The sequence below is a fragment of the Phaethon aethereus genome, assembly GCF_964289735.1.
Source record: "Phaethon aethereus genome assembly, chromosome: 6".
Classification (NCBI taxonomy): domain Eukaryota; kingdom Metazoa; phylum Chordata; class Aves; order Phaethontiformes; family Phaethontidae; genus Phaethon; species Phaethon aethereus.
The window spans coordinates 30,474,059-30,536,459 of record NC_138580.1 but is presented as its reverse complement, the minus strand read 5'-3'; the positions used below and the strand labels follow the sequence as shown (position 1 = coordinate 30,536,459).

At 44.5% G+C, this 62,401-nt stretch overlaps 1 protein-coding gene across 1 annotated transcript; it reads left to right on the top strand.

Moving 5' to 3' along the window:
• Positions 1–3,768: 3,768 nt before the first annotated feature.
• Positions 3,769–40,246, top strand: CDK15 (cyclin dependent kinase 15; the record flags this gene model as incomplete). The annotated part of the gene is given in 17 exon segments (XM_082001569.1): positions 3,769–3,794; positions 4,083–4,200; positions 4,204–4,263; positions 5,187–5,336; positions 5,489–5,586; positions 6,223–6,302; positions 9,894–9,988; positions 10,783–10,845; positions 12,812–12,935; positions 13,504–13,622; positions 19,912–20,004; positions 24,824–24,877; positions 24,883–24,886; positions 31,988–32,036; positions 34,672–34,802; positions 40,134–40,198; positions 40,202–40,246. Coding segments are annotated over 17 exon segments (1,374 nt in total).
• Positions 40,247–62,401: the final 22,155 nt, after the last annotated feature.

The window sequence follows — 62,401 nt, the reverse complement described above, 5'->3', positions numbered from 1 at the left end:
ATAAATTTCTTGCATCATATTTAGCGATAACTTACATTACCAAGCCTGCAAGTTTATTATACAAAATTACCTACTCAGGTTCTGAAGGCAGTTACCTCCAAGTTTCCTAAGCCAAAACAAAGTTATCAACATTAGTCTGCTCTACATATGTATAATTTATTATTGGTTTTAAGAAGCCCTTGTGTTTTGGTCAGCACTGACTAGGTACAACACTTTTTAACATTGTGTGATTAAGATCTGCTCAGAGCAAAACAAAACAACTTGCTAATAAAGACAGCAACAATCCCCTCAGATGAGGGCTCAACACTTTTAATGCCAGCTGCAGTGAATGAGGGATGGTAGCAAACAAGATATAACAGTAAAGGAGTCAAGGAAAAAAAACAACCACAAGAAGGGCCTAGTATCAGCTAAAAGAACACAGCTGAAAACTATCAGCTATAGCACATAATTAATAATTTAAAATTTACCAAACTCATAAAGCACCCAAAATTTTCCTCAATGTCCCTTCCTCCCCTTTTCCTATTGAAATTACACCTTCTTAATTTAGCATATATTCAGGTGCTTCTGAAAACAGTTAACTCCGCAGAAACTGAAAATTGCTATGTATAGCTAGTTTTTATATGTTGCTGCACTACAACAGCAGCAATCAACTACCAATCATCTACGACTACTCTAGTTGCTCCCCAGCGTCTCACCAAAGTATTTTTATGCTGGAAGAGGAGATCTGCGAGTGTGACAGCATGCTACGTTATCTGTAAACAATATTGCAGCCACGCTAGGACTATCACTCAATGGGACTTCGAAAGTTGAAACTGCATTTACTCCTGAGCAACCAAGTCATGCAAAGAGAAAGGACTTTGAAATGAAAGTGAAAGGAGTAAAGGGCATACTATTTGAAGTTTAGGTGGTCTCTCCCCATCAAAAGGGAGGAGTCCTTTAGGAACCTGCAGAAATAAATCCCAGTATCTCTGCTCTACTGGCCTCTCAGCGAGAGGAGCTGGACAGCCGGCATCTTCAGTCAGAGCTGTCCTTTAGGCTCTCTCCCAGCCTCTCAAGCCCAGCCCCTGGCTGAGAAGGGGCCTGTTAGCAGTGCAGCGCAACAGCACACCGCCTCCTGTCCTAAAGCTCAGGTGTGGGAGGCCGGGAGAGCGGCGGGCCGACCCACGGCGCTTCGGCCAACGAGGTTCCTGCCACACGGCCGCGCTCCCCGTTTCCCTTCAGGAGAGGGTAGCCATTTCCCTCGCTGCTCCTCATAACGCCCCCAAACTTTCCCCACCTGTTGCCCGGCAGCCAGAGCAGCACCTGCCCTGACAGAGCGGCCGGACGGGGAGAGGCTTGGGGGGGGGGCGATGCCCCAAGCAGGGGCCAAGCGGCGGGGGAGCCCGCTGTGAGGGGCCGTTGGCGGGGTGAGGGAGCGCGCGGGTGACTAACGGCTGCGCGGAGCCGTTGGGAAGACGCTGGGGGGAACGTCCCCACAAACACACCCGCACAGGTCGGCGTCCCACGTGACTCAGGCTCCACTCCTCCCCGCGGCAGGGCGCGCGCTGCCCCTGCACCTCCTTCCTCCTCGCCGCCGCCAAGCCTCCCTTCCACCCCCGCCTTCGCGCCAACAAGCCGCCTCACCCGGCGCCGCGCTCGCTCTGACCGCCGGTGCCGCCGCCGGCTCCCGGGGCGCAAGATCAGCTGACTCACGCGGGGGCGTGGGGCGGGGCCTCCGCTGTGCAGGGGGTGGAGCCCAGCGTCGACCTGCGTGCGCGCGCGCGCAGGGCTGTTAGGTAGAGAGGCCGCATCTGCGGGTATGGCTGTGGCGCCCGTGCCGACGGGTCCCTCCGCGGGACAAAACAGGCCGAGACCCGCCTGAGGGGAGCGGCCCGGCCCGGACTCCTCCAGTGTCCGGCAGTAACCGAAAACACGGTCGCTGATCCCAGCACGTTTAGACCAGTAAACAGGAGAGTGCTGAAATCGGTTGTGCAATGCCGCCATTGCCGTGTTGGCACCAAGAGGGCAGGAATGACACCTGAAGATACCTTTTAAAATGTTAAGAGGCACAAGTAAAGAACGAAGATACAACCTACACTGGAAACCTGGTCAATAACTGGCAATAATACCCGGCTGTCCTTCCCTGCTCCATAAACCACCTGAGTTTAGCTCCTGGTTTAAATGGGAGCAGCCCAGCACCACAGTCTTCTGATATGTTAATCTACAGACAGAACGAGCCTTCTCTAAATACATATGTGTACATGTACATGTGTACATACAAATTGTGTGTGCACGTTTTATGTATGTTCTTATAGAACATAAACATAGATACACCTATGTGTATATATATACACACTATATATGTGTTTCTACTTGAACCAGTTGTGTAAAATGTGCTTTTTATGTTATGTCAGCAACGAGTAGACTATTTCTTACATTGCTTGAAGCTTTCCTTTAAAAACTGTGGTTCCAAAGACAGGTATAGGATGTCCTTTATAAATTCTTACATTTTCTAAGGGTAAATATTAGGCATTTCTATTACAGCATTTCCTCTGCTAACTGGAATTAATACTCCTTTTTTTAACACCCAGAACCGCCCACTATCATTTACCAGCTCTTGCTAATTAACAAAAGGTGGGATGATTTTTCTTTGTAACCAATTCCCCCCTACTTGACACAGAATGTACCTAAGACAATAATCTTCATATGAATTGAAATGTAGAATTTTATTTTGTCTACTTACGGTGCATTTATCTTTCCATTCCTTTAAAATGCAAGTATTATTTATGCTTAGATATATTTTTAAAGTCCATTTGCATACATATGGTCATTATAATAAAAAGTATTGTCCAGAATAAGAAACTTTATACATATGTGCAAACAATGCTTGCATAACCAGTTTATTACTGAGTATGTTGCATCTAGACAACCCTTCTCATGCCTAGACAGCACATCCAAAATACTGCTGTATTCTGATGGCTCAAAGAATATGTGGATAATAAATAGAAAACCGAAGTCCATGATGATAGATATTTAGCAAATTATGGCTAACAGGGGACTGCAAAAGAAAATCACGTGAAAGAAATCAAGCCTTCCAGCTACGTTAGCTCCTTCTTGCCATGCAGAGGCTGGGCAGTTTGGTTGCAATGAGACACAGAAATTATTCCTGCCTTCCCAGTACATTTTTGCCTAAAAAATCCTCTTACTCAAGGGAAGAGCATTATTTTAGACACCAAAACAGTGAAGCAAAGGGAAGATTTCACGTCATGCATTCAAACGAAAACTGAAGGACCTCAGAGGTCAGCATAAAAATTCCACAGTACAACACTTACTCCCTCACCCCTTGCCAGCATTTTTCTCAGCCCTTTCACATTTATACTAGTGTGGGTTGCGTGTTAGTCCTAGGAAGCTGCACAGCGAGTCCCACTCATGGGGGACTGAAAGAAGGGGACTTTTATCTGTCCGTATCCAGCATAAGTCCACCGTGCGTTGCCTACTCAGTATCTAATTGATGAAAACCATTTTGGGCTGGATTCATCAATTTGGCTATTTTGATCAGTGGACAAGACTATTATCTATCAGCTACAACTCATTGCATCCCTTAGACAAGTGATCCAACAGGGACAGATAGGTCCACATGCTGACATTGCCACCACATCATGCTAAGAATGTAAATACCAAAGCAAGGACAATCGATGTACAGCTCCTGCAGAAAGCACAATGCAGCTACGCTGCTAGAAGAGCTCAACTTAAAGCCTAATGGCATATAGAATAGTAAATGCTATAGACATGGAGGGAACTCGAGGTCTGTTCCTGTATGAAACCTATCACTTCATTACCTAACATACTGCACTGAGAGTTGCTTAACTGAAAGAACTTTGTATGAGCAGAAAGTTTGAATTTATTGCTTAATTCTCCATCTTTAGTTATGAAAAAATCTTGGCTGTTTTTAGACAGCACATGCCAAATGAGCTGAAATCAATGGAACTGCTCCAGAGGTGAATTTGGATCACTGTGTGTCGGACTTTCAAAGAAAAACTGCAGAAATCACAAGACGACTTGAGGCAGAGACCTCATGCAAGTCATGTGAACTGTTATTGCAGACAGAGGGATAAGGAGGAGCAAAGGAGAAAAAAAGAGATACCTTTTAATTGCATCAGGACAACAACATGGGAGACGTGTTTAAGTGCTGTCAGACCAGGATGCTGCAGCTGCTGTTCATAGAGAAGGGGCTCACAACATATCCAAGGCCTTCAGCACACGGAAGCAGCATCTACAGCAGAAGTATTTAATATCACAACGTGATACTTGTGCGTTGAGATAGGTTAAGCCTGGGTTCTTCCACTTGTTGTGGGAGTGCAAAACATTCACATTTGCTTCTAACCAGACAGCAGCAAACTTTGCAACTTCAGGCTTATGAAGCTACTAAAAGACGACTCCGTGCCTTAGATGACAATAAATTCCTTTGATGCGATGAACGGGGAGAAGATTGCACTCCAGTAAGCTCTGTGCCAATCAGGGTTGTAAACCAGGGAGGGAGCAAACAACCTACAGTTCTGGAGGAGGCAGCATGTCATAGATTACAAATCCTGTTGTATTTGAGTCAAATGATGATGCAGGCACACATCCAATGTAGCTGCTCCAGAGGAGCTTGCAGGCTGCCTGCCATTCATTACCACTATTTTTATAGTTTTATAGTTTATGGCACTGTCTGCTGTATGGGCCAAATTAACAGGCTGTGTAAATTACACAGTGGTGAGAAAGGCTTAACATGACAGGGTGGGGAGAGCAGGGGGTTAAGGAGAAGAAGAAGACATAAATTTAAACTTCCTGAAATTTCACTCCCACATTCGGTTTTTAGTCCCTGCTGTAACAGATTGCTATCTAGAGATTAATAAATCAAAGGTAAGAGAGAATAACATGCATTTAGAATGAAACTGGTAGAAGTGTCCTCTGCAGTTAAGGCAGTTTTGTCTTTGTGTGTTCTCAGAGTGAGCGCTACCATTTACCAAGACAGGAACACACAGACAGTTGCTCCCCTTACAGATGGAGCTGAGAAACTGTACTGGAGATCGGTGACTGGTGGGGAGGGAGATGAAAATGCTGTGAAGTGCTCAAAGCCAGTGCAGTCAAGGAGAAAGGAAAGAATCAGATCAGTAAAATGGTGGTTTGCCAGTGATACAGCTTGCTTTCTTTTCCGGTGCCAGGAGTCAGATATAACCAGAGCACCCCTTCCTCTACCCTCACTGCAACCCCTGCAGCTCCACACCCTCCAGAGTTGGAGGTACAGGACGCAGAGGCCTTGGAGTTACGCTGATCCTTTCCAGGAGCAGAATGTTGTGGAAAGGTTCAAATGGGTGAGTGTGAAGCATCCATAGAGCCAGACAGGAGATATTTCATTCTATGAAATATCATTCAGCCATGAATTGGTACTTAATTACTGAATGACATTATGGTAGCTTCTTGTTCTACCCATCAATCTAAAACACATATCAATTTCTTCATGAAGCAGAGACAAGGCATCCTGTTTGGAGCTGCCACATCCTATGTACATCTAGAAAAGCTGTGTGAAGGGTCCTGTGCAACTGTGTACAAGGGGATCAGCAGGTGAGCAAGGACCATCAGCGCCATTATTGCCCTCTCAGTGCCCGCTGAAAAAACCCATTATGGGAATCTGTAAGAATGAACTTGAAGCTGGGCAATTCACAGTACTTGCAGGAGGATAAAAGCAAAACAAAAGTCCACCTTCGCCTAGTATTTGCAAAGCACCATCTGAATTTTTCAGGGAACTCATCCGCTACAGCCATGGAGGCTCCCCAAAGACACTTTCCTCTGCAGCAGCGTGCCAGGAGATTGTCTGGCTGCACCAGGGAGGGAGGCAAGGGTTTTCCTTGGAATAAGGGATCCTTGCATGATGGAAAAATTGGAGGTGAAGCCATGCTGCCATCACACAGGGGCAGGAAAGCTGTGAGAAGGCAGAGTGGGAACGCTGCCCAAAGCCATGCTCTAGCAATACCTGGTCAGCAGAACAGCGCTACTCTAGCCAGGCAGGCTGGCTCCTGTTTTGCTGCTAATGAAGACAAGATGGAGGTGGTTTGCAATACGTTTGTGAGCTTGGCCTATGTGGGGGAGAGCCCTAGAAATTTTGCTTGGGTAAGTGTGGAGCACTCCAGGAGACTGTTAATGTTGTTGTCATGCTGAGCACTGAGATGCTTCGTGTGACCTTCCACTCTGACCTGACAGGATCAACGGCCATTTGGTGGCGTTGAAAGTGATCAGGCGGGAGGCAGAGGAGGGAGTGCCCTTTACAGCCATTCAGGAAGGTAAGACATAAAGAGCTTCTTCAAACACTGGTGAAGAGCGAGGGACATCATTCTTGAAGAGCATTTGTTTTAACCTGAAAAATCTCCATGTGACGTCTTCCTAAGTCCTTTCTTGCCTACTCAATGTGCCGGCTGTCCTCTCCCAAAACTCTCGGTTTCCTTATCCCCTCATAAAGGAGGTCTTTGTGCTGAGCTGGGTGAGCATGTGATGGACGGAGAGGGAAGCTGCTGGCCAGTGTAATCCCTTGTGGCAGCTGCATCTGAGCTTGTGATAAGGAGAGTGCTTGCTGGCTGCAGTCAGAGCATGTCCCTTCTAGCAGCGTAGGGGCTCTCTTACACCTGCCTGCTATCTGCTCTGTAGTTGCTTTCTCACTCCCATTTCTACACACTAGCACTGCACAGCAGTTTTTGCCACTGTTGCATTGGGCAGTTGTGGACTGGAAGTGCCCTTTGCACCAAGGTCTCTGCTTGCTGTTATCAGAAACAGTGCCACTTTCCTGTTTGATGGCAGCTGACACCTGGACCATAACACATCCCAGCCTGAAGAGAAATGCTTTCAATAAAACTAGTGTTAAATAACATCTATTATTTCAGCCCAGTGAGAAATTCTTTCTTTTGGTCAACTTTGTGGGGCACTGGGCAAAACGTCTGCAGCTTTCTCAATTTCTTTGAGAAAGAAATGCTTTTGTTTAAATGCTTAATTTTAGCAGAATGTATTTACATGTCCCTACAGACCAAGTTCACAAACTGCCTGGTTGATTAAGGCTTCTGTTTTCATCTGCTCTACAATCCCAAGAGGATCATAATCTGGTTTCTTACACAGAAATCTGCAACCTTTGTGCCAGTGTGTTGTCTGGTATTAGTGAGAGCTATCAATGTAAGAGGTCACACATACTTTGTTTTCTACTTCTTACTGCAGTTCAAAACTAAGGGGATGTGGTTGTCACCATGGGGATGGAGTGCCAGGGACCAGATGTGCCAGCTTTCACAGAGCAGTTCTAGCACAGAAGGATGCTCATACCAGTCAAGTCAGAATAACGAGAGAGGTCAGTGGACCCACTCCAGGATTATAACAGTGTAATTAACATATGAAAGTTTACAAAGTTCTTAGTCCAATTCTGGGTGAAAGCAGAGAGACACCTAAACATGCCTATTTACAGAATGGCTTGTGTTACAGTTTTCTATACGCTCATTTGCGTGGTGCTTTTGCTCTGCATTTACACTTGTAGCCCACCAGTAAAATAAGCCTTAAAAGCTTTATCTACATAGAAGTAATGATGCTCTAAAGATCAGCACCCCTTTAACATGCTCTACTGGACAGGCTGAGTGCCATAACTTCATTCATTATGGGAGAAAACAAGGGTGATCCTATGAAGGGTCTACTTTAAATAGATCTTTTGTGTACTGCTGAGCTTTGCAGCATCTGACACCTCAAATTTACAATGTAAGTCAGTAGTGCAAACAAAGCACGAGATCTATTAACACAGTGCATTCTCTGCTCCCCTGGAGGAACGGCACTCCCCTGACAAAGAGCTGCTTCACCCTGGGAAGCCCCACAGAGACGAAATGTGTTTAAAGCTCAGCTCTGCCTGCAGCACCTGACACCCCAGCCAGGGGTTGTAGAAGCAACCAAGTGAGGAGCAGTTCCAAGAGGCCTGATCTGGGCACAAGGGCTGAATTCTCCGTCTTACTGTGGACCCTCTGTACTGCTCCTTTGGAGCAACAGCTCTGGTGATATGGGTTTTCTAAGGTATCACTGAGCCTGGTTAGCCCTTTTCTGTAGCAGGTGGGATCTAGCCAGAGTATCTTTACTGAGTTCATAGGCAATTAGGTCCAGTTTGGAGCATGTTTAAGGTTCATGCTGCCGTGCACTGGAAACATACTGGTGGTAGCTAAATGGACTAGCATCAGTACTAGAGGCAGTTTAGCTGTAGCGGCACCAAGCCCTGTGCAAGAACTATTTACAATCTGTGCTGTTTCCAGTAGTTATGCTGAATCAGGCACCCCTTACTGCTCAGCAGTCTCAGTACTGACATATGCTTAGACCACAGCTGTGTAGTACAGTGTATCTGGCTGTAGGGCTTTTAGAACCAGGTGAAATTGTTACGGTCACAAAAGGCAAAGTGCTAATCCAGTATGAATTTGCTCTGCCAGCATGAAACTCTTCAGATATCTTTTGCAGATTGTTTGAAAAACAAAAACCAGCTTTTATCCAGGACGAAAACTCATTTGGCCTCCCACAGCTGGCCCAAGCTCTGTGTTGTATGCTTCGACTAATTCAGCAGAAACGAGATTGTATATGCACGCCTCATCTGAATGAAATTTGTAGCACTGTGTGGTCTGACAGTAAACTAATTTGTTTTTAATCAGCAGGGAAAGGTGAGTCTGGAGCAGCTCTGAGGCTATTCTGCTATGTCAGTAGCTGAATTAAAAGCTGGAGTCGGGGACCCCTGATTTTGCTGAGTTTTGGGGCTTCTGTCTGTGCACAGTTTTGGTATAACAGCTAGCTTGGATTCCTCCGAGGTGCCAGGGATCTACAGACAGAGCGATCCCAGCTGCACCACTTCCACACATACCTCCTCTGTACAGAGCTACAGCAACTATTGTCTCAAACCTATGGTAGCAAATGATGCAGCTATGCATGCTCTTCCCCCATAAAAACTATCTTTGAGACTTTCTGCTGAGAAGCTCCCTTCATGAGTGTGTCAGCTGGAGCCTGCTGTATCATGAGAAACCTATCGCAAGGCTGAAAGGCTCAGAAGGCTGTAGCTTTTGTCTTAGCATCAGTCAGTGTTCTGTGGTGTGTACAGAGGCAGAGACTGCTCCATGTGCTGCCCACTCCATCACCACGCTCTAGATGTGCTGAGGCTTGGCGAAGGCGTGTCATCACCTAAGGACCAGGGCCACACAGTTGCAATGATGCTTTTAGATGGCTAGGCTGAAAGAAAAATCGCGCCAAAGTTGTATAAATACAAACAAGTTACTGTTCACTCAGTCTTTGAGTTTTAAACCGGAGAAAGTAAGCAACATGCTTTCTCCAAGCTAAAAGCACAGAGCTAAATTCAGAATTCAGCTTAGCATCTACAGTGATTTCTTTTGCCAGATTTTTACACCCTGATATTGTGAAGCTGGAAGCTTCAGCTTTCCCCAGAGGTCTCCTAAGGGCCCTGCTGAGGGAACATGCCAGGAGGTGGATGGGAGAAGGATGAGAAGCTCAGTGACAGGACGGGGGCTGCTGCATTCTGGCTCTGGGAGCTCCTAGGCCCTGCCTCTCAGCGTTTGCCTTGAAGAAATTATTTCTGCTCAGCTGAGAAGCTGACAGCTGGGAACTGTGAGCTGCTATTTCTGACAGAGGCAAGATCCCACCTCTGAGATATGGACGGGTTCCTGCCAAGCCCAGAGCACTGATGCTTGCTTCCCTACGGAGCTGTTCCATCCTCCTCCAGACTCAGTAGCTGCTGCTTCTTACAGAACTGCCAAGTTTGGGCTATTTCTCCCCAGTTTTTTATTTTCACTGACTTGCTGTATGCACTTTCTCCTTCCACTTCCAGCAGCAGCAGCAAAGTTGATCTTCCTCCTGTGTTTCCCCAGCTTCTCTTCTCAAGTGTTTGAAACGTGCCAACATTGTACTGCTTCATGATATTATCCAGACCACGGAGACACTAACATTTGTCCTTGAGTACATGGTGAGTTAATCTTTTTCTAGCTTCCTGTGGAGCTAGTACTGGAAGTACTGGGAAGTGGCTGCATAATGCATTTACTGCATTATGAGACATCTACAAAGAAACAAGTTGTAATTCTTTAGTGCAATGATTGATTTTTCTTCTTGATCTCCTGCTTTCCAGCCACATAGCCTTACTCTCTTCTTTCTGCAAATGTGACAGCTGTACGCAAAATGATTCCACATCTTGTCTCCACTAGGGTGGCAGACACTATTTACTTCCATTTCTGCCTTGACAACACAATAGAAGTACTGTTCTTGAGCCACAGCAAGGATAGGAAATAATGATACAAGCACACATCCCAGTTGGGGTCAGATTTGGCACTGACAACAGTGGCTCACCATGACCAAGATGTGGGTTGCTCTCGTGGGGAGGGCAGGATGCCAATAAAAAAGTTCTCAGCATGAGTCTTGCCACTTGTGTTGCTTTTGCTGATACCTATCAACCGAATTATAAGGAAAATACAGGGGCTATGTCTTCTTAGTGCAGCTTTAAGATTAATTCTGGTACAAGTACGAATTCTGTTAACTATCACCTTCAGGTCATAAACTGCTAGGGTGAGATAACAGGTCAGCCAGGTCCTTGATTTGACCCAGCACTTAAGCACATCCTTGTGTGCTGCATCACATCAGATACTCACCAAGGTGAAGGAGACACCTTTGTAGTGGTTGCATATTTTTTCCATTTACAGATGAGGCATTGTTGGTAGAAGTATTTTACACTAGTAGCTTTGACTGAAGTCCTCCTCTTTTTCTTAGCACATAGATCTAGCACAGCACATGGACCAGCATCCTGGAGGACTTCGTTCGTGCAATGTTATGGTGAGTTCCTTAAAAGACTAGTATCCCTCAAAGCATGAGGAAGTGTTACTTTCCACTATGTATGGTCACTGTAAATTGCTTACTAATATTTACTCGTTCTATGTATGACAAACACTTTGGAGAAAAGCTGCCTTTGATAAAGATGTAACAACCTGCCTCTCAGTCTCCAAAGCCTTTTTTTCCGTTAGGCCTGCTTCCCATTTTCTGAGCCTGCAAGAGGACATTCAGTTTTTGTGAACAATGACACCTTGTGGCAAGCAAATCTGCCTCTACACAAATTTGTATCCTCTTATCATTAGAATATATTATTCATCTCTCTAATTAAAAGCTCTCAAATCTCACTCTCCCTTCATCTGGAACTATCTTCATATTTACAGTCATTTAAATCCCTTTTGTTTCTACTACAGCTTTTGGGGATTGGTTGACTGGACCTGAGCACAAGTGAAGATACACCCTTACTTTGTAGGCTGATGTTATAATAGCCTCCTACTCTCCTTGGTACGCATCCACATTTAATTAGCTTTCAGGATTGTTGTTGCATGCTGACTTACGGTTTCAGTGCAGATGTCCTCAGTGAATGCATGGGTCCTTTTCCTGAGCGGCTTCAGTTAATTTATCTTACAGCTGTCAACAATAACTTTGTATCTTATCAAACTGCCTGTTCATCTGACTTTGTCAGATCTCTCTGAAGTTCCTCACTGTCACTTCTTATCACAGCTAATCTAAATACTTCTGTCATCTTCAAATGTTGCCACCTTGTTCATATCTTCTTCCAGATAGTTGTTAAGCAACACCAATTCTAATGAAGTTTCTTGGGGCCCTAGATTTTAAACAACCTTAAAGCTCAGATATGTCCAAGATGCAGTGTTGTAGCTTTGGCACAGGTCTCAAGGGTTCTGCTACCAGGCGGGCTTGTACAGCCCGTGGAGTACATGGCTGTAACATGTACTCACTGGCATTTCTGTGAGTAAACACCAGCCAGCTGCTCTGCTCTCCTGTCCAAAATCCTCATTGTCAGCAGAAACTGAACTGCAAAATTATTTACTGCTCCTTTAGGAGGATCATCTAGCTTGCTTCATTTGTGTTTGTTTTTTCTCTGAGTGATTCCTATCGAATATGATGCAAGTATGCAGAGTATTACAGGGATACTTTTCTGGTACAACAATGACCTATGGGTGTCACTGTTTTTCGTCCTCTTCAGATTAAAATTCTGGTGAAAAATATCTTTTCTCTGGTGAAGATACAATTACTTTCGCTGTGTTTTGTTTCTATCCACTGTCCGATTTCATACCTTGTTTCAGCCCCACTTATTTTACTCCAGGCTTATTTACACTGTCGTGGTGGTGGGAGTTAGGTATTGCTTGCTTGCTTGCTTGCTTGCTTCATCATATCTTACTTGCTATATCCGTTCAAATCAGGACTTTGTGTTTTTTCCCAGCTTGAAGATAACAGTTCACATTGTCAAGTAAGACAGTTCACTGGTCCAGCTTACACTGGGAAGAGGTGGTGTGTACAGTGGCCGTAAGACTCCCTCTGCTGGTGTCAGCTGGCTCAAATGGGCAAAACTTCCAGCTCCTTAAACCTTCATTTTGCTTGGCTGTATGTCTTTGTCTTGAACACTGAAATCAGAATATCTGCTGTTCTGAAAGGCTGGTCCGTGTTTTAGCAAGTTGAACTTGCTCCTGCAATCAATAGTCCATGTCTAAGGAAAAGTTAAATTTCCAAAATGTGCATTTAGGGACTGCACTATAACTGCCCTCATGGCCAAGTATTTCACCCCAAAAACCTCAGAAAGCTGCACGGCAGTCATACCCCACCACAGTTTTCCTCAGTCAGCTCTACTCATTTTGGGGGGTTGTACTGCTTTCTTACTTGCTTTGTTCCAGGAGTTCTCCTGAAGTCCAGAGTTAATGTATCAATGCAAAGTCACACAAAATCATTTCAGTTTTTTGTTAGCTTTTTCTAGCTCTTCATGTTCCAGCTTTTGCGTGGCCTGGCTTACATCCAACAACAACACATTCTTCACCGTGATCTGAAACCCCAGAACTTGCTCATCAGTTGCCCCGGTGAGCTCAAATTAGCCAACTTTGGTGACTCACAGTTTGGATACTGCTAATGTATCTGCTCAGACCGAAGCTTTAGCATGCACATAGATCTGTATCCACAGCCAATTAAGGCACAGAAGCATAACCTCTTACTGAACTTCAGGAAACTATTTCTGTGGTCAGTCCAGCCTTTCTTACATTTATACTGATAGGTGCAGGGAGTAACCTCACTTAAGTCAGAGCAATTACTGCCACATAAAACTGGTTCAAGAGAATTGAGAGTCAACCCCTCGCTGTTCAGAAAATAATGTAACATGTAGAGTCCACAGCAATGTGCTGAACTAAAAGGCTTTCTTGGCATTGGTGTGGGATGGCTGCTTCAGTCACAAATGGTAAAGCCCTGCAAAACACAGCATATTGCTTGATCTGATCTGCCCCAGAGGTGTATTCCAGATGCACTTTCTTTGTCAATTGCTTGTAAACTGCATTGGGATTGCCTGTGTTTAAAGATCCAAGAGAAAATAATGTACTGTTTCCTATTATTATCATCTATGCTTTGTACACGTAGAAGGATTGTCCTAACACAGCAGTCTCTCTCTTTTTTTTTTTGCAGGCCTTGCTCATGCCAAGTCCATCCCCAGACAGACATACTCCTCTGAAGTGGAGGCACTCTGGTACTGTCCTCCTGATGTGTTGCTTGGAGCTACAGATTATTCTTCTGATCTAGATATCTAGTACTGACCAATTTCAAAGAATCTGGGGACCCTAGAGAAAAATCATCTTTGTCTGAATTAAATTAAGTCAACCAAGTTACAGTAGATAAGAGTCGTAAGTAGAGGAATTAACACCTGTGAGCAGAAAATGTGTGAGGAGTTTTGAACTGCTGGGTTCATAGAAGTTTTTGGGAATGATGTCATTACATCTCATCTGATAATATTTATGAGATATGTACATCTCATTTGGTAACACTTATGAAGCATTTTCAGGTCTTGCAACAGAACACCTTTGCTTAATGCACTTATTGTTTTGTATCTATGTGGTTGGCTGAGTCTACAGCTCTCTACAGCAATGGCTTTGTGAAGAAACAATGGATCCACAACTGCACCAACAATGACTTTGGCCTTGGTAACAAAACGTGGCATTAAAGGGTTTCTGAATGGGTCTGGGGATAGAAAGTTGTCTGAGATTTTCATTATTTCTGTGATACTTTGTCCTTCTTCTGAAAGACCGTGTCTCAGAGGCACTCTGCATTTCATACGGGAGAAGGGCTGTGTTCTCTTAAAGACTTGTTACTTTACAAGCTCTATCCCAAAATCTTAATGTGGGTGGGAATCACATTAACAAGCCGCATATTAGCAGAGCTGAAGGAGAGGGGCCTCTGAGAGCAGGCAGAAAGCAGGAGAGGATGAGGTCTTCACAGGGGTCCCACTGGTCCTTTTGGGCTGGCCTGGAAGTGTAGCTGGGCTGTAGGGTTCATCTGCCTTCTGGCTCATTTCTGTGCTCCTGCTTCCAGCAACACAGTCCTGACTTACTCATGGGCAACATGCAGCTCATGAAGTTGCAGGAGACCACCCTTATTCTGGGCAACTTTACATCTGTAGACAGTATTGCTGCTTCACCCTTTCTTCAGACCAGTTAATTTTCTGCCTGTGCCTGTCGCACCAAGGCTTCTCTTAACTGTTCTGCAGAGTCAAAGGCTGGGAAAGGGTGGGAGTGCAGCAGGCTGAAGAATGTGCAAGAAGAGGGTGGGTAGGTTTACAAGCAGCAAAACGCCAGGTCTTCTCAGGATGTATCCCCCTCCAGAGATCTGCAGCTTATCGGAGACTCTGATGGCCTAAGTTTGGAGGGCAGCTCAGGGAAACAGGAGTTTTCAGTTTGTTCAATTCCCTAGGCCTTCTGCTAATTTAATTGCTTAAAGATTTCTCCAAGGAGGAAACTTGCTAGAATCTAATGCATTCCAGCTGCTAAGCCAGTCTAAATAGTCCTGTCTTCTCTCCCCCACTACCTGTCACCTCTCCCCTCTAGACAGTCTCTCAGGAATGTCTGCTGAGTTTGAAGAAGATGCCTGCCTGATCTGCTGATTGGAGGGTTTGTATTAGGCAGATGCTTGTATAAGCCTGGGTTTTTCTTCCTGAAAGTTGTTCCTGTCCAAAGCCCAAGGCTACGCACAGAAAGCCTGGCATTTCTGCCTGTGCAAAACCAACATCCCCACTACATAACTCTGCTCTGGTGTAATGAATAGCAACATAGGAATGGTATACAAAGATCCCATCCAGCACTCTGACCAGCTCTAACAGCACCATACTCCCAGTCCCACTGAACTACATTCACACTATAGGCACCTTTGTTATAAGGCCTCCTTATAATAACAACATTCAAAGTGTTTGCCCTAAAGAAAGATGTCACGCTGAGAGAATAGAGAGTACTTCAGTGAGCTCTATTCAGTAACTTCCTCTAACAAGAGTCATTTATTATCTTGATGTACACTGCATTTAAGTTCAATTTTTGTCTATTAGGAAATAATGTGAATTCACACAGATGTTACTTGTCTATGGGGAAGAAAGAAAAAAAAATCCCTATGTCTTTTGGATGCTGAAATTTACATGAAAGCAGGTCAGAATGCCCTTGGTAATGGCATGAGACAGTGGGTGTTAAAGCCTTGGTTTAAAGAAACCAATTATAACAAAATAAAACATTATGGCAATTCATGCATAGTGTGCTTAGCAGCAATACTGTCAGTGGGAGGCACATGGGAAGTGAATGAGGCCTTGAATAGATGAAGAAAGAGATATAGGAGGAGACTCACTCGCTCTTGGACTAACTAGAAAAGCTGCTTTAATCTCTCTGTATCTTTTTTCTCTCTCTTTCTCCCTCACTATCTCTTCAGGCCTTTAGAAGATTCAATTAAAGGATTTCAGGGAAACTAATGTTTCAGGGAGATTACACTGCATATCAGAAAGACTTGGGGTTTTTTAAACACCAACTGCTTTATGCACGTGCTGCACTAGTAGCTGCTAACATCATGAGTGCCTTAAGTCATGCCTTCTTTTCAGTCAGGCTTTCCTTGTATAATGGCTATGGTTAAACCACAACAATAATCTTCCACCAAAAAAAAAACCCAAAAAAACCAAAACCCAAACCAAAAAAAACCCCACCAAATCACAGGAATCTTCCCAGGTAGGTTCGTGTAGAATAGGAGTTCCCGTGCAGTCATGTAATGTGGACCTGCCAGGCCCACTACAGCCTTCTCCCCAGCCTGGTTCTCATTGCTATGTCGAAGCGGGACACATAGGCTAAGGGCTCCACTCTACAGACCATGCTCGGCGAGGAACAAGAGAAAGGATATATTTCTGGTTAAATATAAAATTGCAATCTCGCAATGTCAGAAAAACTGTGGAGAGGGAACTCTGGGATGCCACAGAGATATCTTGCATCTTAATCCTGATGAAGTTGTCTCCCCACTGTGTGATGCAGCACTGCAGGCTGAGTCGTCAGTGCAGTGTTCAAGCCTGCCCCAAGGATTGCAGGCAGATGCAACCCTGCTGTCTGAACCAGCTCTGTTTATGCTCACTAAATAGCCCTATAACCAGTTATACCTCTCCTATTACTTTAGCAGTCACTGTCTTGATTCGTGTGCACATCCGGCACATGCTGAAACATCGTGTCTAGGCCTCTTCCCGAAAGATCCTTTGCCCTAGCACTTCCCAAGGTAGCTAGATGGGACTGAGACCCTTTGAGAAACTTGTAGACTTGAAGGGGTAAGAGGACCTCGGAAATGAATATCAGAGGGGTAAGAAGGAAAAGGGGAAAAACAAAACAACACTAGGTCTAAATCTTCAGAAATATTTAAAAGTGAATGTTTCTGAATCATCCTCATTAACAGAAGGATCCTCATAATGCTGTCAAAGCAGTAACTGTAAATCCTGTATCTCAGAAGGAAAGTTGAGGCCTCTACTGACAGGCTAATATGATGAATAGCACTAGTTTCCAAAGTCCTACTTTAACAGATAGACAAAAATACCTGGGAAAAGAGGGGGGTGCCCATACATCAGTTGTTCTAGGTACTTCTGGCCTTTTTTTGTAAAGAAAAGCATATTTCATGTGGAAACACACGTAGATAGAAACAGTCATAATTGCCACTGATGAATCAACACAGTATCAAGCAGGCATTAAAGGCAGCTGGTCAGCTGAGTCTTGCTACAAGAAACAAAAAGTCCTTCCTTTCCAGCAGTTGTGGTTGCTCTGATAGCTTTGTCTTTATTAGAGACACTGAGATTTAAAGTTTGATAGATATATAGATATATATTTGAAAGAGATAATGGGAATAAACCAGGAATACAAGAGAGAGCTCTACCAGAAGCTGTATTTGTAAAAACCCACGAGTTGTTCCTCTCCTCAAATTGACAGCTTGCCCATTAGTGAAAAGACTGTTTCATTAGATTTGAATTTTTGAACTCTTTGCTCATGAGTAATTCTTAGCAAATCCTAGCTAATCTAGGGAAAAAAAAAAACAACAGCTTTCTAGTTCTTACTTCCATTTATTACTCTGTCTGGATTTCAGGCCTTCTCAGCAGTAACAGAAACCATAGCAGATCTGGTTTTCTGTCTGCCGTGAACTCTGTTGCCTTATACCTTTGCATCAGAGCAGTTAGGTCACAAGGACCACATTTATAGGGCACTTTCACAGTTACTAGCCCCTATTCCTCAATAACTGCTGTGTACCTCCAGCTGTGTCCCCAAATCTTCAGTGTCTTAAATTCAATTTAGGAAATGGCATAGCCAGCACTGTTCATTAGAAAGGATCTCTGTAGAAGATCTAGTTCCATCTGTCTCATTTGGGGGCTGTAGTGAGTCCACACAAAGTTTCTGCTGTTGCCAGTCTAATGGCCATTTCTAGCTAGGATATCAGAACCCAAACTGTGGGTGAACGTCAGGATCATTTGCTCCAAAAACACATAGAGCTGATTCTCTTCTCCCTACAAACCAAGAGTACCTAAATTGCTTTGACCATACACAGTTAAACTTGTGCAATGGAATCAGTGGATTATGGCAGCACTTGTGGTTGCAAAATAGGGTGAGCCATTTGGGGACGTACATCAGCTGTGAAAATAGAGGGCTGGTATGACACTGGTCTCAGTAGAATCAATCTGTAGGATCCCAAATAATACCTAGTGGTGTGGTAGTGCTATGAAACACCAAGAAAATCTACGTCACAAAAGCTGTGGGTTAAGTTTCATGACACCTGGACCCTGTAAGAGCATATTAGGCAAGTAAGGAGCTAAGCTCACAAGACCCAAGGGTACAGGAAGCTAAGGGAAAGTGCAGCAGAGATGTTTGTGAGAACAACATTAGATATGGATCTGCAAACAGCCTTGGCATCACCTGATGTGCAAGGATGACCAAAATGAATACCGCAGATGAGTTGCATGTCAGGCTTTCAGATGACCACAGCCAGGTGGGAAAAGCATCTACAGTATTGCAAAAACAAGGTGCAAAGGGTAACACAGCAGTACAGATGACCAGAAGAGATTACTAGTTGTGGCTCAGCAAGTGAAAATAATACTTTCAGAGTCTGTTAGGCAAAGCTGGGTTTTTAACATTTGAGGTTAAAGGACTCAAATTTGCTATAACCAAAGAAGATTGAGATTGAAACCTGAAAAGCTGGGATGGGGCTTAGTGAAAAGACAGGAAACCTAGAAAAAGTTTGGAGGAAAAAGATTAAAAAGTAAGTGAGCAGAGTTTTACACCGTACAATATGAGATGGAAATACTTGCAAATACGTTAAGTCTACCCTGACCACAACTATCTCATCATTATTGCCAGCAGGACTAATCCACCTTAGTAAAATTAAGCAATTTTTTCAGGGTTTGGTGATTGTTTCTTTAAGCTGTCTGGTTTGCTTTGGCACAAGTGCAGAGCAGGGGATGGGACAAAAATAAGAATACTTTAACTTGCGGTTGTCACCATGTTCTTTATGCTATGAAATCTTGCCTTCAGTTTTCCAGTGAAGAGCTAATTGTTCCTAGCAAAAATTGCTCTAGTGGTGAGTGCCTCTGTGTTCTTTTTGCATCTAATGTATCCTTCAGCTACTGTGTAGTAGTTCCTTGTTTATCTTTCCTACTGTTATCACTCCAATTTTGCACCTTTTTCTCATGGAAAACAACCTAGCATTCCACAGGCTTCTGCCATGACCATCTTTTTTAGATGTGTTTGTAACAGGATAAATTGAAAAGAGACCTGAAACAAATGGCTTGGTGCTGGAAAAAAGGATGGTGCTTAGTGGGCTTCTTTTCCAAGGATATCACCTGTCTTGTCTTGCTGGTGAAGGGTGGGGGTTTTTTTAGTGGATGGTGCTGATGACAAAAATGAGATAGGAACAGACTTGTATGGAACTTTGCTTTATTTTTTTATAAAATCCTGGAGGGATGTGAACGTGACTAATCTCTAGTCTGTTCCCATTCTATCTGACTTGTCAGCTTTTTAATTCAAGTGTTTTAATCTGTAGGACTTGGATGAGGTTAATGATACTACATACAACTTGCAGCCAGACCAGTTGCAAGTGCTTAGAACAGTGCTGCAAGACAAGGAATGGGTCTTGCATAAGGGCCATAAGATGGCCCTTCCCAAGGGAAATTCTCCTGACTTCCCACAATCGGTAAGGTTTTTTACAGTACTACATCCTGCCTACCACCATAGTCTAGAGGTGTATCAGCCTTCACTGAAGCCTGTATTTATTTACATATATACAGACACCCCAGGTCCTGCCTTGCTTCACACACACTCTCACTAGATGACATGAGGTGGGTATACAATAGCTACACATCAGATTGGTACTTTTCAGACTTGAGCTGAAAAATATGTAGGGTTTACAGCTTATATCAGGATTTCTGCATTTACATATCAGGACTTCTAAATTTCCATTCCAACAACCATGTCTCTTGCTTTCTCCCCTGCCCATCCCAACAATCATATTATATATGTCACGTACATGAATGAGTTAATACCTTGGGTTTCTTGCAGGAGTGCAGGCTGTATATTTGTTGAAATGGTGCACGGCCAGCCAATATTTGCAGGAACTTATGGTACTCATGAACAGCTGGCAAAGATCTGGGTGGTGAGTAAAATATACCCTGAAATGGGAGAGAAAAAGAATCTGTTGCTTCAGCCCCCTACTTAATTTTGAAGTCCTAAGCATAGGTCCTGTGAATAGCAGAAATAATTTGGTCCAATCATCTGCCAAGTTCATGGCAGACTTTGTGACCCATTTTATATTTGGCAACTTTCTTACAGACACAGGAGTAAATTAAATGACTTTCCTTTGATGTTTTTCACCTCATCAAAAATTTAAAGCCAATTAAAGTGACATCAAATTGAAGAAGGCATAAAAGGTGTGCAGGTACTGCAAATTCTATTCCTTCTTGTTAAATCATTTACTTACTGTAGGATACAGCACACCATAGTCTCACAAAGGCGCTCCAATATTGCTCTTAAACTACCTTGAAAATGGCAAGACCCTGAGGTTTTTCAGGGATCCTTCTTTATTTTAACTTGGAACATTTTGTATCATCCAGTTTATGGTGCAGCCCTAGAGACTGCTTTGGCATAATGGAAAGTGTGAAATTACTTTATAAAGGCAGGAGTGAGTGAGAGCAGACATATTTAGGAGCCTCTTAAGCCATTTTTTCTGCTGGGGAAACTGAAACACAGAGCCACGTCCTTAGTGCAGCTTGGTAGAATTGAGGCAGTCACCAGCGCTGGCAGATTCTGTATGTTCCTCACTGCTCGTTGCTGACCCTGTTACTGAAAGGAAGGTCAGCCTATAGATTCCTATTGGGTTTTGCTGTAGGTGTTTGCCCTTTCACATCTCGTCCCAGGGATTTACTCTTCTGCATAGAGTGTTTCCCAAACGTGGATTTTCAAAGGAGAAAGTACAGAAAAATGAAATTTGAAAAGTTTTGAAAAACATAGACTTGAGGCTATAAAGTCCTAAGTCAGATTTTTTCCTCTTAATACCTTCGTTCAGAAACACTCCTGCCTGGTAGGGTTTTCCTCTCTGCTTTTAGTTAGAATGCAATAAAAAGACGGACAAGTAGGTCCAGTTCTTAGACTTGAGTTCAGTCCATTTAAATAAATGCTGAATTTCTCTTTCTAGAGAGTACAGAAAAAAAAAAAAGAATTATTGAAAAAAAAAAACCCAAATTTGGCCAATTAAGAGGGTTCAAAGCCAGGGCAGGGCCCAGTTTCCCAGAGTGTGAATGAAGGGGTATCCTTCCACTTACAGCTCTGAAATCTCTGGATACATTTCCTGTGGTTTTGCAGTTGGAGGGTTATAGCCCTATCATCATTTCTCTGGTATTATAACTAATACCATGATTAATAGGATTTGTGCTATAGAAGGCCAAAAAAAAACCCCTTATTTAAAAATCATGAGGAAGCTTTAAGAGCCGTGAAATAATTAGTACCTTTCACAGAAGGTTTTATGTTATTATACAGCCTGGAATGAGGCTCTGTGTTAGGCCAAGATTTCAAAGCTCCTTAGAGGCTTTCGATGCCTAACTTGAGATATTTTGCTGACTGTGAGGTTCAGAATGGGGATTCCTACTGTTTTCTAATAGTCAGTTCCTTTCATGTACTAATAATACAGGCACTCTGCACTGGTTTAGAGGTGGTCTGCATTTGTGTGCATGAGTCTGTATCACCTAGCCTGCTTATGTCCATGTAGGACTGTTGGTCCGAACACCACATAGATAAATAGCTGGAAAATCTCCATTCTGTGAAATGCGTTTGTCCTGTTGAATCATCAGGACTGACTGACTGTCACTATTTCACCAACATTTCTTCTAGAGGCAAGTGCCACCTTAAGCAGTCTCCATCCCTCATGTCTATCCCTGGCTGCTCATTCCTGCTCCTGTGTCACACCTCACATGTGGGGCTACCTGAGCCTCTCACTTGGTTTTCTCCCTGGGTTACTCTAAATAAGAACAGTTTATTTACCCAGTTCATCATCTGGCTGCACAAACAGTAGGACTAATGACCAGTAGTACTCATGAAGGGATGATGCAAGAGCAGGACCAAATGGGAAGGGGGATGAAGAGAAAGGAGCTACTTAGGAGAGGAGAGCTGGTTATGGAAGTATGGCCTGAGTGAATGTGAATTGCAGTGCCTTCAGTTCTCTCACTGCATGGAGAGTAAGCAAACCTGACAAACTTAAGATCCATCATTCAAATTTCAAGACATCAAGCACAGGTTTTACTTCAAAAGCTCCACCTTATCGATTAACTTTGTGCTGAGAAGGACTTCATGTGGGCTGGATTAGGCTGCAGCGTGCCACCAGTGTGCTTCTGTGGCTGAGCCGAACACGTGACAGGTGCCAAATGAATGAGTACAAGGCTTCTCTACATAAAACACAGAATACAGCTTCCCAACAAAACTAAGCAAAATCAGCTAGGTTGATTGCTTCAGTTGGTTCATCACAGGAAAAGCAGGCAGTTTAGAGGGCAGAGAGAGAGGATAATGATTTATACCAACTTAAAGCACTTGCTGAAATACAGGCATTGTCAATATGTTTCTGGCTGAAACTATGCCTCTTCCAAATTGGACTGAACTGGGCTGGACCAAGACCTTTCGCTACAGTAAAAAGTGGCTGCTTGGGGAAGCATGGCAGAGTAGCAAGTATAGAGAAGCTGTTTTGCTTCGTCTGATAGCATGGACCAGAGAGTTAATAGCTAGATTTAGGGTGGATACACAACAGATAAAACAATCGCCAGAGTATAATTAATTTTGATTAAATAAATATAACTCGTTGTCTGATTTGGCAAGGAATCTCATTAGGGGGGAAGAGAAAAAAGTAAAAATCACCTGCCCCATTACCTTGGAAATTAAAAAATAGATCCAAATTCATGGGTTAGAATAGCATCTTCTGTAAAGAAAAGACTTAGAAAAGATAAATATAAATCCATATTCATATGGCATTCAGTGATTGGTGCTCTGAATGCTTTCACACCTCAACTCAGCAAAATTTAAGCATTTGCTGAAAGCCTTATGCAGCAAAGTACAAGCATGTACAAATAACTATTTTGTCACATTCTTTACCAAAGAGAGGCAGAGTGCTGAGCTGACCTTGGAGAGTATGATTTTACTATGTACTGGACTTCTCCAGCTCCCTCTGATGCCTTTAGGACTGATGCCCAATGGCTCACAAGAAACCTTGAAGAATGAGGGTCCAGATGAATGCAGGGATGGCACTTCAGAACACACACCTGGATTTTCAATGCAGAATATTTTAGAGGTTTTGCTGTGGCTTCCTGAAAGGCAAAAGAGAGCAAATTCTGGATTCAGGTTCAGATTCCAACTCTCTTTTCTGTGCACACAGAGTTTGCTTTGGGCAGACCTGCTCTACTTCCATGATACAGACACCAGGCAAGAATGTATCCTTATCCAGAGCTGCCAAATTACGCCCAGTGCAAGCCACCTTCCAACATCCTCACATGGCTGAACGCTGCAAGACACCTTCTCCTTGGGGAGCTTTCAAGCTTCCAAGACTGATTTTACAGGTGAGCAGAGACAAGGGTCCTACCCCTTGGTCTTTGCTGTGGCAGCCTGAGTCCAGCAGTTTGGAAACATGGGCCACAGCAAGTCACCCTAGCTTGCTTCCCCCCACGGATCACCATGCTAATATGTGCTAGCCATGAGATGCAGTCCCTGCTTGTGGCTGTCTTCTCCAGGTAGCTGTAATTGTCCTGCCAACTGTGATTGAGAAAAACAATCAGCTACCAGATGCATAACAACTGCAACAACCAGGATTTATATTTTTTCCTTCTTTAATGCATTTTTTACTGATACCTGTTTTCTTGCAATTGTATCACAAGTTTCTATGAGGCCAAGTTCCCCATATCATATATCTCAGCTTTCATTTTAAGGAAAAGGAGTTGTCTATCATATGCAAAGTGTAATTAAGTGTAATTAATGTGAGACAAATCTAATGTTAGAGAAGAGAAAGTGAATTAAAAACCCTGACATTTTTCGTGTTAAAATTTCACCATTTTTTAAGGATATCTGATAATTTTGGGAGTTGTCTGGATTATAAGCTTGGAATACTTAGAGTTAGCAGTACTCGTTTACAATACCATATCACATGCTGTGATTTCTTTTAAATATGTGGCTTTACCTCTCATCCATGAACAACTCATCCCTGTCAATAGGCACAAGGCACTTTGCATGCAGTAGGTCGTAATAATAACAGTAGAAAAAATGCAACTGCAACCAGCTCAGAAATCCAGATATGCTTGATCTCACACATTTCAGTGACTAAAATGAGATTAGAGGAGGCTTTACTGGCCCAGACTTTGCTCAGTGAGGACCTACTTCTGAAGCCCACAACTCACAGTAAAGGCCAAAGACACTGCTGAAGCTCTGGACCCTTCAGGATGAGACACTGGACTGCTTTCTAGCACCTGCCAATAGACCTGTCTGCCAGCTTTTCTTTTTCACCTCAGAAAGGCAGGGGCTTCTATCACAGCTCACAGCCTGGGCTGCGGCTGAGCATATCAGCTGCTGCCAGTGCAAGTGGGCAGAATAAGTCCCCAGTGCAGCTCTGGTGCAGGAGGACACCTTCAGTGGTGAAAGGGGCTGGCAAAGACATGCAGGAGTGGCACCTGGCAGTGAAGCTGCATATGCCTTCGCTGATGTTCCCAGCAGCAACAACATTCAATCTCAGCAGGACCCTTTCCGCTATAAAATCAAGTGCTAAAATGTCAGTGTCCTTTATATGCAGTGGTAGATCCAGCACCAGCCCGCGCAGTGTGAGTCTGTGCTGGTTTGCAGTAAAAGCCAGTCTCTCTCCATCGAGACCGATTCCTCCAGCTCCACACCAAGGCAGACTACTGGCAGACAAAGGTTATTGCTCTTCTCACTCTCTTTCTTCTTTTGCACAGGTATTGGGGTTCCCAACTGAGGACACCTGGCCAGGGCTTTCCAAGCTCCCCAGCTATAACCAGGTAGGATTTAGCTCACAAGAATGACAACTTTTTCTCTGAGCCACTAGCCACTCAATTTTTGGGTCAGTAATTCTCATTATGAAAAATCCTGTGCTTCAGTGCTACTAAATCCCTTGAGCTACTTAACGATAGTTAAGTTGTAGGTCCTACAACAACACTTGGATTGGCCTAGAACACAAGCAAAGGTACGTGTGGCAAAGTTGCCTCACGGAGCGCTGGGTCTATGTCAGGCTGATGGAAGATTTCATTGCTGCAAGCACTGACAATGTAGTTAGTCTCCACTACTCAGTGCAAAGGACTGATGTCTCCTGGTTTAGACTGGAAAAGGTGACAGGTAGAGACACAGTTTATCTGAACTCTCCTTATTTTTATGGAGATTGGTTTGGGGGCCTTTAAACCTCAGTTTTAAAGGTCACCATCCCTGATTTTGATGTGGGCAAGGTGGGAAATCTGTGTGATTTACAAAGCTGGCTTCTTTTATTTCCACATGGGCTGGTAGAGAAGTCTGTGTCCTGGACTTCAAAGGGCCAGTTGTCTCTTATTTTGATGTGGGCAGGTTGAGAAGTATGCTTTGAAAAACTAGCTCAGTCCCTCTCCCTCTCCCTCTCTCCCCCTTTCTCTCTTTCTCTTTTTGTTTAATGTTTTCTCTTGGGAAAATATATTCAAGTGTCAGTGAGGGGGAAATGATGAGCACTGATTCTCAGCCTCTCAGCAGGACCATTCTGTAAGAGGAATATAAAAGTGAAATATTAAAAACCCTAGAATGTGAAATCCACCCATCTACAATCTAGCCATTCTCTCTCACTTGTACCCTAAGACAGTGGTGGGGGGAGCCTGTCTATCTGGAAGGGGAAAAAAGAGCAGGGGGAAGAAGAGGAGGGAGAAGACGTGCTTTGAGCAAGAGGTTTACAGGTTTAGTAGAGCATAGTAACATCTTTTCAAAGAAGTGGGTGTTGCTCTGTGACCCAGTCCAAGATGCCCCTCCTTTGATTCTGGTGCATGAACACTAAACAGCCCCCATTTTCACATGGTAGCCGCGATTGGCTGAACAATAACGTGGTCTCACAGTCGAAAGGACTGGAATCCTTCACACAATTAGCTGAGACACATTAATCAAGCCAGCGTGAAATGGGAATGTGTCGCTGTCCACAGCAAGTTTAATTTGGATCGGGAGCAAGCACAGAGCAGACAGCTGGAGGAAGCACTTTCTTCTCTAAGTTGTTGAAGGCTTGGCTGGGCAGTCTACAAGTTGTGAGGGATAATCCGAGAGGAAAGAAATGCTTGTATGTGGGACAAACTGATCACAAAGAATTTTTTTTATGCCAGTCATCTGCTCATACAAGGCTAAAAACTCTCAGTGATGGTGATTAGGTATCCTGATGCTATGTAGAGGGACAATCTAAAAGTGCAAGGATTAAGGCTACGCTAGCAAAGAAACTAGTACAGACACCAGAGAATGTGTGAGTGCCCAGAACTGCCCTGAGTGGTGACTCCCACTTAGCTCTATTTTGTCCGCGTAGCAGTGCCATCCTTTGTTGCTGTGGAGGGTGCCAGTGGCAGGGCTGGGAGGGAGAAGACAGGCACTTCAGCAGCATGGAAATAGCTCCAGTAAAGACAACTCTAGTCATCATAAGCAGTTTTCAAGTCTGAGTTGCTTTCAGGATTGATAGAAAGTTTCCCTAATGGACTCCAGTGGGGTAGAATTGACCTGTGCTGTGCTGTGCTCCTGTGATGCTGATGCCTTTTGTGGCTGTGCCTTTTGTGGCTGGAGCAGACAGAAATGCAGGAGTTAGAGGACACCTTCCTGTAGGAGCATGCCACCATGCTAGCAAACACATGGGAGAGGGGTGCTGAGCTGGTGTTTGAGGCACTAGCTATGCCAGCAGGAGAGGCAGCATCCCCCCTTTCCCCTCCTCGGAGCCTGCCTAAGGGGCCCCGAGCCGCTACAGCCGCATACTGTAACGAAGCACTTGGCTCACACCTTGGATTATACAAACCAATCCGGAGAGAAGAAAGTTAGTCTTACAAGGTTGGACTATTTGCCCTCGTCAGGAATTAAATCAAGTCAGTTTTTGATGGGGCTGCTGGTAAGAAGGCAAATTAGTCTCTTTGTTTAAAGCTATTTGCCATTCACATGCTCCTGTGCACTTCCCCACTCTTCCCTGAAGCACAAGTGCTGTTTCCCCCCTAGGACACACTGAGGCCCGAGTGGAAGCTGTAGAGTCTGCCTGAGAAAACCGTCTCTCTTGAGCTTATTTCCAGCACAGTTGTGCAAATCTGAGTGCCTGGGATGGTTCAGATAAGCAAACAAACTTTGGAGGCTTCCCCAAACCTGATGGCTTGAATGCTTTTAGCTAGTCCTATTGATGTTCGAAGTGAGCGCAGGCAGCAAACAAACAAACAGGTTCCTGCCCGAGGCAAGGAACGAACACGGGCAAAACAAAGCACTGAGGTGTGATCCTATTCTCATTGAAGTTGATGGCAAAACTCCCACTGGATTCAGCAGTGTAGGCTCAGCCCCAGACTGAGCTGTTACTGGAAGGGTTCCTGAGCCAGGTGGGTTAGTAGGAATCTTTGAAATAAAAGCTGGAAACCTTTAGATGTTTTCCTGTCACTGCTGTGGGCTTGAGCACATCCTGCTGTAGAGTCTGAAAAGGAGGTACAGCATGGGCTGTGGGGTCTGTGAGCCAGGCCCACGCAGGGCAGCTGGAGGAAGAGCAGCTCCCCTGCCCCCTCTATGGGCAGCTGGCAAGGGATGAAATGTGCAAAGCAGGGTTTGACCACCCTACTGCCCCTGTGTCTTCTTGCACGAAGAAGTTCAGAAATGCACCTCATGCTCATTGCCTACAGTTTGCCAAAATCTCAACCTGTGCCTGACCCCAGGTGAAGAGGAAGGATGGGTGAGCAACTCCTCCGTGGCCAGCCCTGCAGCTTGTGATCTTGGCCCCTCTCTGCATGGGAGACACTTGGGGTAGGGAATTACATGCAGCCGTGGGGCCTGAAAGCACAGTTTTATCCCAGCCCTGGCTTGAGAACCAGTTCCCACAGAACATGAAGGGTTGGGAGAGCTCCTGCCCCACATTTCAGCACACTCCCTGGCTCCCTGAGCTTAGGAGCCCTGCCCATAGCGACAAGGCTTTGCCCTGTGTTTGTTCATTTGTTCTGTTCCTCTCATTTTGCTTCCCCTGAAAGAGGCAGTTGTAGCTCTGTTAACACTATTTTTGAAAGCTCTCATGCTGTGTGAGCTCAAATCCTTGCATTAATCTACTGCTGTGTTCATTTCACTGCGCTGAAAAGCAGGGAGTTTAAATCCCCTCTAAACACCACTGGTGACACCAGAAGGCCAGTGTTTTGATCCAGCCCCATTAATGGTTACAAGTTTGAATCTAGACAGCAGGGGTCAAGGGCAGGAAAGGATTAGGAATCACAGTCCATGACAGTAAGCTAGTGCTTTCGCCAAACTGGGAATACTGGAGCGCCCAAGGTACCGAGCTGTTTTTTGTCTCCTTTTTCTGACATTTGGATTCCAAAGAGTGGGGAACAGTGCTTATTTGTTTATAACATAATGAACTCGCTATGAGTGAGCTTTACTCCTTGATTTATCGCACAGGTTGACTAATGAAGTTTCCTACGCCTCGCAGTATCATCTCACTCAGCCGACACAGGTTTTACACTGGGCTTTTTCAGATGCAGCAATGACTTTTAAATTAAGTGTAGTTTTTCCCATATCTGCAGGCTTTGCTACACTAAATGAGATTTAGAAGCTTTCCAGAGTCAGCTTCCGCTCCCGAGTACAGATTTTTAGTATCTGTTGCGTTTCCAAAATGTCACCAGCAGATGGAGGCAACAAGCAGCAGGCTCTGAACAGCAAACTTCCAAATGAGAGTTTTGAGAATGCAGATGAAGTTTGCACTCCGAGTGCTTTTTTTTTCCCCCCCTTTTTTTTTAATCTCACTTTTTATGCTGATGCTTCATTTAACAAATGGGGTGGTTGGAAACTGAATTCTAAAACGATGAAATTTGTATTGTCATAATAAACTGCATGTGGCTTTGATCCCAAAGGGAAGAGCAGCACTGTAACTAATGCGCAATATATGCTGGCCAGGCTGTAGGGATCTTCGTATCTGGGCACAGACTGCAGTTTCTAGCCTGCCACACAGACAGAGCTCTGCTTCTGTCCTGCAGCCACAGAGATTTCACTAATGAGAGAAATTTTCTCTATGAGCCTGCAACCCCAGCGCCTTCATCCAGCAGCACTTGGCATCCTCTTTCTCTCTCTTCATCAATTAGGAAAGTTTAACTTTTGTCCTCTGGCTTGCTTGCCTCATTATCAGTTCATTAGCCACTTCCACCTGGGTTTTCATATAGGAAGGATTTCCTCATTAGCACACACTGCCTTGCATACAGATAAAAAATAACAAACCCAAGCGCTACCTTTCAGATCTACTTGTATTGTTAAAGAAGCCAATCAGCCCTACACAATCCCATCATTTTATGTCTATATCATCATTGTAAGATGATTAAATCAGTAGTTCATCCACTTTTTGGAATCATATCCAAACATTCTTTATCTCTTCCCTTTAAGGAGTAGCTGTTTACGTTGTTTTACAATTTTAGATTGGTCTTAATCTTACAGTAGGGAAAATATTTACTGCTCTGTTCTTACCCTGCTCGACACAATGGGGCCTCAGCATTCTCTAAAGGTTTGTCTATATGGGGCCAGTCAGGAGATTAATCTGAACTGATTTAAAGTGGATTAGTTAACTGCATGAAATCCTTGAGCAGAGACACACTGTTTTCTTATTTATATCTTCCATTTATAATCAAAGCTCTGTATACTCAAAGTGGCCAGTTTGGCAGTCCTCACTCAAGCAGAATTCTCCACTGAGAGATGTGTTTGGACAGGGACAGCAGTAGTTGGCTCACTGGCTCTTACACTACCCCTTGTAGATAATTATTAATGTCCATGTTATATAAATGATAAATATAAGTCAAGAGGCTTCCTCGAGACAGTGAATACTATAATTCAGGTGTTCTTCACAGTTCCCAGTAAGCAAGCTGATATTTCTGTCTGTAATGGAAAGAAAATCCTATTTCCTCTTTGGAATGTTAATCCTGAAAATGCACTCCACAAAAACAAAGTGACATTTCACTTAGATATCATTGAAACATTTTGCCCTGCTGTTATCAACTGAATGTGCATTTTTCAACTTCTATGTTAAACTCATTAAAGAATAGTAATGTTAAAAGATTTAAGTAGAGTTAAAGGACAACATTTAAGTAATCCTGACATTTTTATTAAATATTAAAGGAAATTGATATATTGTCATGGAATGTTTCCATCTCACAAATCAAAATTTTCTGGCAGAAAGTTACAACATCTGAAAGTTTTTGGCCAGCTTTGAAGAGGTAAAAATTTCTACCTCATACAAAAAAAATCTTATGCCTTTCCAAACCATTTTTTAAATTGTTTTTCTTCTATTCAGCCTGGAAACTTTAAATCTCTACTCAATATAGACAATTTATTTCTACACTTTTATTACAGTCGAGGGGGCAAAATGAAGGAGGGAGGATCCAGAGAAAATGTTATTAGTGATCCAAGAGGAATGTTCTGCCAGAGTTAATCTCGGTGATTGATTTGGGAAGGGGCTATTCAAGATACTAATATATAACTTCTGTATATTGGAGGTAATTCCAGTGCTCTGGCACTTAAACAGTCATGAATCCCATCCCAAGTTATACTGCCATTTACTGCTTTAGCAATTACCTTAGTATTAGGGTGTAGGAGAACACTTCAGTTGTGAACTGTTACTTACCCTGTGATAGACAGGTTTAACAACCTGCTTGCCTGGCTTAATGGTGAAAGATTGCTGCTGGAAAGGTTAAGTGCTGAAAGATCAGTCATTTGCACTTTTTCAAATTGTCTGTGCATCAAGTCAGACACTGAGTGACCAAGCCGCTGGGCCTGGCACTCTGGAAATGGCCACGCAGGTGAAGGCAGAGGGACTCCTGCTTTGCCCACAGCCAGCAGCCTCTGTCCCTGAATGATGTGGCCGGTGCTTCTGGGCAGGAAAGAAGGGCAGATGCTCTCAGGCGGTGCAGCATAAGCACCAGCCGAGCTCCAAGTCTACTGGACACAGACCAGTGGCACTTTCCTCCTGGTGGTCTCACTGCCGTGGGGAATGCTTGTCCAGGCTGGGCTGCAAGAGAGGTCTACACCACCCTTCCTGCTCTCCTTTCCATAGCTAGAGCACCGTTCATTTCTGCTGCCAGAAATGGTGCTCAGGAAAATGTAGCTGGGCCTTTCTGATGCAAGAAAATGTCTCTGTTGATCAGCTCTAAGGGGAAATCTTCCAGGCTAAGCCATTCATTCATATCTAAGCCTGAGAAAATTCATGCTTTGTAAGAAAACATTTGAGGAATGTATTCCTCTACATTTTCCACAATGTTTAGAAATGTGTCCTTGAAAAATGGCAACAACAACACAGCCTTCCCAAAACTGCAAACTCTGCAAAGTTCCAGTCTGGTAGAGATGTTTGAATCAGTAAGTACAAAGCCTGCATGAAAATGGTTAACTTGATAAACAACAAACTTAGTGAGCGATTGACAGCAAGAGCAGCGGCCAAGAAGAGAGTGGGACCCAAGTGCCTTTGCTCCATCCCGTCTTTCTGCCAGATCCGTGCAGAAAAGCCCCATGTGCCCACAGGGCAATACGTGAAGCTCAGCAGCCCCGTGGTAAGCCAAGACAGTTGCTGGGGATACAGGCCTGCAAACCGCTTTCTGCTTCCTTCGTGTGAAGGCTTTAGGGACTGATACCACTTTTATTGAAGTCAAAGCTAAGACTCGCATTGTAACAGAAGGAGGCCCCAGGTCTATATGCATAGGTGTATGAAAGGAAAGGGTTACAGAACTGGAATAGCCTTATTAACATCAATGCTGGTACTCAAGTCCCATAGGAATAATATATATTTATAAATACTAAGATGACAGATTCTATAGGGCCCTTTGAAATTCTGAGCACACGTTTTTTGGTAAAGGCTCAAAGAATGGTTTTTGGCTTGATTTTCATTTAATCCTGTGATTGCATATTACACTTTCTAGAACTGGTTGCTTCCAGGAGACCTCAGAGACTCCGAGTCATCTGTGACAGGTAAGCTACCTAGAACAGCAATGTCAAAATCGCCTCTGGGTTTATTTGTTTCTTTATGCAATCATTTAACTTGAAATGAGCTCTTTTGGCAAGCTCAGGAAGAGCGGGGTGGCTCTGTAGTAACAAGCAGATCTAACATCAGTTAAGCAACTGATTTTGAGAGTTCGCAGTAGAGGTAGGCACATAGTGGGTTTATTATTCTCAGAGGAGTAGTGATTACTCTCAGATAAGCAGTGATTCAATGACATTATGAGCAGCTTTTTGCAGGGCATGGTTTGATTCAGAAGGTCGTACTTTCCCAGGCCCTCTTGCCCAGACTGAAGACAGACTTTGCACTGTCCCAATTTTCGTTTCTGGAAACAAGACTGTAGGAATGTTGCTCAACAGTGGTAAGGAAGACATGCTAGGACAGCATTTTCATGAGACAATGAAATAATCTTGTGATTAGTTAGGAGGGGAAAAATCACATTCTTCAGTGCCCAAAAGCTATGAGACTAGGGCCATGGTTACATACCTCGGCTTGACCAGGCACACCAACACTGCCCAATCACTCCCTACTGTGCTAAGAGAAGGGAGTATTTTTCAGGCATATATATGTGTACACACACACACACATATATAATGTATATATGTATCAGTAAAAGAAATTTATAATCAGGCAAAGTGATTTGCCTAGCTCAGAGAGTCATTGAAATTGAATCCCCTCCCAATACTGATTTTGAGGCACACAACAGGCTCTATAGACATGTAGGAAACGACTAGACAGGATTTGTCCTCAGGATTGTGTTCATGCACAGGTCAAGAATCAAATGTTCTTTGAGGATGTAGCCACATTTTTCATCACTGCTGTTTATTATCTGTTCAGCTCATTGCTTGGGATCCAGCCCTGCTCAAGGGAAGCGTGCTGCCCTTCAGAGCTATGTTGCCCAGACACTCTTCTGAATGGCTGAACAAACATGCTGAAGTTATCAAGTTTTCAGCAAAGCACAGGTTGCTGAAATGCCAGCCATTGTCATGCACGTCTTCAGAAACACACAGAGCTCAGCATGTCCCAAATCCTGGTAACACAGGACCTGGAATAGAACAAATCCTCTCTCAGCCTGAACAAAGAAATAACTATATTCCTTGTAACTCTGCTGTATGGCACTTCTGCTTTTTGGCCATAATCCCTTGCCAGACCCCATTATAGCCCCAGACTGACGGGCTGGCCCAGCGCCTCTGCGGCAGAGCTCTGGGCTGCACGTGGGCCAGCTCCAGCTCTGCATTACAGAGCCCTTATGCCGATATGGCCGAATGGCTGCCTTGGCATGCTCAGCTCTTGAGAAGGAAAGAGCTGCTTCATACAGACCGCTCAGCCATGACTCTCCATGGCCAATTAAGAAATCAAAGGAGAGCTCTGTGCAGAGCTTGGCCACCACTGGGAAGCCTGAGCCATGGTGGGAAGCACTGAACCATGTTGCTGCCCAGTGTGGGAGCCTGGAGCAGCAGGGACCGAGGGGGCAGAGGGTCTCCAGTAAAACCCTGCCATGGCAGGGGCAGCCTGTGGTGCAGATCTAGCAAGCAGCCTCAGCCTGGATGCTTTGGCTCCCTGTCCCATCCCTGCTCCCCAAGGCAGCAGGGGCTCGAACCGTTTTGCTGGAGGTGAGAATTCAGCAGTTACCTACCACAGTGAGGCCAGATACCTTTCATAAGCCTGTTTCTCAGGATCTCTCTCCCCCCCTGTTTTTTCCCTTCTTTTTTTTTTACATTTTATCTCCTCAAAACAAAATAGTCAGCATGTCAAATGTCCTGTGTAGGGAGGGGGAGTGCAGGGCAGGGAGATCCTGGCACCTCATGTCACTTGGAGGGGAAGCACCAGCAGGGGCCGAGGGAGGAAGCACAACAGGCCATGCTCCGATGGGCCTCCTGATGCTGAAACATGATCAGAACAAACAAACATAGTAAAAGCTGTAAAACTAAATGACTATTTTTATTTGATTCCTTGTTGGTTTGTTTTCTCTCTTCCACTTCCTTGTCCCCAGCTGTGTGCTCCTCTAGAAAGCAGCCACTTGGCATTGGTATTTGCTGGGCATGGACCATGTGTGTATTAAATCTATTTTAAAGCATTCATCCTGAGAAACAGATTAATCTCCGTGAATCCTCAACACATTTTACAACTAGCTGCTCTACTGGTACTAGGGTAGGAAAGGGGAAATGGTATTTTCTTTCGGTTTTTAGTTTTGACCTCTGGCCTGCTCAGTGGGCCATTCAGGTTATTTTGTGCACTTGCATTGTCACTGTAAACTGGTAACACCAACCTCTGATATGCCAGTTACGACATGCAAAATGTAGTCCCCCAGCAGCATTTTCCCTTTTACTTGCAACCTTCTTCTTACAAAATAATAAATTATTTTCAAAATTCCTCTGACAACATGAGTTTGAGCTGAAATCCTGGATGTATATACTCCAATATAAGCAAACGCACATGGAAAAGCAAATGTCCTGGAAAGTTATACAGCTGGGGTGGGTTTAACCATCTCCTCCGTGTCCCTCCACTATCTCTGCCTCAAGCTTTGAGAAGGGCTGGGTCAAGTTCTCGTTCCAGCTTTCTGGCTTGTGCTCATCTCCTCTGCTATTTTTTTTCCTGTTTTCCTAGGCTGAGCAGGGTGCCAGGAGCAGAGGATTTGGCCTCCAGGATGCTTACAGCCTTCCCTCGAGGCCAGATCTCTGCACAAGACGCGCTTCTTCATGGCTTCTTCAGCCCTCTGCCTCCTCAGGTTCCTGCTGGTAAGTTAACTCTCGATTTCATCTCACCAGGAAAGGGCTACTTCACATGCTATTTATTATGAGTTTCTTCTGTACTTTGAAGGTCTCTGCAATCCACCCGGATGTCTCTCTCTTTTCTGGCTGCCCTCCCCCCCGACTCCCATATGCTGCAAAGTTTACATCCCATTGCAAATCTGACAGCTTGTTTTTCTGTTTTCTTCTATTTGATCACAGTGTTAATACTAGAAGGGGACCTGGATGGGCTGCCGCCATGGTACATTTACAAAGCGAAGGTGTATATGCTTTGACAGGTCGTTTCTCCTCCATCCTGTAACCCCAGGGGCCCAGAGCTCTCCATCGGCCTGGCTCACACTGTGCATTCAGTGTAACTCACATGCTGGTCCCTCCCGATGTCCCGAATTCCCAGCTGCTCAGCATGGTGTGCTAGCCCCAACTCCCTTGGACCGCTCCTCCTGCTCCCTTTTGATGTTCAGAGACAACATGTACCTCACACCCTGTTGCACCAGTTCTCCTTCAGTTTTACCTGCTTTATTTTCTTCTTCCCTTACTCCCTTCTTTTAAGCACACAGCTGCATGTACACAGATCTGCCTCTCCTGCCCTGAGCTGACAATAAATGCAGGGTGTCTCAAGCTACAGGTTCTGTTCCTCACCGGGAAAAGCTCCCTCCTATCAGGTAACAGCACAGAGAGCCCTCACATTCCCCATTTCCTCCTGGGCACTCACTACACTAGTCGGTTTGGTGTTTTTTTTTAAGATAGGGGCAATTAAGAAGAAGCCTTCTTGGACTGTGTTGTCAAACTATTTGAAAACTTAATTTCTGGCTCCTGCAACACATCCCAAGTGAAGGAGCAGCCAGCTAGCGTCTCTCCCAAACCGCCGCCCTTCAGAAGGTGCTCTCTGTGTGTATGTGCATGAGTGAGAGACATCTGCATTCCTTTTCTGTTCACCCAGCCACAGAGCACAAATCTACTTTGACACTTTTAGAAAAATGAAAAGATGGAATCTCGCAGGAGCCTGCCTGTGCCGGGGGGGGAGGAGGGGAGCACGCACAGCAGGAGGGAAGTTGACTTTTCTTTATACATACAGGGTTTTTTCCATGCAGAGTTTAAATTATGCCTGATAAAAGCAGTTTCGTGGATGTTTCAGTTCTTTCAAACCCTCCTGGCTTCCTCCCAATTAAATGAGGTTTGTCAAAGCCACAGGGCTCTGCTGCTGCCGGAGAGGCGGACAAGCACTTCCCGCAGTGACATCTCCAATCCCCAAGGGAGAAGATGAAAGTGTCAGTGCCGAGAGAGAGAGAGAGAGTGTGGAAAAAAACAGGTACAGAGACAGACAGTGTGAGGGAAAGGGAGAGAGTGAGGAGAAATAGAAGGAATTAGAAAACAGATTGGCATAATGTGTCAATCTCTCCGACACGCTGCCAGAAAGGGGATAGATTCATTTCACCTGGGTTTATGCACCATCCCGTATTTTATTATCCCCCGTATTGCGGCGAGAAGTACCTTGTGGACAGGAAGCTGCATGGCGTTATCATAGCAACCGATGTGTTGGGAACAGAATCAAAGTGCACTGGGCTGAAACAAGTACGGTATGATCATGCAAGACCATATTCATGAGTGACTCATTAAGCCTGTAAAAATTAGGCAATTCTGAATAATTTCTCATGTAGCCATCCCTATTTCCATAATCGTGTAAGACATTTGTTCTCTTGTGTCATTTTGGCATCACACTATTTTGGAATTTAACTGCATCATTTTAAAATTCTGGTTGCTATGATAACACAGTGCAAATTTTAAATATATTCTGTTCCCACTTTGTTCTGGAGGATGCTGGCTATTATTGCCCATCCTCTGAAGAAGAAAGTTAAAGCAGAAGGGCAAAGAATAAGCTGGAGATGAAAGGTGAAAGGAGGAGGGGGTTGATCCCAAGGTGTGTGAGAGAGTAAGCGGGAAACAACAGTTGGAAAAATAAAAGGTTCTCATAAGAAATTATTTTCTGTTTTTATTAAATAATTGTAGCCATAACTGTCCTTTTTATAAGTTGCTACAACAAGCCAGAAGCCAGAGGATGTTTTTCAAAGGTCAATTCCTGGGAAAAAATAATTGGAGAAATCAGTCCTTCGAAGATAAGTACCCCTCCAAATAGCATGTTTCTGATTACTGAGGGGAATGCTAATGGCTAGGGGCTGGCTGCTGCCCCTGGGAAGGGGGAGAGGGAACAAGGAACTCTTTGCTTCCTGGTGGTCAGCTCCTGCAGAGGGGAACAGGCTGCTGTTGCTTATGCTCATCTGGATGCAAAGTTCTAGAGAAAAAGAGTAGCCCATGCTGTAAGAGCAGAAGACTCTCTGTCCCTAAGTGGGGCTGGTCCACAGATGGGCCTCTGCTACTGCTGCTTGCTCCTGTGCCTCTAGCACTAGAAGGGGCTGTTAGGGCCCAAGTTCAAACCCCACTCATTGTCTTGGTGGCCTTAATTCTATACACGCCACCAGCACCTCTGGATATGGCAACGAAGGAGAGATGCATGGGATTCTTCAGTTTCCTTCCACTGTGGCTAGTAGACTAAGGGGTGACGAAGATGACCTTTCATAAAACTGGAACATTTGCTGTCCTTTTTCTGGCCTAAGCCAATCCTGAGACAATTATCTTTGTGCAGTGCAACCCTGCACTACAGCAGCTGTGATAAAACTTCAGTCTAACCCTTTGCCACCTGCTAAAGCAGAATGTTTTCTGTCCAATTAATCACTCCTGGAAGAAAGATGAGATCCTTGAATCAAGAAAGTGTGAGCTGTGCTCTCAACGTAGTGTCAGTCCTGAAGTGCAAAGGGCCTTCTGAGAAGGTATCTTCACTCTGCTGTCAGACAGGTCAGACGCAGTAACAATTGCAGCTTATTATTCTTAGTTATAGATTTGGTTTATTTTCCCTCTGTTTTGCCCTCGAATGCTTTAGAGCAGGCTTGCAAGCAGCGAGGGTGAGCAGTAGGATTTGGGGTTAGTACCAGTGTGCTCCCAAGAACACATATTGCAAGAAAGAGCTCTGGCCAAACAATCCATGCACACGGGCCAGGGAGGGCTGAGCTGGCCCCTCAGATCCTATCCCCACCAGACTGACGTCCAGGTTCAGTATAGACCTTTCTCACAGTTCAGGAGAGATTCAAGCCTGGGCATCCCATCAGCACAGTCATCAAGTCCAATTTGTGCTCTGTGAGGAGGATTGCATGTTGCTTTGACTAGGGGGGAACATGCTTCTTTTGGGTACGGTTGGTCTCTTATTGTTACCTCCCCCCAGCAGTTCAAAACCAGTGTGCCAGGTGGTGATGACACTGTACCGTTTCTCCTAAAACAGCCCACTATTCAGTTTTTCAGAGACAAGGAGGAGGGAGGCTTGATGTTGACAGAGCACTGTCATTTTAATGCCTGTTGCATCTAAACTAATGCAAAGCAAGCACAGGCAATGAGGAGATTAAGGCTGCAAGCCATTGCCTACCAAAAATCCTATTACTGTTGGGATTAGCCAGCTCTGGTAGATGTTATCACAGGGCACGTATAAAGAAGAGCTGGCTTTCATGGACATCTTGTTTGGGTTGGCTGCTTTCCCTACATTCTCCTAAATAGCTGAAAGGCTTATATAGTCACTTACATTTTTTTACCTCTGTGCTTTGCCACCTCTGTATACAGCAAATGGATATCCTTCACTGCAAATCAGATACAGACACCTAGAAAGTGAAGTTCCCACCAGGTGTATGAATCTGGTTTCTCATGTGTCTTAATAAGGGAATAAATCAAAGTTGGTGTTGAGCAGAAAATCAGCTGCCACTCCTGAAACAGAAGCAGTCTTTTCTATGAGGTGATAAAGCAAATCTTAGCTTAGCTTAGGAAAAACACTCATCACCACCTGGTCTGATCTCCACAGTGGTGGAAGGTGCACTTGCATAAATACTGACAGGACACTGAGGTTTTGTATTATGTCATTAAGGCACCACCATAGGAAAGAGCCATTGCAACATCACAGCAGATGCGTGCCAAGGGCACAGGTCTCTGGAGATGTTGCCCTGCTTAAGCTCTTCCCCAGGCACTAGTCTGGAGCAGACATCGTGCTGGCAGGTGCTGGGCCTTGTTTAGGAGCACAGGGAGAAGGGGAAGATGGGAAAAGAGGGAAGGTTTCCTTTGCTCACCCCCCAGCTCACACTCTTGCAAAAGCAAAGTTTGGCCCACATGACTTGTGGAAACAAAGTCCTACAGACATGGATCAAATGCTCTGACTCCCATTGATCTCAGGCCAGAGAATCTCTATAAAGGTCTTATTGTTCAGGGAGATGAACCTCTCTTGGAGGGGGAGCGCTGTTAATACCCTTCATGGAGGCAGACACTATTGCATCAGAGGTTAGCAGACTTTTCTCTATTTTGTCTAATTGCGAGTTTTATCTGAGGTTTCTTTAACTTCCACTTTCCCTTTAACACTCTTAAATGCAAATCTTAGAGAAGATTTAGTTGTCTTGTTTGCTGTGAAAGACATCTGGACTGGAACTCCCATGTAGTCATTTCCCATCCTCAGATGCACTTCTGCCTTCACCCAGTTACCAGCAGAAAAGAGCAAATGGGGATGTAGTGATCGGATTTCTAAGGCACAAAAGTTAAAGCTAAGTTTGAAATTGTGACAGCAAGCAACCATGAGCCTAGGAACTCTATTAGCCTGAAAGACAACTATCTCATTATCTTTCCTAAAATGATATAAATACGTAAGAATATAAAAATTTTAAATAAACTCTATTGACTGTCTAGATGACTGAATTTCACTGCTCAATTTCTTTAAACACCCACTTTAGTATTTATTTATTCTAAGCGTGAAGCAGCTACGATAATTAGACTGTCAGATTTGCTAAGTTAATGAGGAGTCACTGGAGTGGAAGGTTTTGCATTTGTGAGATTGCTGAAGGAGAGAAGCTCCGTGCCTTCGCTCTATGTCTTTTTTCTTTTTCTTTTTTCCCCCCTCTGCTGGGTGGGAAGGAGAGAGCTTGGCAGTGCATAGATCCATTTGAATCCTTTTGATTAGTGGGTTGCATTCCCACCACTGTTCTACCAAATAATATTTTGCTGGTTGCTCCAAGAAAAAGAAAAAGAAAAAAAAAAGAAACCGTAGATGAGAGTTCTAGAGAAGGGTGCCTAGATTAAAGAAATCATTTTCCAAAAAAATCAGAAGGAACAGAGCTGTGAGAAATAGGATCCTGAATTAGTTTATATTGTGGCTAATGTCACAGGAGAGCATTGGGAAAGTAGCACAGTGAAGGAAAAGGACCGTTTTGCAGCTTTCTCTTTAACCTAATTTTTCCACAGGACAATCAGTGCTCACAGTTCCAGGAGTGAGACTGCAACCTGAAATCTATGACCTGTTTGCTTCTTAACAAAAAGGCCATCTCTCAGGAAGTTCAAGCAGTTCTTTTTGTTAGAAAGCAGGGACGATTGGCTAATTCTTGGGTAAGCACATAGTTGCCACTGTCAAAGCTGCTGCCATCATCCTTAGCATGTGAATTCCTTTGTATATTGAAGGTGAGAAAACAGAACTGATATATCCAGTTCTGGATACCTAATACCCAGGGCTGGATGACCACATCCAAGGCTGCAGACAAAGTGGGAAATCTCACATTCAGAGAAAAGAGATCAGCAAGCCAATGGCCTCCAGTGCACAATGCTCAGTGGTATCATGGGAGGTTTGGGTTTGTTTCATCATATTCTCAAGTCTCAGACCAGTGCCCTTTCCTCTGATGCCTCCCCAGTCAAAATATTGCTTCACTTCCCCATTGCTTAAACTGACCAAATTGCTTTGTTCACCTTTGTCCTTGTCTATTGAGTCCACATTTCATAGCTTACTTGTTTTGATTTCACATGCAATAGAACCTGAGCAGAGCTAGGCAAAATCTCCTTAGCTGGTAACATCCTTGATTTTAATTAATCGGTATTTTAATATGACACTCCTCAAAATGTTACTTCAGCATCAACATTTTTCATTTCCTTTTTGTTACAGAAGACCAAAAGATCACTTAAAATCACTGTTATTGAAAGACATTACCAGAAAATACCCTTTTATTATATCCTGTCTCTTTGTTTACTTTGTGCATTTGTTAACAGCATGTGTCCAGTCAGTGTCACCAGCTGGGTCTGTGCTTGCAGGGTAGACCTGGAAACTGATCTTGAGGCCAAATTAGTTTGACTGTCTTATTGTCTGCCAAGCTAAGAGGCAACCTAGCTGTGATAGCAGGGCAAACCTCAGCTATCCGTCTGCGCTATCTGCATGTAGATGGCATGTACCTGCTACAGGATCAGGTCCCAGCACTCAGTGCCTGGTCTCACAGCCTCTCTCTACCCCATCTGTCCTCATGATGTAGACAACAGCAGGCAGATAGGACAGCCTCAAGTCCTTTCAAGAAGGAACTGACATTGCCAGCCCTGTGGCCAGATTGGGTTTTGGAGGCAGCCTGAGTGCATTGCCTGCTCACCTGCTCAGCTAAGTGCAGACAGGGTGGCTGTTCCCTCTCTGTGATCAGAGAGGAACTAATCCTGCCAAAAAAGCTGGTTGTCAGTTCCAGTAAGGCTCTTGGGATGACTCACTTGAGGAGGGCACTCATGCTTCCATATTCAGTGAACCTGGATTTGGCCAGTTCAACTGATTTTGAGAGTAATTCACAAATACATAATTTAAAATAGTGAAACCATTAAAATAGTAGGAGATACTCTTAAACATTTTCTTTTTTTTTTATATTAACCTGGCCTCAGAGCGATTGTGTCCCTTCTTTTAAGCTGCTTACAAAACATACTAAACAAGCTTAAATGTCAACTCAAGTTTTCTTCCGCACTTCATGACACGAAAATGTTCTACAAGTGGTGTTCATATTATTAATTCTCTTTTTAAAAAAGGCATCTGGATTCAGACATGCAAGCAAGGTCATAAATTAAAAAGAGGTTTTTTTGTCATTTTAATAGGCTACCAATGGAAAGCAGGGAGTTCTGTACGCTTTTTCAAATCTAATCAGAGATAGATAGGCATCTAAAGCACAACAGCCTCACGCTGGCACATGAGAGAATGGAATTTCCTGGGAACATAATGAAACTGGCCAGCCTTCCTTCACTGGCCAATGTGAGTTAAGTTACAAAAATAGACAAAACCAAAAAACTACACATACCAGGCTCAATCATAAATCCATGGGCAAGTGACACAGCAAGGCACAAAACATTATCACAGCCCCCTCCTTGTTGTCCTTCTGGTTTCAGGAAGGGAAGAGATAGTGCCAGGCATCTATCCCAGGGTGATTCACACTCCACACCAACATTCCATCCATTTTCTACCCTATTCCACCTCTTTCCCTCTACCTGCTGAGGAGGAACGTATGGATCATTGGAATCTGCTTCCATTCTGATGCTGCCTCTCAAAGTACAAATAAATAATGCAGTGCCTCTTATATGTATGTGCTACTGTACTAGCTAAGTGTAGTTGAATCTACAGGAAGATTAGAGCTTGTTTTAAACCAACTGTTAACAAGCAAAGTAACTGAAGTCACTAGCCCTGCAGAATATTTGGAATTTGAATTTATTTTTCCTTTTGATTCAGGACTTAGGCCATGGATTTTTATCCTAACAGAATTCCTTTGCAACAGGGGCAGATTCTGCCCTCCATTACACCAAGGACCTTTGAAGTAACTCATGATATTGACAAAATGAAGCAAAATCTTTGAGCATATAAAACAAGGGCAGAGTTTGGGGATAGGGGTGTATTTTTTAAAATCACCTTTCAGTAGAAGAGAATGGAATTGTGCAGATGTCCTGCCTTTTGTTTTTCAGAAAGCAATGTCAAAAAGATTGACTTGGTGACGAAGATGTAACAGCACAGTCTGGACACTGGACTTGCAGAATAAACTCACCATGTGGCACGTAATAGAGAGATCCCTGGACTAGAAGATAGATGTACAAACAGGACAGATGGGGACTGACAATTGAAAGAATGTAGAGGCTGATCCAAGGCTTACAGAGACCTGTCATTCCTGAGGTTTGCCTACAATCTCCTTCAACAAAAGAGCTCCTGAGGGAAGGAGGGGATTAGTCAAAAGTTGAGTGAAGTCTCCAGGGAAGATGGTTTCTTGGATAAAGTTGTCAACAAAAGGAATTGTTTAAGACTATTTGTTATAATTTCCTAGAGGGAGCTTCTGCCATTACTAACAGGATTACCAGCATACTGGTTCCACACCAGCAGAGCATTAGATGTATGCATTGCAGACTGGTTGCTTAGAGCTGAATTCAGGGGTCTTCTTATACTTGGTCCCAAATGTGTGCAGGTGTTGATGAGCAGAGGGGAGATGGCAAAGAATTAAGATGCAGCCAAACACAGGCCACTTTTGGTCCAGCTGTTGCAGAGAGTCCTGTCTCAGTAATGAGTTACCAGGGTGTTTTAATCTCCTTGATCTCAGGGCTGCTGACAGACTATGAGAAGGAAAGCTAATCTGAGGTGAGTGCTGATCAGGATACATGGGAAAATCAGAAACCTCCTTCCCAACTACAGTTACTGTGAAATTTCTCATAGAATTCTTCCTGGAAGAATCAGGAAAGCAAGTAACTTACTGTGTTCATGTACTAGTCTGCTTGGTTTCAGTTATCTGGGATACTTTTTCTCAGCGCTGGGACATCAGAAACTAGAAGCTTTGGTGTAACCTCACAGCAGATCTGGGAAGAAAAGGAAGACAAAGATAAATCATTAAGGTGCAGGCATGCAAACCTTCTTCAATACTTCTTATTCATCTGAGTACTGTCACTGGCATGACTGGGAGAACTTCTCTGAGCAAGAATTATGCAGACCATTGAGGCACTGGAACAAAACCAGTCATGGAGCTATGGGGAAACACCAGAGAAATGGATGTAATGAAAGAGCTGGAAGGCGACATTTTAGTGTAAGGGAGCTACATCTCCAGTCCCATCCCAGTCCATTGCTTGCTAACAAAACACTGCAGATCTGGGCAGGAAGCAGAACAACTGTTTATGTTCCCCTTTGTCCTTGCTATAGACATAATTGCAGGAACATATAGATTAGCTACATAAAAGAGTGCACAGACTCTCTGCAGGCACTGCTCAGTTAAGAGGACAAGAAGTATTCCTTATGTTGCGTGACAGTCCTTAAAATTCTCTGCCTTGACAAAAAGGCAAGCTATGTCCCAAAAGTCTTTCCACCTGTAGATTGTGTGGACCCATATCTCTCAAACACCATCCATTCTCAAAGTGAATGTGAATGCCTGACCTCCCTTTGCCATACTGAACAGAAATTTGTCTCAATATTAGGACCTTCTGCCGTTCATTTGCTCTGCAATGAATCTGGAATAATATTACAGTGACCTTACAGCAGTATAAGCAAGACCAGACTAGAGTATCCTGTAGAATTCTACTTAGGCATGTATCTCCCTGTCAGCTAACAAACCCTGCAGGTTTATTTGTAGAAGGGAGTGCATCTGAACATTTTTAGAAGAAAAACAATAGTTCTTAGGCACACTGGCACTGGCTGTTGCATTGCAAAAGCTTCTAGGAAGTGGTAAAAATAAGAGGCTTTTCTAAAGTGGATGGCTGCCTGCATAGGTAGAAAATAGCTCTCCACTTCTGAGTTACACTGCATTTGTCATATGCATGTTCAGAGCAGCTGTAAATGATGCCCAAGTTGGGATACAGGGGTTCTGCATTCCTTTTGCACTCGTGGAAATGGCTGGACTAAGAGCAGTGAAGAAGTAGGATCTCTAATGCCTACCACGGGACGGTTATGGCTAGATGTCTGCTCCTAATTAGGAGCCACTAAATGCTCAAGATGCATTAAATGAAGGGATTTGTTATGCATGGGCAGCGAGGGATCTAATGATGGGAACTGAATCACTTTCCTCATCGTGTCTATCCAGAACATCAGTTGTACATTTCTTCCACTCTGGAGCAGCAGAGAGAATGGCTTTGCTCTTTTACATAGCTGCTACCCCATAGTGGCCAAAGGTCTTATGCTAAATTGCCAAAGGATCGGATGATACCTTCTAGCTCTGTATCTGGAGAGGTGGAAAGCCAGGAAGACCCTGGCAAAAGGATGTGCTGCAGCCCAGCACTCTTTTGTTCATTAACTCAACATTGGAGGCCCAATGTCTTAAATATGCCAGATCAGAGAGACAAACTGCCCCAGAAGCACTCCTCTCCCAAGCTAAGGGGAGTACTATTTACATCAGGAATACTGATCTCAGTAGATTTTCCATTCCCTGGCCTGCACAATCTCAGGGGCAACAGCTCTCAGGGGAAAAGGACGTAGTGCTGTAGTGAGTCAGGAAGAGTTGGCAACAAGAAACACATCTGAATTCATGTGCCAGGTTAGTGCCACCCAAAAAGGTGGTCCTGCTTGCTTCCCCCATTTCCCTCCCTGCTTCAAGCTTCCCAGTCTTTCTCTCTTTTGCTCTTTGGCACTTTTCTAAGCCCATGATGAGCTGATTTAACTCACTAAACAAGTGGAAAACTATTAACTGTTCTGCTGAATAAGTTTTTCAGTGCTTTAGTGAGCTGAATCAGTTTATGAAAGGGTCAGAGAAGTACCAGACTTCATGCATGGCTGAGTGTGGAGTGGGAAAGGAGGAGAAGGAAAAAGCCGTGAAGTTCAAACTCTCATATCTCCAACCTGCTCACATCTAGTTCATGCGGGTGGTCATCTCCTGTCACACCTGAATGTTTGATGTTTTGTTTTGAGGTAATAACTGAACAGGTTCTTGTGAGTAAGTGCTCAGTGCTGCTAACATGTATGTGGGCCCATCTCAAATCTAGGTGTTTGCTGTTGAAGACCTCACAAAAAATCCCAGACGTTGGCAGAGATGTGCAGGACTGTCCTTTCCTTTTTTCCAGAAAAGACTTTCTCTTGGCAGGGGTAAAGTGCCTTGGTAAAGCAGGTGAGAGTTTATGAAATGCATATAAATGGAGATCATTGTGCTCGAGGGTCATCAAACTGTTTCTTCTCACCACCTAATAAAAAATTAAAAACATATCTGAGATTTTGGAGAAATCCTTTAACATCCTCTTTTATGTAAGGAGAATTTAACGGCAGACTTAAATATTTGCTTTAAAAACATCTTGAAGTAAATGAAATAACTTCTTTCCCAGGCCAAGATTCTCTGTTTTACTTCAGCTCAGAGCAAGTTTGTTGGCCAAATTCCATACCCCCACGAAAAAATCCGAGGGCTTTAATACTCGCAAACCCCTGTCTGTAATGGCACAAGTGGGCAATGTTCTTTAAAGGGGGGAAAAAAGCACCAGGAAAATCCCCCTCAGAAGGCAGAACTGCATTTGGGGAGCCCAGATGAAAGCCCTGATGGGGGTCATGTGACAGGTGTCACTTCAGTAATGATATCGGGGCAGAGATAAAAGTCCTCACTGGCTGGTCATGTGACACCGCTTCATTACTGGCACAGCAGGTGGTCGGAGACTCTCAATGCCTTTATTTTTTTATTATTTTTTAATTTTTTTTTATTCTGTGATAATGAGAAAATGTTTAAACTTCCATCCCTGTGTTTAAACACTTCTTCATGCTGACAGCAGCAGGAGATCCCTTGATCAGCTGTCAGATGGGAAAGTGCAATTTTTCGGGAAAGTAAACAGCGTGTTTGCCAGTTGGAAGTCATTTTCTGTTTGTTGGGACTGCTAGTCGTGGCGTGATGGAGCCATGTCACAGCATCTGACAACTCGGGAGTGGGGAATAGAAAACAGGCTGAGAAATGGGTTTTAGAATCTGCCTCTTGATAACAGGAGCTTGAGATTTTTGACACTTCGCTATTATTGTGGGGAAAAAAAACATCACTTATGGATTGCTTATGAAACTTTTAAAGCAGCAGTTCAGTGTCAGTGAGAATATGTGGGACGTTCTAAGAGAAGCTCCTGCATTTTAATAGAAACTTTCCTAGGAGAAAAACAAAAGGGACACACAAAGGAACTGAGTGGGTGTGGAGACACATGGGGGTGAAGGTGGCCAGATCTCATTCCTGGCTAGCAAGAAAAAACAAAACAAATTCTCCTTATAATTATATTAGAGAATGTTTCATGGCTCTGATGTCACATAGGCTTGGGGAACCCACTGGGAGTTTCAGGTGAGACAAGGAAGGCAAATGTGGTCACAGGGTCATGCCAGCGAGCTCAACCCCGTCCTGGGGCGGCCGGGGCCTGGCTGAAACTGGAGCTGGTATGCTGTCCTTCAGAAGTACCCTGGAACCCAACTATGTTCACTTTAAATGCTAACCACATTTTTTTTCTTTTCCTATTAGGCAAATGCCTTTTCCAAGTCAGTTCCCATAGAGAACAAGAGATACAGATATAATGCACATAATTTTAATTAAAATTAAAGTTTGAATGTGCATATGCAGAGTCATACACAGCATTTTTCCTATGCAGACATAGACAACATCTTATATGCAGAATCAACAAATCAACCTGATTTCAACACTCGAAAAGTTAATTACTCTGAGCACGGCTTGGATCGTGTATTAGATATTTGCAGCAATTATGCTACACGGAGCCCTTGGTAATCTCCCAACAAATCCTTTCCTCCCCTGGTTGCACTGCAGCCTTCTCCCTCTTCCTAAAGACCCCCATTAAAAGCTTCCTGCCTATTATACTTCATGAAGTCTTGGCTCATTAAAACTGAAGTTTCGACGCCCAGCTGGTATCTGGCTTGGACCAGAAAGTTCCAGAGCTGGTGCTTTGGTTTCAGCTCCCTGCTCTTAAGCGAGGCCAGGCTGTGCTGGGCTCTGCGGAGGCCGGTGGAGCTGGGGAGGCAGCTGCCTCCCTCCTGCCCCCCACGGCTGCAATTAGGGGCAGGGCTGGACCATCAGCAAAAATGATCCCAAATGAAAAGATCAGATCAGAATCTGGTCCTTTGTTAGCAGTCATTAAAAAACATTGCACTTTTAATAGGAGCTTATTCAATTAGCAGACTAACAGGCTCCATCAGATAAGCTGGGGATTTCCCTGGGAATCTGAGTCACATACTGGCAAAGCAGCTCTGCACCCCATGGTTAACCCTCTCCACACAGAACCAGGATGAAGAGGCCAGATCCCAGGAAAAGGTTTATTTTTGGATTCTTAAGGGAGAAAGAAAAGACTTCCACCATGCCTCGAAGCCCCCGGAGGTGCCAGTGCCGAGTGTGAGTCACACGCAGTGCAAGGACCCAGGAGGACCACGGCCTCAAACTGTAGCTCCTGCAGACGGAAGACTCGCCTGATCTCCGATAAACATGCTGACATTTGGCAGCCTGACAGCTTCACAGTCCCATAAGAGGCTTCCTAATTAGAGCCTGGGTGAGAAATAATCCACAACTTGAAGTTTGTCTCTAGCTTCCTTGCTGTACTTTTTTTCCCCTCCCTTTTTGTGCCTTTTCTCCCTTTTCAGTGTTTTCTCTCACATGTTCTCGACACATCCCCTCCCCGCAGGCGGAAGCTGTTTGAAACAGCCCACAGAAGAAGGGGTCATTTTTGCCTGTCCTCTAGCTCAAAACAACTCCCAGCAAAAGCACCCCTCTTGCATTCCAGCGTTGCCCTTGAAGGAGACGGAGAGATAAGGCAGGGGAGAGGACAGTACCTGGTGAAGTTTATAATGACGCAAAGTACAACCGTCTGGAAGAAAACCAAACCAGTCCCATTCATTCCTAATCAAACAAGTAGGGCAAAACTAGTGCTCCCAGCAATGGGAGAATGGGGACTCTGAGTCTGGATCCAGCCCTGAATTTTGCTTTCCTCTACAGCAAGCTGGCCCCGAACACCATATCATGACATCCCGAGTCTTTCAGCAGGAGCCAGGGTATGAATTTAGCATTGCCTTCAAGACGTACAGTACCATGGTGCTGCTGTATCACAGCAAGACAGTCATCCAGCTGGTCGTAAAATGAAAAATTTTTTTTTAGAGATATGCACTGTTACAGAGCCAGATCTTTTAAAGCTAAATCATATTCCACCCATTTACCCCATCACATGCGTATTCTATGAATAGTTCCAGAAAAGCTCCTCAAATCCAATAACCTCTGAATTTGAGATTATATCAACAAGCAACATCAGCTAAGACAAGTATAACTCTTTTACTGTATTTATTTCCTAGGCTATTTGCAGATAGTGGGATTGATTGTTCCCTATTTAATATCCCAAACTCTTTTTCCAGGGTAATGAGACAGGTAGCAAAGCTCTTCAAAGAGCATAGCCATCGTATACTCTGCAACAGCTTGGATATAGACACAAACGTCAGAATCCACTTTATGCTAGAGGGTTGTTTCCAATCACCATCCTCCTCAGTGACTACCCATATTCCCTGAATAGTGACCAGAAACAGGCAGAAACTTAGGATTCTCCAGTCTTGGCCGTACATCACATCGGACAGCTCTGTATGTTACCACCATTCAGCAGGATCCCAGATGATGACATGGCACCAATACCTACAGATATTTGACCATTAGCTCTCTTTAAAGCAAAGAGATTTCATTCAAAAGATGCAGGTGAAGCTATTTCCAGGACAAACATATTTATTGCTGAGATACACTAGAAGATGTCCATCTAATGCCTGTAGAGTTTGATGTGAGTCTTATCCAGAGGACTGGCGGTCCTTGGGGAGTATGCTTTTTTGAGGTTTCACTTTGGGGGCTTCATTTTGATTGCTGACACCCAAGTGTTTCACGTGCTGCAGATACCTATGCATACCTATGTGTCCACAGCTGTGGACCCTCTGCACTGGGGAGAACAACCCTGTATTAGGACTGGAAAGGCCTGTGACATCCTTATATGTAATGCCTGTACTGCCAAGATACTGAGTATTTACAACAAACAGATGTCTATGAAGTAAGCAGAGCTGCTCCCCAAGGTTCTAATAGTAATAAATTCCCTGACTAGATTGTAGCTGTGTGTTTTCTACCGTCCCTCTCTATAAACTGGAGTATGGATTAGTACACACTATTTATAGAGCCCAGCCCACCCACTTGCTTGGAGCACCCCTGAAGCTGAGGGAGATGTAGCTGCATTCGCAGCCAGACACTACCTCCAGGGTCCGCACAGCATCATATCAAAATTCTGCCTTTCAGCATAGTAGAAACCTTGGAAAAAATAGAGGTTGTTATGGACCTAAAATATCTGGCTCCATCCGTGCCCTGATTTTTTTTGCATGATAATGAGTATAGACATGAAAAGGGAGGAGAGCATAAACGTGGGGAAAGCTCTCCTGGAAGACTGATGGAGGAGGAGATGAGGCAGAGCTGGCTCCTCAGGTACCTGCGTTCCCTGTCACTGCAGGGCACAAAGGTCAGAAGAGCAGCATTTTACATACACATGCATGTTTCATATGAACCATTTTAAAATTCAGGTGAATCAGATGCTATGAACAGGTGCAATATCACAGGAGAAAAGAAAAACATTGATTCTTTTCAATTAAACTCCTTTTTTCAGGGTTTAGAATTTCAGTCATTTAAATCCATTTTAGATTAAGTCTTGGAAATAGAAGTTGTCAGCCTGGAGGAATTAAATTTTTTTTTATGTTATTTTAAGGGATTAAATCAAGTTGATAGATTTAAAGCAATTTTTAAGTTTGTTGGTTTCAGATGTTTAAAAAGAAATTTAAAATAAACAAACAAAATCCAGTTGAAAATTTGGCAAGGGCTGAATCCTTTGGGTGAAATTTTCCCGGGAGAAGCATAGATCTCTGATAAGCAACAGAGGAGATGCCGTATTTCACAGCTGCAATGCAGATCTGTGGCGTCTCCAGAGACTCCCACACACTAAACAGGGATTTCTTTAGTTTAAATGCTGGATCCACTTTGGTCCCAGTGAAACTCCAGAGGGGCGTTATCTAGGAAAATGGGGCACATTTAATCCACTTTATCATTAATGCAGAGCATAGTCTCAATATTTGTGAAAATCAAAACCATGTGTTATGGAAGATCTTTCATATCTTAAGTAGATTAAACTCCACTCACCAGCCTGCCCTAGGCAGCTGGGCCATAGTTTGTTAGTAATGTCTCTATTTATGATACACAGGTCTTTCTGGGCCTGTGATGAAGCAAGCATGAGCTAGACCGCTGGCCTGACTGGGCACTTCCCTGAAGGATGTGCTGGAAAGTTTAGCTTGGTGAGTAAGGCTGGAAGTGCCACAGGTGCCAAAGGAAAACAACAGCTCTGAGCAGCACACTCTGACTTTGGCTTTGAACTTCTCATCAGGAATGGCTGTTGCATTTTCTTTGCAAAACCTTCTCTGCTAGTGAAATCTCAGGCCATTTGACATTTTGACTGGTTTTAAAATAAAAAGGATGAAAGTATTCTACACCACCAAACCGGGCTCTTGAGTTCGTCACCATGTGACAGTACTGCCTAGGCCAACTATCCCCACGATGAAGTCTGGGAACAATTCTTGTGAGCTAAACACAATGCTCTTGCACAGGTCTCCTCGTAGGTAAGTAGTCCCCGTGCCAGTGCTGGTGAGCTGTGGGCTAAGCTGCATGAACCTGCATCCTGTAGCTGGCAAAAAGCTGCAAGGCAAACCGCACCACGTTTCACCGGGTAGGTGCTGAAGGCTTCTCACCTGATTGTAAGTCTGTTTCATACAAAACCCTCTCAGAAGCCATTCAGCTGGACACAGACCTGCAAGATTTAATTCAATTGAAAGAATTGTCTGCAAGGGACCTGGGAGCAGGGATGCTGATCACCCCACTGTGGATCCTGTGCAAGAAAGAGCCAGGAGAAAAGCTTGAAGACAGCTATGAGGCCCCAAGCTCAGCATCATGTTTGAGGCTCCTGCGAGCCTTCGGTTGTACCTGGGGTCTCTGTTTACTTCAGGCGGATTCTCCAGCTAACACTGAGGAGGAAAGGCAAGCCTTGGGCAGATGTTTGAACCCCCCCAGCATGATTGCCACATTCACCAAGCAGCCAAAGCGCTTTCAAGAGTCTGAAGTCATCTTCCATTGCTAGTATGATTACGGCTCTAATGAGATTTGAAGCAAGTCATTTCTTCTAAACAATGGTGCTATTGCATTTTAACCCATTTAGATGATAATCTGCTCTTCCAGCTACTAATATTTTCATATTAATGTAGACTAGTGCTTCAAATTTTGCAGGTTGACTTCCCCTCATCCCTTGAAGCATCTTAGTCCTGTTGTGCAAAACTACCTGCTAACAGTCTTTCTTGAACAAGCCAAGTGCTCTAATATGGGTTCAGCCCACTCAACTGAACTTTATAACAGCATTTCAAGGAGCAAGGGCAAGAGCAGAGTTAACAGGTTTCACTGGCTTTTCCCATCAAACGGTGCCAGGGCACTCTTCTGGAGGCACCAGTAATATAAAATCCAGCAGAATTAATAAATACATTAATGTATTTATTATTTTAGAAGAGCTCATGTTTTTTTAATGTCTCCCAGTTTGAAGGAAGGGTTGAAAGTAAGGGCAGCCTATTTGCATTGTGAATAAAGTTATCTGCCTCCTCCGCCCCCCTCCCCTCCCGGAATATGCAGAAATAAATGCCTTCTAATGAACCCTGGGGGCCTGAAGCTTTGATATGGATCTTGCTGGTGGTATAGTGGTTGGGAGAAGTTCTCACCAGACTGAAACCCAGCATGGCGGGGGGGGGGATAGGCAGTCTTCCTCCGAGTGCAAGAGAAGGGAAATTGGATTATCTTGCTAGCAGTTGGTGTTTTTCTGTCTGCAAGAACTTACAGATGAGAGGCGCCAGTAGGGAAGTTAAACTCAGCCCTCTGCAAACAGTAATGTCTTTTTTCCTCATCTAAACAAAAAAGACAATCCTGTTAAAGTTCTGGAAACTTTCTTCTCTTGCTCTGGCTGGGTGCAGGGCAGGTGGGTAGAGAAGAAAAACTGCAGGATTTGAATTTTAGTTTGGTGGCTGCTCAAAGTGTTGAGTATGTGTGGCCATGTGTTTGTAAACACAGATTACTCTTTGAATGTGACATCTGGCTTTCAAGGAGCTCCCACAGCAGGCAGAATCACAGCAGTACCCACTTCAGTTCCCTCAGACAAATCTATTGTAGGACACTGTTTTGCAGTTTACAGCACACAGAATAAGCTCAAAAAACAACAAATGCAGCTGAAGTCCCTTAATAGAGAAAATCTGGTTAAATGGGTTGCTTTCTGGGAACAAATTGTTGAATAAAAAGAACACCCTGGCAATGGGAAAGTTTTCTGCGTTGCCAAGAGGTTCCATAAAAAGACCATTTTATAGTGTTAACCCATTCCCTATAGAAGCCAGAGCATGCTGCAGAGGATCACATGCTGCCTGGGAAGCAGCAGCACAGAGAGATGAAATACAGCAGCCATTGACAAAAAGGGCGTGCAGCATCCAGGGCGGCTGTGCTCACTCCCTGGGCAGCGGCTGGCACGGGACAGTGTCATGGGGATTCCACCAACAACGCCAGACCAAGCAGCTCTTCCCCTGGGGTGCAGACACAACGCCTTCCTAAGAGAGAGGGCAATACCAGGAGTGTTGAGCGAGCTCCCTGGCCCACAGGATGTGCCAAGGAAAGAGCAAAGGGAATCACCAGATTTTTCTTCTCTCCCAGAGGAGGAGGATAGAGAAGAAACGATTCTGCAAGAGAGCTGGGATAGACAGGAAGGAACCAAGACATTAAGTGCTGCTGACGTTTCTCAGGATCTGGATGCCACACCAGTAGGTTTCACAAGGTTGCAGCATCCTTATCCATCAACTGCAGAGTCCCAGTGGCAGCATTTTGGAATTATTTGCCCTGATTACTTGAGAATTTCTGCAGCTTGTTTGAGAGAGGCATTTATCCCCCTCCTCCCTTCTGTGCAAACTGCAGGCCAGCCCTGACACCAAGGAGGGCACTCCAGGCAGGCTCTGGTATCAGCCTCTGGTTGCATTTTTGACAACAGGGCTGCTTATGTCAGTTTTAGCAATCCTGCTGCCCTTCCCCTCCCCATTGCTTCCTCGCCTATACCCTGCACCATCAGCTATGCCAGCATGCTGTCTGTGTAGCACATGGTGAATGAGACCAGAGAACTGATCCAGATAAAAAACAACCCAAGAAAAAAAAATGTTTATTTTTCAGCCGGATTGGTTCCTGCTCTGGGTCACTGCACAGCAGGGCAACTCAGGGATGAGAGCAAGCGCCGAGGACGGCGTCTGTAAGCTGTCAGTCAGGGAAGGTCCCCACCACTGCCACCCCTTTCTACCCCTTTATCTGTTGGTTTAGACTTCATTTTCTGTAGGGCCTTTACTTTCACCCCAAGTTTAGATTTCTCTGCAGAGATGTGATCCAACCTAGAACAAGAGCTTGAGACCCTTCCTATTTCACAGAATTGCCTTGACGTGTCGGGCTACATTTCAAAGTGCAGCTCGCTGCAAGGATCCTCAGGATCTCCTGCAAATAAGACTTGTCTGCACATGTGGCACCATCCAGCACCACCAAGCGAGAGCAAATCCAGTCACAGGAACAACAGGGCCGTGTTATTAGCATGCTGCACACTGCGTACTTAGCTCTTTCCTTCTCAGCATGTTTTCTAGTCACAAGGATGTAGCTACTCTGCTCCTGGCTCTGGGATTAGTGACTTTTGGGCAGGCAGAGCCCCGTGCTCCACCACGGGCTGAAAACACACCCGGCAAACCTCACGAGGCAGCCTCTCTCCAGGCTGCATGAGGCTTGTCTGCCGTATTGCAAGCGGGCTACTTCTAGCACCAACCACTTCAGTACCAAAAGGTGTCATGGAATTTTAATGACCACAGATGGCCACAACTTCTGTTTTATGTCTAATGTGAGCCCCCCCCCAGCATGACCACCACAGCACCGTGCCCCCCCCACGCAGGCTGGGGAGAGGGCAGAGTCAGGTGAGTGAGTGCTGCTGGTTCCACACCTCTGCTACCTGCTGCTCAGCCTGGATTTTCCTTACCTAATACAGAACATGTTAACTATATGTAAATATGATGGGAGTCAGGCAACAGAAAACTGTAGGTGAATGTTGAGTAAAATACTTTTGATCCACCTCCTCTAAAACATTCCAAATCCATGTCCTCAGGGTCTTCAAGACACATATTAGCTGCAACACCTTGTTTTTGTACTGAATGATTAGATTCCCACATTTTTCCACAGGCAAAGGAAGCATGCCCAGATACAGTTCATAGCAACCGTGCAAATTCATTGTAAGTAGTGGCCAGATGTTGGCAAGAAGAGACTGAAGAAAAGCGCATGCTATTTTCTCATTTAAGTGTATAGGAAAATGAATCCTCCTATCCAGCTGTGAGCCTTTCCAGAATACATCCCCGAGTACAGCTGATGGATGTGCCTCCCACAGCCCATAGGGTTTGATGCCGTTCCAGGCATGCTTCATGGGGAGTATTCCATTCAAAATAATTATCAACTTGAATAGAGTAAGTACCAATCTATGCAAAAGCCACTTTGGCTGCTGCCTGGGAATAGATTACAAAGCACATTTGGCTATTGTGTGCACGCTTGTAAATTTTAAAGTGCTGGGTGAGCTCTGAGTCTGGAGAGCATCAGAGGATCTTGAGAGCACTAATGAATTGTGGAACCCAAATCTTTCTGCTTCTTCCTCCCAAAGGAGTTCCATACTGTATTCAGTAAAAGTCACCACAGCTTCAGTAACTCTTAATAAATCTTACACTAGCTTCAGATTTGGGGAACCCACACAGGAAAAACCTGCTCCCAACCTCTCATCTCCCATCTTGGTTGCATTAATTTCTCCTTGTGGTCTTTCCCCGACATCCATAATGCTCCACCTCCACTCCAGACAGATCAGAGTAGTGCAGATCTGACTCACACAGCATTGCCACCACATCGCTCCCTCTCAGTCGCTCCACTGTGGCACCCTTTCCATCACGCCACAGAACAGGGCACTCAAGCTCCTCCCTGACCCTGATCTTTTTTATTCACCCACCAGGTCTTCTGTTACGCTGCCAATAGCATGGAGCTACCCACTTGGCTCCTCCAGTGCTAGCTGCTTATTTTCCTCACTGGCTGCATTTCCAGCAACTGCCGTCTCGTTTCCATCTGCAATGCCTCCCTTCAGCCGTGGCCCGCTTCTGAAGGTCTGCACAATACCACCTCATTCAGACACCTCCTGGAAACCAGTGTCCTTTGCAGTGGCCATAATGATCTCCCTAAATCAGTTCCAGGCTTCTATACTTCACTTCTCCATGGGATTTCCTTAAGGGAACGAGGACATTGGCTTTTGAGCTGCATCTCAGTGTTAAAGACCCTGAAGGCAGATGAGACAACCTTATGCGTAATTTAAGTGCACGACAGACTCACTGAAGACACAGTAGGTTAGAAAAGTTCCCGATGTGCCCTGAACACACAGCCAGCCGAGGTGCAAGTACAGATTTCCCACATGTGATTGAGGTCTGCAGTCTGGGCCACAAAGTTTTGAGACTTAGGCTGCGGTTTGATTATAAAATAAATCTGACTTTGTGGTTCCCAGTATTAGATCAAAAATGCCACAGCCATATGACACGAAGCTTGGATCCAGCATAAACTCACTCCACCAAGTTAAACACATTTAGAAAATGTAGACAAGTCAGTTTTACACGGCAAGGCGTTGTGGTAGACTGGGTACAGTCTGCCGATGCCATCCTACTTTCCTGCCAAATCAGGTATAAACTGTCCACCACAACGAGCCCAAAGCTGACATAGCAGCATGAAGTTGCATAAACTCTGTGTTGTGTGCTCAGGCTAGTTGGACAGAAATGCAGTTGTGTGTACAGGACTGTTCCAGGTTAAATGGGGACTGCTGGGTGATCCATCAGTGCCCAGATCCATAGTGCTGATGAAACCTGGGCCTTCAGAGTATTGTGGGGTTCTTTCTTCCAGGACAAGGCAAGATTTTCTGCATTTGCAGCCACGTGGTTCATCCTGCTGCAAAAACTGAAGCAAAGGGGTTTCTGTGGGCTGTAGGCAACTCTGAGACTCCAACAAGGATATTGGAGAGGGCAGCTGTTAACCCTGCCAAACCTCCTTCTGAGATGAAAACTCTTTGCGGGCAAAGACTGGCTGCTCTAAAGCACATCACATATTGTGAGTGAAACTGTACTGCCTGTAACAGAAGCATATTGATAACCAGTCACAAACACAGCCAAGGGTGAGAGTAAAAAAGCCCTGCACCAGGAAACAAGCAAAGGCAGCAGGTGGAGATGCATTCAACGTATGGGAAGGCAGGTGGGGTGGGGTGCCCGGGGCAAGGGGCATTGAGGTGGGATGAGGCAGCGAGGGTGAACGGGGCAGCCATAGAAAACTGGGCAGCCAGGGGGACCGGACGCTCAAGTGGGATGGGATGCCTGGGTGTATGGGTCTCCAGGGTGGGATGCAGCACCTAGCAGAAATGGGGAATCCAGGAGGGATGGGGTGCCCCTTCTCCATCCCCTGCAGCCTGGGAGAGGGCTGCAGAGCTGCAGAGACAGCGCTTCTTGCTGCAGAGCAGAGAAGGGGTTAACCGGATTTGGGTACCCCCCTCTCTGTTGAACTCATTGATTCATTTTCTCTGTTCCTATTTCTTTTTCTCACTTTCTTCTTCTCTCTCTTGCAGACTGATTAAAAACTCTTTGAGTTTGAAGGTTTTTGTGTCAAAACAGCTCAGCTGCCAGCTGGGTGCCAAGCAGTGAATATTCATGGTATTTAAATGTGACAGTGTGGTGGGGGCTAAAGGACGGGCTAGTTAGCTCTTTTTAGATGGAGATTAGCTGCCTCTTTGCTCCTAATCACCACTGTTGTTGAAATATTACAGCTTCTGTTACAACTATTAATGTCCTAAATGAAGAACAGGCTCCTCTGAATAACATCAAACACAAAATGGTCACTTCCAATTTCAGCCTGTTTCTCTCCTCTTCGCTAATGTGTGTTTTCATTTTTAACTGGAGACCTGCATTGGTTCCACATGGTTCAGCTTCAAGCCCTGCAGGAGGAGACGGGCTATTTGCCTCTGGGTCGCTGGTTCAAGAGAGGTCAGTAGCTGGCCAGAGGTTGTTGTTTACCTCAAGAGGATGGCAGCTGCTTGGAGTCAGGAGTGGATACGCAGCTGCATGGTACCTTGATCCTTCATGGGTGAGCTTTCAGAATCTGCTACTCCAGGTGAAGCCCCTGTTACCAGCACAGGATGGAGACAAATAAGTCACTTTCTTGTACCTAGCAAGGGTCAAGGCAAGTGTGAGCTGAGGCCCACCACCAGAGTGATGTGCAGGACGACACAGTGCTCCATTGCTCTCTGGGCTGGTATTTGCCATGGACAGAATGAAAACCACAGCCCTGGGTTCCACCAGGAACATTATAAATGGTGAGGTAAGCTGATAGGCTCCTATTTGAGCTTTACTCAGATAAAACTTCCACTGAAGTCAGAGGCTGGATAAAATCTGTGACAGGATGGTGTGAGTTGGTCCTTTCACGGCAGTATCTGGAGGGAAGCCTGATGGAAAATACTTTGCAGCAAAAACTGCCCAGATGTCCAATGCGTGTTTGGCCATTTGGAACCTCTCCGCATTCATCCACAAGAACTGCCCACCGTTATCCGAGAGTATGCCTGGCAGTGTGACGAAGACGAGGGAAAACCCATGTGTGGTCCTTAGGCTCTGGCAAGAAATAGCAGAGCAGAACACCAGGCTATTGATTTCATGTTTGCTTTAAAAACAACCTAAGTGCATTCCTGGAGCAAGGCTGGTCTGGAAGCCTAAATAAAATAATATTCTTCAGCCTTGAAAACTGACACTAGACTTCAATGACTGCTTTAAAGTCCTGTCCCCCAGACCAAGACCTGCACATTTCCTAAGCTCTTGACTATACACAAAAATGGTGCTACTTCAACAAGACCAGTGTAGCTAAAGCAACACATCTCTCCCCTCTTCCATTCCTTCCTCCTTCCTTGCCTGAAAACTGTTAAAAAGCACCCTTATTTTGACCAAATCTTCCTTACTGAAAGAAAATATGTTTTTACCAATATGAGGCTTATTAGTATCAGCACATGTAAGTAGGACTAGTGATAGCATTACTGTTTTGGTAGCAAAAAATCACATCCATAAACAGCATACTTAGACTGTCTCGGAAGGGATGTACTGAGCAAACCTATGGAAAAAGGCAAGCACAAGAGATCTGATGCATCTTCCTCCTGGCAAGACTTAGGCGCTGGACTCTGCAGAACACCAATGATCCCATGTGAGACAGTCAGGGACTTCTCCAACTCTTACAAGGCAGCACAATATCTGGGTAAAATGTTTGCATGTTATTTATAAACGTACAGGCAACACCACAGAATTCAGACCTTCCACAGCATAAGCAGATCAACAGAAATGTCATGTTAGCTAAATTCACTAGAAAATAAACAAAAAACCCCTAACAACCAAACAGAAGTCACAATGAATTCACAGATACAGATAATAGATTTGAGCAGCAGTCTGTTAGAAATGCTGGTTTCTATGGATGGTATCAGAAATATGTGGGCCTGGCCCTTTAAAATTCTTGCCTCTCAAGAAGAATTGCATTGGTTAACACTGGGCTCCTGAAGAAAAAGAGAGAAAAAAAAAATAGGATATACATATATTCCCTTCTGGCAGAACATCAGGACTACAGACTTCAACAGATTGCATTTGATATTCAAGATGCTTGCAGGCAAAGCAGTTGTACAGGAAAACCAACATGATTTCTCATTGGTACCTTTGTAAAGGTAGCCTGGTGGTGGTGGTGGTAGTAATAGTAGTAGTAGTAGTAACAACAACAACAACAATAATAATAATAATATCAAACTCCTGACTTCTGTCTTGATGCTCTCAGGATTTTCATGCATCAACCCTATTACCACTCAGGCTGAACGACTTCCCAAGATTCTAAATGTTGTACTTAAAGCTTCACCAATTCTAATATTCACAGTAATAATATCAAAGTCTTCAGGTGTCTTATCCATTGAAGTTAGGATGACCTGAATTGCATTAGATTTTCCCTTGAACAGTGGTTGTTTCATTCTTTCTAAGTAAATCAGATGGTACTTAGTACATAATTCTGGAAGAACAAAAACCAAAAGACAGATGGATGTGGCTCCCAGCAGGCAGCAGTTTGAAAACATGGCACCAAATACATCAGTAGTCCCAGTCTGTTCTTTGACATATTGGAGTGCTTCTTGCCTTCCTCAGATAATTTTCTTCAAAAGCATTCAGCCCCCACAAATTCTGAGCTCCCAAGTTGTATGAAATGGCAGAATCCCCAATGCAGCCATAACTGAAGCTGCAAAGTGGCATAGCTGTACAGCCAGAAATGGAAGAATCCCCCTAATGCAAGTAATGCTGGTGAAAATCAGTGTGCAGGCACTGTGAGCCAGCAAAAATGAAGGTAGAAGCAACCTGGCAAAGTTCTTCTGGAATAGCCCCTCCATGCTTTGGGGTTAGGAGCCCCACGCGAAGGGGCTGAGCCACATCAGAGAGCTGCAGGTGTCCAGAGCTCTCTGTTCCCAAAAAGAATAGGTATGCCGAGAGCTGGTTAGCTAAACCGCAGCAGGACAGGAAAACTGGGGAGCAGCTCTCCAGGCCAAAAGGAGACTTGTCAAATGGGCACACATTTCAAGGGTAGACAGGGCATTCCCACTTGCTAGTCAGGAACCACGAACAAAATGACAATCTATGCTGGCAGAGCGTGGACTACAAAATTCCTAACACCTTTCCTTTCGGACACCAGTGATCACAGAGAAAAAAACATCCACCTCTTTGATCAACTGTCCTGCCTGCCACTAGGCCCCCAGGAAGAAAGGACATAGAACAGTAGGCACTACTTCTCTTGGTCACAAGTGTCTGAAGGCACCCTCTTTCCTTTGTAACTCCGTTGTTCTCTTAATCAAAGGTTGCTTATGCTGTTAAGAAGGAGTGATTTCTGAGCTACTACTGATTGTGAGCAGAATAAACTGAACAGGCACGTCCATCTCTTTTTTTCACTACTGCCATGTAATCTCATCTCACCTCATTTCCTAGTTCACCCAAACCTCACTAGTAAAGTTGCCTTCCTCTGCTTCATTACAAGTGTCACATCTTCCCTCTCTACTCTCCATCCGTCTTTCATCTTCAAGACTTCAACTGCTGACTCCATGCCCCAGTCAGTGCCTTCCCCTTCCTGCTCCCTACCTCCCTTTGTGTCCTTCCAGCTCTTCTGTCTTTATCATGCTGATCTCCCCTCCTCAGCACAGTTGCCCACTCTCAAGCCACAAAGCCTTCCCCAGCTCCTCTAGGGGCACCACCTTTTAAAGCAATCCCTTCTCATCCCCAATATCTCTCCATTATCACATGTTTCTTGTGTGTTTGTTTCACCTGCCAGAATTGATAGGTGCAAACAAGTATACAGACCAACGTCCAAATTTGATTTATAAAATTATTGATAATGAGGATTTTTGTGCCTGTATGTAAGCTACAACAGACCTTCACAATTAGGAAGTTGTGTCAAGTCCCCACTATCTCTCCTGGTGGTCCAGGTAACCCAGCTAACAAAGCCTTTCATGTCCTGTTTGGCTAGGAGGTAGATGTCTTTTCTTTCTGCTCTGAAATCTGCTTCAGACTGGATACATGCCCTGCACACTTCAAGCCTACCAGGGTGTTGGCTGAAGCAAAACCCAGCTGAGCTGGGAGAACTCATGCAGAGGTCCCTGAGCTGTGAGGAACATGGTGTTCCTGCACTGGCCAAGCTGCAAAGGGGCTCTGAGGAACACTTCAAAATTCATCTCATTAAGTCCTATTTGATTTAGATCTTGCTATCCTTGAGACCATCTCCTTTCTTTTCCAGCTTTCAGAAGTAAAAACCATTTGGGTGACAACAGATTTAACTCTGCTGGGCTACTTTCAAATCTGACTGATGCAACTTAAAGTAAGGACTGAGAGCACGTGATACAGGAAAGTCTTCCATGAGAAAAGCTGGAGTTAACCAATCTCATCTCCTCCTAAAAATGAGAGCAGACTGAGAACGGGCAGTAAAAATACAAGCACCTCTCCCCTTTCCCCACAGCTCAAAGCTTCCAATTTGCCTACATCCCTGCTGCATCCCTGCTAACCCTGGCATTATGCCATGTGCATCGCCAACATCCCTGCTTCCAAGGATGTTATTCCGAAGTGACCTACTTTCCACACACTCGTTTTTAGAAGCATAAGAAATCAGTAGATAGAGGGTACACAAATGAATGTTTCCAATCATTCCCCTCCACCATGCTTTAATTTTCTTGCCGCAATCACCTTGTGCGTATCTCCTGTTGGTTGTCTGGCATGCACCCTGGCACATCACAGCCTGGGGAAGGCTGAGGGGAATGCTTCCTCAGTTACAGCTTATCTGAGAACCCAGAAAGGACTTTTTTAGATTGAAGTACATAAAATCTGCACTTCTGTTTTGTCCATTCACCAGGACAAACAAGGGTACACCTCACCCCCAAAAGCCCACCAGTTAGCCTGTGGCAGGAGCCACAACAGTGACAGAAGTGACAGACATCCCTGGCCACCAGCTGCCTATTTGCTGTCTCTGCTCTTCCCTGTGCGTGAACTCTCAAGCCTGGCCCCTCCCACCAAACCAGCGTCCAGCTGGAGAACGATTCTCCATCTCAGTTTTCCTCTTGCT